Source organism: Triticum aestivum, chromosome 7A, assembly GCF_018294505.1.
Source record: "Triticum aestivum cultivar Chinese Spring chromosome 7A, IWGSC CS RefSeq v2.1, whole genome shotgun sequence".
Lineage (NCBI taxonomy): Eukaryota > Viridiplantae > Streptophyta > Magnoliopsida > Poales > Poaceae > Triticum > Triticum aestivum.
In genome coordinates, this window is record NC_057812.1 from 79,432,211 (window position 1) to 79,504,299 (window position 72,089).

Below are 72,089 nucleotides of genomic sequence, written 5' to 3' on the forward strand. Positions count from 1 at the left end.
GCAGATATTTGTGAAGACATTCAAGATCAGATACGCACTAAGGAGACGACAACCCTTAGCGGGATCCCAGCCGAGGAAGACCACAAGGCCCCCGGCAAGCGCCTTGCCGGGGATGACAGCAGGCGCCTCGGCAAGACCCTTGCCGGGGCCCCGGCAAGGCCCTTGCCAAGGACACCTGCAGGGCCACCATCAGGCCCACGCTGACTAAACCTCCACCACCACATGCATGCAGCTGCCGACCCAACCAGCTAGGTAGGCACCTGTGTGGCGGCATGCAGATCTTCGTGAAGACCCACCACTACGCCACCTCAGCTGCCTGCCTACCTACATGGCATCGCAGGCGTCGCTGGCCAGGGCGCGTGTTGACACAAGAAGGAGCGGCGACGGACGAGACATGTCTCTCCCCCGTCCCCGATAAAGCAAGGACACCTAGGCAAGACGCATTAAATGCGCCTTGTCATGTAATGCGAGGGATAACCTTGCATCACTGTACCCTTTCCACCTCCTGTGTGCCACTGTGGCAACCCCTTTTTCTATAAAAGGAGGCCCGAGGCGACCAGAGGAAGGATTCGGCTTTTTGGAGCTCCTCACGCCCCATAGCTAGCTCAAGAACACAGATATACAATCCACCAAATCAAGAGTAGGGTTTTACGCATCCTCGCGGCCCGAACCTGGATAAACGAACCATGTGCTATCTGTTTGATCCGCTCTTCTCATGACCCCGCGCCCCACTAACCACAGTAGGGATTCTTGTGATCCCATAGGTGTCGTTCCCACCGACATCTCTGGCGCGCCAGGTAGGGGTACCAGTTGTGAGAATCGGCTTTAGCTGTTAGTTGGGCGCTTCTTCATCATCATGGCGCCCAAGAAGAAGACGACGGTGGCGGTTGGCCAGTCGGAAGCCGGACAGCCCGTCCCGACGCGGGCGAGCAACGGACCGGTCGCAGAAAGGACCCGGGGCGCTGCTCGCGAACACCAACACCATCCCAGCAGCCGGAGTTTGGGAGGCGGCGATGTTTGTGCGCCTGGTAACGGGCCACACGTCGCCAAATCCAAAGGCGGAGCCAACCCCTTCGCGGGTGGAGCGAGGCCTTCGAAGGTCATCGCCGATCCGCCTGAAGGCGACACAAGGGCCTCCAAGACTCCCACGCCGGCGCCAACAGCGCGCTCCTCCCAGGCAGCGTGCGATGAACGGCGTAATCACGCCGAAGATCCCGGGCATCGCCACTGGAAGAGCCCCGAGCGCCACTCCCGTGACGTAGAAGACCTGCCCACTCGCCGAGGCGCTGGTGAAAATGGCATGCGACCGTGGGGTCGTGATAGAGCTCCTTCTGACATGGTCAGAAGTCGAAGCGCGTCGCGATCCGTGCAGGTTTCGCTGCCACTGACGCTAGCAGAGGCCCTGGCGCGCGCGCAGTTGCTCCTCGACTTTCCTCCCACTACGGGGAAACTCGACGAATGGAGAGCCACTATCCGAAGCCTTGGTGCGGTGGCTAACAAAGACGAACCAAGTCCGGTGGGGCCCCTGGGTTGACGCTCCGATGGAGTCCCGTGGACCAGTGGCGGAAAAGCTGGCGGCGCCGCGACCATGGTGCATTCACCTCTTCCCCATCCGGTACCGCGGACGCCGGCTCGTCGCGACGTCGCGGGCGACGACATCTCCATAGCATCGTCTGACCCGCGGACCCACTGTGACCAGCGCCAAGTTCTTCGGGAACGAGCCCATGAAGATGCTCGAACCACTATCGAGCGCCGGCGCAGAGCGCGCCACCAGTCAGACAGGCGAGCAGGGCCTGCTGTGAACCACCCGGCCCCGGAGAGCCCTGGAGGCCTACCTTACGAGGTAGGCTGTCCGGCTTTTACCCGTGAGCTGCGGTAGTTCCATTGGCCCACTCACCGCACCTTGAAACCTGACATTGGCGAAAAGTACAACGGCAAGACTCACCCGTCTGAGTTCCTCAGCATCTACACCATCGCGATGCAAGCCGCCGGAGCCCACGACGATAAGGTGCTTGCGAATTACTTTCCATTGGTTCTTAAACCCAACGCCATGTCGTGGTTGATGCACTTGCCGGTAGACTCTATTTCCTCCTGGTCGAATTTGTGCCATGAGTTTGTGGGTGCCTTTACTGGAGGTCACCAAGCCCATGGCCAAGCAAGCGACCTGCATGTCATTCCCCAGAAGGGAGGCGAGAGTCTGCGCAAGTATATACAGAGGTTCAGCCAGGTACAGTACAATATCCCTGAAGTTCACCCTACCGCCATCATCAGCGCGTTCCATCAGAACGTGCGTAACCGCAAGATGCGCGAAGAACTGGCAATGAACAAGGTGAAAGATGTGGCAGAACTCTATGTTCTTGCTGACAGATGTGCCCGAGCTGAAGAGGGAAGAAAGTACCCCGGCGAAGATGCCGGCGTGGAAACCAACCCCTCAGATGAGGATACTGCCGCCCCGGCGAAGAAAGGCCGGCGCCGCAATAGGAAGTGCAAAGGTAAAGCTGTGCTTACGGTCGAGGGATCGGACGACGCCGGCTCCGCCAAGAAAACCAAGGCAGATGACCCCGGCAAGGAAATTGCCGGAACAGGGTCCGAATTTAACAGGGGGAACCCCATTAACCGAATTTAACAGGGGGAACCCCATTAACCATTTTCAAAATCCTCAAAAACCTAGCAGAAAAAAAGTTACGGGGCTTTGAAGATCTAGGGAGGCAAAAAAATTCAAAAAAAACAAACTTACTAATGGCGCACCTACTCATGGTGCGCCATTACTATCTTCCCGCCTTCAAAATACAAAATAAGTCAAAAAAATAAAAAATAAAAAGGTTACTAATGGCGCACCTGCCCGTGGTGCGCCATTAGTATCTTCCCGCCTTCAAAATTCAAAATAAATCAAAAAAATAAAAAAAGTTAGTAATGGCGCACCTGCCCGCGGTGCGCCATTACTATGCCGTATATACGGCTGGGCGTTGATACGTCTCCAACGTATATATAATTTTTGATTGCTCCATGCTACTTTATCTACTGTTTTGGACTATATTGGGCTTTATTTTCCACTTTTATATTATTTTTGGGACTAACCTATTAACCGGAGGCCCAGCCCAGAATTGCTGTTTTTTGCCTATTTCAGTATTTCGAGGAAACAGAATATCAAACGGAGTCCAAACGGAATGAAACCTTCGGGAACGTGATCTTCTCACCGAACGTGATCCAGGAGACTTGGACCCTACTCCAAGAAGTTTCCGGGGAGGTCACGAGGGTGGAGGGCGCCCCCCCTGGGCGCGCCCCCTGCCTCGTGGGCCCCTCGGAGCTCCACCGACGTGCTTCTTCCGCCTATATATCTCCATATACCCTAAAAACATCAGAGAGCACAATAGATCAGGAGTTCCGCCGCCAGAAGCCTCCGTAGCCATCAAAAGTCAACCGGGACCCTGTTCCGGCACCCTGCCGGAGGGGGGAACCCTCACCGGTGGCCATCTTCATCATCCCGGCGCTCTCCATGACGAGGAAGGAGTAGTTCTCCCTCGGGGCTGAGGGTATGTACCAGTAGCTATGTGTTTGATCTCTCTCTCTCGTCTTCTTGAGATGATACGATCTTGATGTATCGCGAGCTTTGCTATTATAGTTGGATCTTATGTTTCTCCTCCCCCTCTTCTCTCTTGTAATGAATTGAGTTTTCCCGTTGAAGTAATCTTATCGGATTGAGTCTTTAAAGACTTGAGAACACTTGATGTATGTCTTGCCATGGATATATGTGGTGACAATGGGATACCACATGCCACTTGATGTATGTTTTGGTGACCAACTTGCGGGTTTCGTGACATTGGGAACCTATGCATAGGGGTTTTGGCACACGTTTTCGTCGTGATTCTCCGGTAGAACTTTGGGGCACTCTTTGAGGTCCTTTGTGTTGGATGAATAGATGAATCTGAGATTGTGTGACGCATACCGTATAATCATACCCACGGATACTTGAGGTGACATTGGAGTATCTAGGTGACATTAGGGTTTTGATTGATTTGTGTCTTAAGGTGTTATTCTAGTACGAACTCTAGGGCTGTTTGTGACACCTATAGGAATAGCCCAATGGATTGATTGGAAAGAATAACTTTGAGGTGGTTTCGTACCCTACCATAATCTCTTCGTTCGTTCTCCGCTATTAGTGACTTTCGAGTGTCTCTTTGTTGCATGCTGAGGGATAGTTATGTGATCCAATTATGTTAGTATTGTTGAGGGAACTTACACTAGCGAAAGTATGAACCCTGGGCCTTGTTTACCATCATTGCAATACCGTTTACGCTCACTTTTATCACTTGCTACCTTGCTGTTTTTATTATTTCAGATTACAAAAACTATTATCTACCATCCATATACCACTTGTATCACCATCTCTTCGCCGAACTAGTGCACCTATACAATTTACCATTGTATTGGGTGTGTTGGGGACACAAGAGACTCTTTGTTATTTGGTTGCAGGGTTGCTTGAGAGAGACCATCTTCATCCTACGCCTCCTACGGATTGATAAACCTTAGGTCATCCACTTGAGGGAAATTTGCTACTATCCTACAAACCTCTGCACTTGGAGGCCCAACAACGTCTACAAGAAGAAGGTTGTGTAGTAGACATCAAGCTCTTTTCTGGTGCCGTTGCCGGGGAGGCTAGGTAAGTGAAGGTATATCTTTAGATCTTGCAATCGAATCTTTTTGTTTCTTGTTTTAGCACTAGTCTAGTTTATAAAAGAAAACTACCAAAAAATGGAATTGAGTTTGTCTCATACGCTTCACCTTTTTAATATCTTTCATGAGTATGATGGAAAGGATAATTGTGCTCAAGTGCTAGAAGAAGAAATCTCTAAATTGTTTGGCACTAAATATGTGAATGATGAGCATGATTGCAATGTTGTTAGTATGAATTCCTTGAATAGCCATGATGCTAATGATATGCAAAGCCACAAGCTTGGGGAAGCTATGTTTGATGAAGATGATATTTTTTGTCCCCCAAGTTTTGATGAGCAAATTTATTATGATGAAATCATGCCTCCTATTTATGATAATTATATTGATGAAAGTGGAATTGGAGAGGTCATGACTTTATTTTGTGATGAATCCACTATTCTGGAAGAGGTTCCAATTGATTGTGAGAACAAAGTTGCTATCTATGATGATTATTGTGATGACTTGTATGCTATAAAGAATAATTATATCCATGAAACCTGTCGTCATGATTTTAGTTTTCAATTGAATTATGCCTCACATGATAATTATTTTGTTGAGTTTGCCCCCACAATTATTCATGAGAAGAATTTTGCTTATGTGGAGAGTAATAAAATTTCTATGCTTGTAGATCATGAAAAGAATGCTTTAGGTGCTGGTTATATTGTTGAATTCATTCATGATGCTACTGAAAATTATTATGAGGGAGGAATATATGCTTTTAGGAATTGCAATAATATCAAGTTTCCTCTCTATGTGCTTAAAATTTTGAAGCTATGCTTGTTTTACCTTCCTATGCAAGTTGATTCTTGTTCCCACAAGTTGTTTGCTCACAAAATCCCTATGCATAGGAAGTATGTTAGACTTAAATTTGCTAGTCATATTCTTCATGATGCTCTCTTTATGTTTCAATTATTATCTTTTATGTGAGCATCATTGAAATCATCATGCCTAGCTAGGGGCGTTAAACGATAGCGCTTGTTGGGAGGCAACCTAATTTTATTTTTGTTCCTTGCTTTTTATTCCGCTTTAGTAATAAATAATTCATCTAGCCTCTATTTAGATGTGGTTTTATGTGTTTAATTAGTGTTTGTGCCAAGTAGAACCTTTGGGAAGACTTGGGGAAAGTCTTGTTGACCATGCTGTCAAAAACAGAAACTTTAGCGCTCACGAGAATTGATGCCATTTTTATTTGGAGAGTGCTATTTAGTTAATTATTTTTTCAGATGATTAATAGATAAATTACTCAGGTCCAGCAATTTATTTTAGAATTTTTGGGGTTCCATAAGTATACGTTTGATCCAGATTACTACAGGCTGTTCTGTTTTTGACAGATTCTGTTTTTCGTGTGTTGTTTGCTTATTTTGATGAATCTATGGCTAGTAAAAGAGTTTATAAACCATAGAGAAGTTGGAATACAGTAGGTTTAACACTAATATAAATAAAGAATGAGTTCATTACAGTACCTTGAAGTAGTGTTTTGTTTTCTTTCGCTAACGGAGCTTACGAGTTTTCTGTTAAGTTTTGTGTTGTGAAGTTTTCAAGTTTTGGGTAAAGATTCGATGGACTATGGTACAAGGAGTGGTAAGAGCCTAAGCTTGGGGATGCCCAAGGCACCCCAAGGTAATATTAAAGGACAAACAAGAGCCTAAGCTTGGGGATTCCCCGGAAGGCATCCCCTCTCTCGTCCACTTCCATCGGTAATTTACTTGGAGCTATATTTTTATTCACCACATGATATGTGTTTTGCTTGGAGCGTCTTGTATTATTTGTGTCTTTGCTTGTTAGTCTAACACAATCATCCTTGCTGTACACACCTTTTGAGAGAGCCTTGTATAAATTGAAATTTTTTAGAATACTCTAGTTGCTTCACTTATATCTTTTGAGCTTGATAGTTTACTCTATGTGCTTCACTTATATCTTTTTGAGCGTGATAATTTTTGCTCTAGTGCTTCACTTAGACCTTTTAGAGCACGGTGGTGGTTTGTTTTAAATAAACTTGATCTCTCATGCTTCACTTAGATTATTTTGAGAGTCTTAAATAGCATGGTAATTTGCTTAATGTTAATATACTTGGTATTCAAGATATGTGAAACTTTCTTTTTAGTGGGTTGAATACTAAGATAAGTTTGATGCTTGATAATTGTTTTGAGATATGGAGGTGATGATATCATAGTCGTGCTAGTTTAGTAGTTGTGAATTTGAGAAATACTTGTGTTGAAGTTAGCAAGTCCCATAGCATGCACGTATGGTTAAAGTTGTGTAACAAATTTGAAGCATGAAGTGTACCTGGCTTGTGCATCCTTATGAGTGGCGGTCGGGGACGAGCGATGGTCTTTTCCTACCAATCTATCCCCTAGGAGCATGCGCGTAGTACTTGATTTTTGATGACTTCTAAATTTTTGCAATAAGTATATGAGTTCTTTTGACTAATGTTGAGTCCATGGATTATACGCACTTTTACCTTTCCGCCATTTGCTAGCCTCTTCGGTACCGTGCATTGCCCTTTCTCACATTGAGAGTTGGTGCAAACTTCACCGGTGCATCCACACCCCGTGATATGATACGCTCTTTCACACATAAACCTCCCTATATCTTCCTCAAAACAGCCACCATACCTACCTATCATGGCATTTCCATAGCCATTCCGAGATATATTGCCATGCAACTTCCATCATCATCATCATGACATGCTTTACTTTTGTCATATTGCCATTGCATGATCTTGTAGTTGACATCGTATTTGTGGCAAAGCCACCATGCATTATTTTTCATACATGTCACTCTTGATTCATTGCACCATCCCGGTACACCGCCGGAGGCATTCATATAGAGTCATATCTTGTTCTAGTATCGAGTTGTAATCATTATGTTGTAATCAATAGAAGTGTGATGATCATCATTATTAGAGCATTGCCCAATCAAAAAAAGAGAGAGAAAGGCCAAAAAGAAAAAAAGAAAGGCCCAAAAAAAGAGAGAAAATAAAAAGGGCAATGCTACTATCTCTTTTTCCGCACTTGTGCTTCAAAGTAGCACCTTGTTCTTCATGTAGTGAGTCTCATATATTGTGCTTAAAAGTAGCACGATGATTTCATATAGTGAGTCTCATAAGTTGTCTTGTTCATACTAGTGTGAATTTTTCATTATAGAACTTGGCTTGTATATTCCAACGATGGGCTTCCTCAAAATGCCCTAGGTCTTCATGAGCAAGCAAGTTAGATGCACACCCACTAGTTTTCTTTTGTTGAGCATTCTTAGCTCTAGTGCATCCGTTGCATGGCAATCCCTACTCCTTGCATTAACATCAATTGATGGGCATCTCCATAGCTCATTGATTAGCCTCGTTGATGTGAGACTTTCTTCTTTTTTGTCTTCTCCACACAATCCCCATCATCATATTCTATACCACCCATAGTGCTATGTCCATGGCTCGCGCTCATGTATTGCGTGAAGGTTGAAAAAGTTTGAGATTATTTGAGTATGAAACAATTGCTTGGCTTGTCATCGGGGGTATAGAAGTTGGGAACATCTTTGTGTGACGAAAATGAAGCATAGCCTAACTATATGATTTTGTAGGGATGAACTTCCTTTGGCCATGTTATTTTGAGATGACATAATTGTTTGATTAGTATGCTTGAAGTATTATCATTTTTATGTCAATATGAACTTTTGTCTTGAACCTTTCAGATCTGAATATTCATACCATGATTAAGAAGATTTACATTGAAATTATGCCAAAGTATCACTCCGCATCAAAAATTCTCTTTTTATCATTTACCTACTCGAGGACGAGCAGGAATTAAGCTTGGGGATGCTTGATACGTCTCCAACGTATCTATAATTTTTGATTGCTCCATGCTACTTTATCTACTGTTTTGGACTATATTGGGCTTTATTTTCCACTTTTATATTATTTTTGGGACTAACCTATTAACCGGAGGCCCAGCCCAGAATTGCTATTTTTTGCCTATTTCAGTATTTCGAGGAAACAGAATATCAAACGGAGTCCAAACGGAATGAAACCTTCGGGAACGTGATCTTCTCACCGAACGTGATCCAGGAGACTTGGACCCTACTCCAAGAAGTTTCCGGGGAGGTCACGAGGGTGGAGGGCGCCCCCTGGGCGCGCCCCCTGCCTCGTGGGCCCCTCGGAGCTCCACCGACGTGCTTCTTCCGCCTATATATCTCCATATACCCTAAAAACATCAGAGAGCACAATAGATCGGGAGTTCCGCCGCCAGAAGCCTCCGTAGCCACCAAAAATCAATTGGGGCCCTGTTCCGGCACCCTGCCGGAGGGGGGAACCCTCACCGGTGGTCATCTTCATCATCCCGGCACTCTCCATGATGAGGAGAGAGTAGTTCTCCCTCGGGGCTGAGGGTATGTACTAGTAGCTATGTGTTTGATCTCTCTCTCTCTCTCGTGTTCTTGAGATGATACGATCTTGATGTATCGCGAGCTTTGCTATTATAGTTGGATCTTATGTTTCTCCTCCCCCTCTTCTCTCTTGTAATGAATTGAGTTTTCCCCTTGAAGTAATCTTATCGGATTGAGTCTTTAAAGACTTGAGAACACTTGATGTATGTCTTGCCGTGGATATCTGTGGTGACAATGGGATACCACGTGCCACTTGATGTATGTTTTGGTGACCAACTTGCGGGTTTCGTGACATTGGGAACCTATGCATAGGGGTTGGCACACGTTTTTGTCATGATTCTCCGGTAGAACTTTGGGGCACTCTTTGAGGTCCTTTGTGTTGGATGAATAGATGAATCTGAGATTCTGTGACGCATATCATATAATCATACCCACGGATACTTGAGGTGACATTGGAGTATCTAGGTGACATTAGGGTTTTGATTGATTTGTGTCTTAAGGTGTTATTCTAGTACGAACTCTAGGGCTGTTTGTGACACCTATAGGAATAGCCCAACGGATTGATTGGAAAGAATAACTTTGAGGTGGTTTCGTACCCTACCATAATCTCTTCGTTCATTCTCCACTATTAGTGACTTTGGAGTGACTCTTTGTTGCATGTTGAGGGATAGTTATGTGATCCAATTATGTTAGTATTGTTGAGGGAACTTACACTAGAGAAAGTATGAACCCTAGGCCTTGTTTACCATCATTGCAATACCATTTACGCTCACTTTTATCGCTTGCTACCTTGCTGTTTTTATTATTTCAGATTACAAAAACTATTATCTACCATCCATATACCACTTGTATCACCATCTCTTCGCCGAACTAGTGCACCTATACAATTTACCATTGTATTGGGTGTGTTGGGGACACAAGAGACTCTTTGTTATTTGGTTGCAGGGTTGCTTGAGAGAGACCATCTTCATCCTACGCCTCCTACGGATTGATAAACCTTAGGTCATCCACTTGAGGGAAATTTGCTACTGTCCTACAAACCTCTGACTTGGAGGCCCAACAACGTCTACAAGAAGAAGGTTGTGTAGTAGACATCAGGCGTGGTCCTCTCCTCCTTACCTCTTCATTCTTCTCCTCCACTCCACCTCTCCTCCACTCCATCTCCTCCTCTCCTCCACTCCATCTTCCCTTCTCTCCTCCACCATACTACCCTCCTCCTCTCCGGCGACCTCCTCCTCCTCCTCTCCGGTGACCTCCTCCTCCTCTCCAGCGACCTCCTCCTCCCTCCTCTCCTCCCCTCCCCTCCCCTCACGGTTTCTCCTCCCTCCTCTCCAGTGAGCTCCTCCTCCATCCTCTCCGGTGAGCTCCTCCTCCATCCTCTCCGGTGAGCTCCTCCTCCCTCCTCTCCGGTGAGCTCCTCCTCCCTCCTCTCCTCCCATCCCCTCATGGTTTCTCCTTCCTCCTCTCCGATGCTCCGGTGAACTCCTCTCCGGTGACCTCCTCCTCCTCCTCTCCGGCGAACTCCTCCTCCTCCTCTCCGGCGATGTAGGCGAGCGCCTCTCCGGTGACCTCCTCCTCCTCCTCTCCGGCGAACTCCTCTCCGGCAAAAGAACACGACAAAAGAATGTACTAGATCCAAAAACAGGAACAAAATTTGAAATAATATCGTGCCAAAAAACGAGCAAAAAATGGGCAAAAAAATCATGATCCAGATCCAAATTCAAAATTCAAAAATAGCAATGGCGCACGGTGGGGGTTAGACGGTGCGCCACTACTATTTTCCCGCCTTCAAAATTCAAAAATACTAATGGCGCACCAGTGGCCTATACTAATGGCGCACCAGTGGCCTATACTAATGGCGCACCGTGGCCTATACTAATGGCGCACCAGTGATGCGCCATTAGTAAAAAATACTAGTGGCGTGATACTAATGGCGCACCAGTGATGCGCCATTAGTAGGCAAAACTGGTGCGCCATTAGTAGCCCTTTTCCTAGTAGTGGGGGCCGTGACAAAAAGCCAGAAGACGATGATCACGAAGAGGACGATGAGTCTGGTGACCAAGAATTTTAGAAAGCTACAGAGGCCATGTGCGTCGGTGGCGGTGCCTCGCTGCATACTCTCACCACCAGCTTAAACAGTGGGCGCTTTGAGATTACAGCGGCGGAACCGTCGTTTGATGCCCAAAGGCCGCTGAAGTGGTCCAGCACACCTATCATTTTTGACACTGAGGATCACCCTGATCGCACTACTGCAGTCGGGTGCTTGCCATTGTTGGTTTCACCAACAATACGCAACCTCAAGGTGACAAAGATGCTAGTCGATGGTGGGGCCGGTCTGAACTTAATCTCGCCTGCCGTGATCGAGAAATTGCAGATTCCTGATGAAGACCTTGAAGAGACGGGCACGTTTCAGGGGGTCAACCCGGGAAGAAGTCAACCAAAGGGAAAGGTCACGTTGCCCGTGACTTTTGGGAGTGATCTGAACTACAGGATAGAAAGGATTGTGTTTGACGTTGCCAAGATCCCCTTGCCTTACAACGGGATCCTTGGCCGCCCAGTGCTGGCCAAGTTCATGGCGGCATCACATTACGCCTACAACACCCTGAAGATGCCGGGGCCTGTGACGATCATCACCGCCCCATCAGACAAGAAGGATGCGCTAATTTGCGCTGAGCAACTCTACCAACAAGCAGTTGTAGTAGCCGCCACTGCTAAGGCGCTTGCTCCTACCGCTGGAGCCCCGGGAAGGCGAAAGAAGAAGACCGGTGAGACCTCAGGCACCCACTCCGGCAAGCGCACCTCTTCGGAGTGTAGCACTCCCGTCGAGGACGTGCCAGAGAGCTCCGCCGACAGAAACAAGAAGTTCAGGGCCACACCGCCGGGAACCAAGAAGGTTTCTGTCAAGGAGGACGGCACATGAGGAGCTTTTACCATAAGCTCCACCCTTGACGACAAATAGTAAGACGCGCTCATCACCTTCTTGCGGGTGAATGTCGATGTGTTTGCATGGCAAGCATCCGACATCCCCGGCGTTCCCAGGGAGGTGATTGAGCACCACCTTGCTGTCTGTCCTCATGCGCATCCCATCAAGCAGAAGGTCAGAAAGCAAGCTTTGGAACGACAAGAGTTCATCACAGAGGAGATCTGGAAACTGGAAGCAGCGGGTTTGGTAAGAGGAGTGCTTCATCCAACGTGGTTGGCCAATCCGGTGGTAGTGTGTAAGGCAAATGGGAAGTGGAGGCTGTGTATTGATTACACAAATATTAATAAGGCTTGTCCCAAAGACCCCTTCCCGTTGCCGCGCATCGACCAGATTGTTGACTCCACAGCTGGGTGTGATCTATTGTCATTCCTCGATGCCTACTCCGGCTACCACCAGATCTTCATGACAAGGGAAGATGAAGAGAAAACGGCATTCATCACCCCATGTGGTATGTATTGCTTTATACGGATGCCTTTCGGGTTGAAGAGTGCTGGTTCAACGTTTCCAAGGGCGGTCCAAATTGGTTTTGAACCCCAGCTCCATAGAAATATGGAAGCTTATATGGATGATATAGTGGTCAAAACCAAGAACAGGGCAACCCTCATATCAGATTTACAAGAAACATTTGCAAACCTACGCAAGATCAATCTCAAGCTGTACCCTGAGAAGTGCATCTTCGGTGTCCCGTCTGGCAAGCTTCTCGGGTTCTTTGTGTCACAGCGTGGGATAGAGGCCAATCCGGACAAGATCAAAGCTATAGAGCAGATTGAAGCGCCCAAGCGAGTCAAGGATGTGCGTCGGCTTGCTGGTTGCGTTGCCGCCATGAGCAGGTTCATTTCCAAGTCCACCGAGCGCACCCTTCCCTTTTTCAAAATTTTGAAAAAGGCGGGCCTGATGGAGTGGACGCCAGAAGCCGAAGCAGCATTGCAAGATTTGAAGAGGTACCTTTCCTCTGCGCCAATACTAGTTGCGCCTAGGCCACAGGAACCGTTGCTACTGTACCTGGCGGCAACGAACCAGGTGGTCAGCACCGCACTAGTGGCGCAGAGAGAAATTGATGATGAGGTAATAGCAGCGACGGAGCCCGATGCCACCGATGCCAAGACGACGCAGCCAATTGAAGTGCCGCCGAAGAAGAAAATGATGCAGAACCCGGTTTACTTTGTTAGTTCCCTCCTGCAGGGGGCTAGATCGAGGTACTCCGGTGTGCAGAAACTGCTCTTCGCCTTCTTATGGCCTCGAGGAAGCTGCGTCACTACTTCCAGGCGCACGAAATCACTGTCGTCACTCGCCTCCCTCTGCAACGGATATTGCACAATCCAGACGCAAGGGGAAGGATCGTAGAGTGGGCACTGGAACTGCCCAGCTTTAGCCTCAAGTTTGAGAGTACCTCGACGATTCAAAGCCGAGTCCTGGCGGAGTTTGTTGCAGAATGGACCGCTACGCCTGACGAAGAAACCCAAGAGACTGCTCTCCCTGGCAAGGAGGCAAGTTGCGACTGGATCATGTACTTTGATGGAGCTTTCTCCTTATAGGGCGCTGGGGCTGGCGTACTACTTGTCGCGCCCACCGGAGAGCACCTCAAGTACGTGATCCAGATGCACTTCCCCAGGGAGGTGTCAACAAACAATACGGCTGAGTACGAAGGGCTGCTTGCTGGTCTTAGGATCGCGGCGAACCTCGGAATCAAGAAACTCATCGTCAGAGGCGACTCGCAACTTGTCGTCAAGCAAGTCAACAAGGATTACCAGAGCCCGTTGATGAAGGCCTACGTCGATGAAGTGAGAAAGCTGGAAGAGCGTTTTGACGGTATACAGGCAGAATACGTTCCCCGAGCGGAGAATGATATCGCTGATTACCTGTCAAAACGCGCTGCCCTCAAGCTACCTGTGGAACCAGGTACCTTTGTGCTTCGGCTAACTCAGCCATCCGTTGATCCATCAACAGAGCAGAACAAGAGGAGAAAATCAGGGCCCGGCAAGTACTTTCCCGCCGAGCTCCCCGAAGCCGCCGGCAAGGATGTTGCCGGAGACACTGAGCCCGCCACGGGACGGCTAGCTCCGACAGAGCATCAAGCTCTTGCCATGGAGACAGCCGCTCCGATAGCGGAGGAAATGCCTTTAGTCCTCGCCGTCGAGCCCCAGGCTCCAGCGTGGGCACAGCATACCGTCCGATTCCTCCAAACAGGGGAACTTCCTGAGGAGCAGGAAGAAGCGGAAAAAGTAGCCCGTCGCTCTACTATGTACCAGTTCGTCGATGACGTCCTGTACAGAAAGAGGCCGAACGGCGTGAAATTGAAGTGTATCCCTCGAGAGGAAGGACTGGGGCTGTTGGCGGAGATACATGGAGGCATATGTGGATCCCACATCGGGTCAAGGGCCCTTGCCGGCAAAGCGTTTCGGCAAGGCTTCTTCTGGCCCACCGCCCTCCAGGATGCGACGACACTAGTCACCAGGTGTGAAGCGTGTCAGTTCCATTCAAAGAAGCTTCATCAGCCAGCTCAAGCCCTTCAAACCATTCCTCTCTCCTGGCCTTTCTCGGTCTGGGGGCTCGACATACTGGGCCCTTTCCCCCGCGCTGTCGGGGGCTTTGAGTACTTGTACGTTGCAATCGACAAGTTCACAAAGTGGCCAGAAGTGGAAGCAGTGAGGAAGGTCACAGCACAGTCAGCCGTCAAGTTCTTCAAAGGACTGGTGTGCCGTTTTGGTGTACCCAATAGGGTTATCACCGACAACGGCACGCAGTTCACAAGCCACACCTTCATGCAATATATTCAAGACCTCGGCAGCAAGGTCTGTTTCGCTTCCGTTGCTCACCCACGAAGCAATGGTCAAGCTGAGAGGGCAAATGCTGAAGTACTGCGAGGCCTGAGGACAAAGACCTTTGACAGACTGCACAAGAGTGGAAGGCGCTGGATTGATGAATTGCCGGCGGTTCTTTGGTCAATCAGAACGACACCAAATCGAGCCACCGGCCAGACACCCTTTGCCCTGGTATACGGGGCAGAAGCAGTTCTCCCCACGGAACTCATATACGGGTCACCTCGAGTACTCGCTTATGACGAGCTTGAGCAAGAGCAATTGCGGCAAGATGACGCAACGCTCCTTGAGGAAGATCGTCTTCGGGCGGCTGTGAGAGCAGCGCGCTACCAGCAAGCCTTGCGCCGCTACCATAGCCGCAAGGTTCATGCCCGAAGCTTTGAGGAAGGCGACCTTGTTCTTCGGCGCGTTCAATCGGCCAAGAATTCCAACAAGTTGACGCCAAAGTGGGAAGGCCCTTATCGGGTAATACGAGTCACCAGGCCCGGCGCAGTCCGCCTGGAGACCGAAGATGCCGTTCCGGTGAGTAACTCCTGGAACATTGAGCATCTTCGCAAGTTTTACCCGTGAGGCGCGGCTTGCCGGGCCCCCCGGCAAGCCACCTTTTGTACGAGCCTTGCCGATGACGCATGTAACCCTTTGTACAAAGCCAGGCGCAGACCCTGAGCATAAATAAATGAAGCGCTGGCGCCCTAAGTTATAGCATGCATGCTAGGTCGAGTCTCGTCCTTGGTTAGGGTTGATAGTGCTTAGCGGCGACTAACCCCTAGCTTAGAGGTCGAGTGTGCGTCTCTTTGTCTTTCTTTTGTCTTCTTTGGTTCACAGGACACACAGATATCCGTGCCGAACCACTTGGGGAGAAAAAAAAGAGGAACAGACCAGCATCTAGCCCCCGGCAAGCCAGTATTGCCGGGGGCTGCAAGAGCAAAGATTCACCCACGGCGAACCAGGGTTGCCGGGGACTGCAGCTTCAGATAAGTTCTTCATCCCTTATCATGCATTCCATTATGGACTGAGGTATGTGAAACCTCGTTTTCCCCTAAGCTACCGTGCTCCCATAACTCTAGGCCCTAGGGCTCGTTCCTGGGGCCAAGTTTGGTCGTAGTCGCGGCAGCGAAAGGATGAAACAAGGAGCCTGAACCCGCCTCATCCCTGCCTCCGCCAAAGGCGTGAGGAAGGTCGAGCGAAGTGGGGAGACGGCAAGGCCTGTTGCCGGGCAAGGAAATGTTTATCTTGAAGATATCAAGGATTTACTCCTTGTCGTGGGTTCCACCCGCAAACAAATGACCCGGCAAGCATCCCTTTTTCATTAAAAAACATTCCACTCAGGTACAGTCCATAGGGAATGAAAAACATGAATGATGGGATTACAAGTTTTAAATTCAACAAAGGCCCGAAGGCTTACAAACTAAAAAGAGATAAGGTGCCCGTAATCCCTTTCTTGTCCCTCTCCTCAGGAGGCAGGTCAAGGAGGCGAAAAGGACAAAAGGAGCGCCTAGGCGAGCTACGGGTGGCAGAAGACACCAAGAGAACATCTTGGTGGCCGTCCAAAGGCTGGATGGTGATGGCGGCGCCGGAAGCAGAGCTCGAAGACGAGGCGGCAGGACGTCAGCACGCGTCGAAGGCATCGGTGCCCGCGTACTCCGACTTGACGGCCTTGCCGCCCGCCCTCTTCCTCTTCCGCAGCCTCCCAACGCCAGCCGCCCAAGGAGACGACCCCGAGAAGTTCAGGGAGCCGGCGACACGGATGATGGGGTCGCCGGTGCCGCACGGAGCGGCACCCGACACCTAGTCGGACCCGTCATCCTGCCGCCTACTACCCTCGTCGTCGCTGCCGCTGTCCTCCTCGTCACTCCCGCCCGAGGAGGAGTCTTCACTATCAGAAGAGCTCTCCACGCAGCACCTTGCACGGGTCCCAAAGAGCCGAAGACCTTGACGGAGAGAAGGCCACCCTCCATCAGCTTAAAATGGAGAGTGAGCCCCTCCGTCAAGCGGTGGATATGAGCAAACGTCTTCCATCCCCGACGAAGATACATCACGTGAGGGGCGGGGAAGTCGACGCGGACCCGCGTGCCACTGATCCCGCAGCCCCTCATGTGCAGCCGCAACGACTCCGGCGGATCCAGCTCCATCTCCCGCGCAAATGGAGTCGGGAGACGAAGGCGACGGCGCGGCGGCCGGCGCAGCCTGACGAAGAACTCACAAGGGTCATCCCCAACATGGCCCTCCATTGAGGAGGAGCTGCTGGCGGAGGCGAGGCCGGCGCGCCGCCCAGTCCTCCCCTTCCCCGAGCGCCCCGAACTCGCCCACGGCCTCGCCGCCTCCCCCTTCCCCTCACGGCTGGCTCTGTCACTGCAGGCGCAGGAGAAGGAGGGACGCGTTGTCGAGCGGCGACCCTCGCCGCCACTGTTGAAGGACCGGGATTCCCTCTCTCCATGACGGATGGAAGGGAGGAGCAGAAGCTGAAGGAAGAAGAAGATGAAAGAATGCGGGACGCCATCCCCCCTCCCACTCTTTATAAAGGATCGGGGTTGGGGCTCGGCCGCCTCGCTCGGCCAATCAAGATACGGAAGGCGCAGGGAGCCAGGACCGACCCGCCGCCCCAACCAGAGACGGCCCAGTTTCCCGCCTCCACCGTTCACTACCCCAGGTGCATGGGAGACACGTGGCGGACGTGCAGAACCGAGGGGGCGGGTGAGAAGACCAATCCCCACCCCGTGATCGTGGGGAGTGGATGCCTTGAAGACCGCGCCTCAGCCCCATTCAGTAAATGGGCCGCGCCTCCACGCCTCCCTCCGTTTATGGGGAAGGCGCGAACCGCCCCTTTACTACGATGTGACGCATGCCTACGGGAACCAACCCCACGCATGCCGCCCACGTCACACACGCCTCCCCACGCCGTGCCATGCGCGGGAATCGTGGGAAGCGCGGCGCGCGAAGAATCTTACCGCGGTAAAAACCGCCCCGCCTGCCCGCGCACCGTTTTTGGGCCTAGCCCAACAATGCGTTGCGCTTATGTGTGGCCCAGGCCCGGGGCTCTTGTCGGTGTACAAAAAGAGGGGTACACTTTTTGTACCCCTATAACTGTGCACGGGCAGTCTGAGCCACGGGCACCAGCACACCAAGCAAGGCAAGGGAGGTGAGCCAGGGTAAGACCGAAGCTCAAGAGAACTAGAACGATGCCAATGCCAAGACCACGAAGAGCAAAGGGGACGAAGCGGACTCCCCCGGCAAGATCCTTGCCGGGAGACAGTTCTAGCAGCCCCGGCAAGACCCTTGCCGCGGCGACTCGTCCCGCGCCTACGGAGCAAATCACCCTTGAGTCCACTGCCCCCAAAGGGCAAGGATTCGGGAGACATCCCCGTGGCGGCATGCAGATCTTTGTGAAGACATTCAAGATCAGATACGCACTAAGGAGACGACAACCGTTGGCGGGATCCCGCCGAGGAAGACCACAAGGCCCCCGGCAAGCACCTTGCCAGGGATGATAGCACGCGCCTCGGCAAGACCCTTGCCGGGGCCCCGGCAAGGCCCTTGCCGAGGACACCCACAGGGCCGCCATCAGGCCCACGCCGACTAAACCTCCACCACCGCATGCATGCAGCTGCCGACCCAGCCAGCTGGGCAGGCACCTGCGTGGCGGCATGCAGATCTTCGTGAAGACCCACCACTGCGCCACCTCAGCTGCCTGCCTACCTACATGGCATCGCAGGCGTCGCTGGCCAGGGCGCGTGTCGACACAAGAAGGAGCGGCGACGGACGAGACAGGTCTCTCCCCCGTCCCCGATAAAGCAAGGACACCTAAGCAAGACGCATTAAATGCGCCTTGTCATGTAATGCGAGGGATAACCTCGCATCACTGTACCCTTTCCACCTCCTGTATGCCACTGTGGCAACCCCTTTCTCTATAAAATGAGGCCCGAGGCGACCAGAGGAAGGATTCGGCTTTTTGGAGCTCCTCACGCCCCATAGCTAGCTCAAGAACACAGATATACAATCCACCAAAGCAGGAGTAGGGTTTTACGCATCCTCGCGGCCCGAACCTGGATAAACGAACCGTGTGCTATCTGTTTGATCCGCTCCTCTCGCGACCCCGCGCCCCGCTAACCACAGTAGGTATTCTTGTGATCCCATAGGTGTCGTTCCCACCGACATCTTCTCTGTTGATAACTTTCAATCGGCTTTTGCTCTCAACGTTAGCAAAAATCATCAGAGTGGAATTCACGTGGGGATAACCATCATCATATTCTTCCTCATCCTCAGCCTTGTCTGCTTCCTTCTCCTTTTCCTTGGGATGTTTCTCTCGGAATTGCTGGATTAGGAGTCGACACTGCCGAGTGGTGTGCTCCGGATAAATGAAATTACCCACTTCATCTTTTTTGGTGTGGATGTGGCACGGCAGATCCAGCACGTCATTTCCATCTTGATCTTTTACTTTCTTGGGGTTCCATGGCCCTTTGGGCTTCCCCTTGAACTTTCCTTGAACCACAGCTAAGGCTTCACCAGGAGCAGCTGGCTCGGCCTTGCACTTCTGTTTCCGACCGGAGTTTCCTCCTCCGGCTGCATGGGCGACTGCTTTGTGCTTGCCACTCCGGAGTCGTTCTTCTTCTTCACCATTGGCATACTTGGTGGAAATCTTCATCATCCGAGTCAGAGTCATATTTCCTGTCTGACTGAATTTCAGATTCAACTCCCGATACCTGACACCTTCCTTAAAGGCACAAATTGCCTGATGATCAGACACATCCTACACCGTGTGGTGCAGGGTGATCCATCTCTGGATATAATCCCTCAAAGTTTCATTCGGTTTCTGAACACAACACTGTAATTCTGTCAAACCTGCTGGCCGTTTGCAAGTGCCCTCGAATGTTCTGACAAACACTCGGGCGAGATCTTCCCAAGTATAAATACTACTGGGTGCCAACTGATTCAACCATGCTCTAGCCGAGCCCTCCAACGTCAGAGGAAGGTGTTTCATGGCCACTTCATCATTGCTGCCACCAATCTGGACAGCCACTCGATAGTCTTCAAGCCAGGTGTCAGGCTTGGACTCACCAGTGAACTTACTGACTCCAGTCGCCAACCTAAAGTTGGGGGGAATCACTGCAGCCCTGATGGCTCTGCTAAAGCACTCTGGACCTGAGACATGCACCCTGCTGCTGGTTTGCGGATCCCTGTCATGGCCCTCTCGGTGAGCTCTGTTTCTGTCGACCAAGCCCTGAACGAGAACAGATCTCGCATCAAAGCCTAGCTCCCTGGGGTCGACTGGAATCCCTCGCCCAATGCTGTGAGGGCGCCTGTCTTCATGCTGCCGAGGCACGTACGACCCACTCCTTGGGGGAGGCGTGGGCACTCGACGACGATCATCGCAAACGACTCGGTGATCATACTGCTCACGGTTTCTGTACTGATCTCGTCGATCTCCACGTCCCTCACGCCTCGGGGGCGATCTTGGGCTGTGGGCCGACTGAACTGTGTCTGCAACCATGGATCTGCTATGGATCCTATTCCGCGACTGAGATACGGCTGTGCTCTGTTCTCCCGCCGCTCGAAGCAAAGCTCGGATCTGCACCAAACCTCGGCCAGCTTCTGACTGGGAAGGTTGGATGGACTCCGCTATCCGGGCAGCAGCTGCTAGATTCTGGATCGGGGTTCGGTATACCTGAGTCGGAGGTGAAAAAAGCTGGCGTCGACTGGATTCGGGAGCACGTTGCCGAGCGCGATCGTCGAGTGCGCGCTGGAGGTTCTCCAGTCGAGTGCGCTCAGCCAAGTTGGCCAAGCGCGCCTGCTCCAAGGCCTGGGCCTCAGGCGTTTCTCCAACTATAGGAGTATGCAGTGCATCCATGTTCCGGCGGCAAAGTTCCTCCCTCTACTGCGAAGAGAGGGGGTCGGGGTGGTACTCTTCATGAACGCGCGACGGATCGCCATCCCCATCACCTCCGTCTTCACGGGTGAAGCCAGGAGGACCGCGTGGTCCATTGACCATCAAAACTTCTGCCGCTGGGTCGCTACTGTCGCACTCGGATGAAGTCTCTACGGAGCCAGTCGACAGATCGAACAAGCCATAGAGAGTTTCGTCGGGCTCGATTGCCGCGACTTGAGGGGTGGCCGACTGGCGGGCCACTGCATGCCTCACCCACCGCTGAAGCCTCGACCAACCAGAACGTTTGCTCCAGCGGGCCACAGGGAGGGGGAAAGCTGCTGGAGCCGATTGATACTGGGTCGACGGCTGCCGCAGGAGGACGCCACGGACGCATGTGCGAAAGTGCGTTGCCCCGCGGACGGGGAGCGCGTCGACGTCGAGTGGAGCCTCCTGAAGCCAAGCGGAGTCGTCGGCGATAAACACGAGCGCGCTGAGATGGATCTCGCGGCCCTCAGCCAAACCTCCGCCTGAGACCATGATGAAGGGGATCGGAAAACTTGCAACTTCTCCACAAAATCACTAAGACACCGGCCCCATGGTGGGCGCCAACTGTCGTGGTTCTAAGCCTGACAGTAGAATAGGGGGGTAGGAATGTAGAGGCAAGATCCTAGCTATGGAGGAGTTGTACACGCGAGTTTTACGAGTTCAGGCCCTTCTCGGAGGAAGTAACAGCCCTACGTCTCGGAGCCCGGAGGCGGTCGACTGGATATATGCGTGTGAATTACAAAAGGTGCGAACCCTTGTCCCAGAGGAGGGGGGTGGCTTATATAGAGTGCGCCAGGACCCCAGCTCCCCTCCGTTACACAGGGTTCAATGTTCATAAAGGAGGAGCGTTACTGGTAACGTCCGAAGTAGAGTGCCATAAATGATTATTAAAGCTATGACTTAAATCCTGACCGTTGCGGAGTGAGTGGCTTCACATCTTCTAGTGGTCGAGTGGTTGTTCGCATGGTCGAGTGTCTTCAAAGCTGCCGAGTGAAACATAACTTCATGGTCGAATGGATGATGATCTCTCTTCAACTGCTTCTAGTTCTTTTAGAGATGTCCTTGGGGAGGGTATCTTGGACAGATCCATGATCCTACCCTAGGTACATAGCTTCGTCAGCGGCGGCGCCCTTAGCGTCGTGTCCTCCATGGAGGCGCCGTCTTGGGAGGCTTGGATGTTTGCGGGAGAGGTACTGTGGGTGGTGGGCTCTACATGGCAGTTCCTGCAGCGGCGACGGTGTGGAGGATCAGCAGGTGGAGCAACGTTGGATCTACCGCGTCGACGACGACGAGTATTGGCGGCATGGTGTAGCTGATTCTCGACGACGGATGTGTCTAGATGGACGTGTGCAGGAGGAGGAAGCTGTCTGACGTCATGGCGGCATTGATGACAGGCAGGCCTGGCAAGGTCGGTACATCATTTTTGCTCTGAGGATGGACCAAGGGATGATGGAGGTGACGGCCCTTGCAGCATGCGGTGCTCACTGAGAGTGTGACAGACTGGGGTGGGACCCAATCCAGGTAGTGGCTTGTATGGGACACCCGGCTTTAGATGTTAGGCTTTGGTGCGATGTCTGTTTGGTATTAAGCCCGAACATTCGGCACACCTTCATCAAGGGGATAGAAGTAGCAACAACGTTGTCAAGATGGTGCCTTCAGACTTATTGATGTATCACCTTGTATGGTCTTTGAGAATAATTAATAATATGGTTGCATGCATCGTCCACATACAGAAGCCGGGAGTACATCCTCCTTTTCTAAAAAAAACGAGCTGACGCCAATTTGAATACGGGGTGTTCTGCTTTGGTCGTGGAGCTAGGCCACACATGGGCATGGGCGCGTCGGACCTCGCCGTAGTGGCAGAGGCCGGTGGCGAGGCGGCGGGATCAGGGTTTGGCGACACGCCAGAGCTATGCGCGACCAATGTGCTGCTCCAAGGCACACCGAAAGGAAGAAGTGAGAAGAAGATGGAGAGGAACGTCCGTATGGGGTTACTCCATTTGAGGAGTTAAATCTGATGATTCATTTAGATCTGGCCACCGTTTAACTCCTCAAATTTTAAAATGTTAAAAAAGTTATTCAAAAAAAGTTAAAAAGAAGAAGAACAATTATTATTTTACACTTATTTTCATGTAAGATCTCACGAATATAACATTGCTGAGATTTAGCAATCCCGCTTCTCCAAAGAAGAAAGAACGAGTATGCCGCCCGCCTTAACAGAAGCCGTGAGTTTGTAACGGCCTGCACATGCCCACAGCACACACCTGGTCTTGGATGTGATCCTGCATGCGCACTCTGCGAGTCACCACCACAACATCGCCGGTGATGGCCTCTCTGCACGGAGCGCGCGCATGCGCAGGCTTAACAAGTCAAAACAAACCTCAGATCGATCATCACGGCGTCGATCAGCCACTGCCATTCTGGAGACCGCGATGCATTGCTCCGCCGTGCTCTTGTTCCTCCTCGTCCTCCCCCGACCCCGTCCAGCCGCGGCCGTCGGCGCCTCCGCCCCCGCCCCCGCCCCCGCCCCCGGCAGGAGCATGAGCATCACGCCGTCCCCCCTCCTGCCGTGCCTGGAGGAGGTGCTGCCGTGCACGGCGTACCTCAAGTCGGCGGGGCGCCCCGCGCCGACGTGCTGCACCGCCCTGAGCCGCGCTGCGGCCACCGAGATGCCGTGCATCTGCCAGCTGCTCGCCGACCCGGGGATGCTCGCCGACTTCAACGTCACCAGAGAGCAGGCGCTGGCGCTGCCCGCACGCTGCCGCCTCCCCGTCGGCTGCCGCGACAGCTCCGTCGGCACGCCCGACCCAGGTCAGTTCCCGCCGACGTGCGACGCGCGTCTCAGCCATAATTTGCAAGGAATCTGACGCGCCAAGAGTTTTGCTCTCAGTTGTGCAGGCGCCGCCGCCGCCGCCCGCCGTTCGGACGGCGCCGCGCAATACTCACGCCGGCGATCCGTCGGGCGGCGACCGGTGCTGGACAGGAAGCGCCTGGCGCGCGGTCTGGACGATGCTGTTTGGCGAATTGTTCTCGTTTGGTGTGTTGCTTTAGGCTTCTTGGACGACCGCGCGAAGCCGTTGGGACTGAGGAGCGTTCTGCTCGCTGCATTCAGCTCATGATCGTGTACACTTGCAGATAGTTTGTTTGGTCTTCACATTTTCAGGGTAGAGCCTCTAGGTCTTTCGTGCTAGGAAAATTCACTGATTGTTGCTTATTAGCTCATTTAAATGAGCAGTGCTACCAATAGTGGTTGGGGCGCGTCATTGCGTGTCGCATGAGATGAAGCTATGCGCTTATTTCACTGGGCATGTGCGCCGTCACGTGTATCTGAAGAAAAAAAGAAAAAAAAACTCACGTCCATATAAAAGAGCAAACCTTGCCTCACCTTCATCTAAGAAAATAAAGAAAAATCTGCCAAAAAAACCTCACCAGCATGTAAAAGCTTTTTTTTCACCTCATCCAACCATCATCACAGAAAAAAATTAAGAAAAATTTATTTTAAAAAATACCTTCATCTTCAAAAAGAAAAAGAAAAACTTCTCTCGTCTCATTCAACCGATGGACCCCACGTGGCATAGCCCCCACATATCACTCTTTCTTTCCCCCTTGAGGGCATCTCCAACACGCAACCCTAAAATGGAAACGGTATCCGTTCTCCAATAGTGATACGGGAGCCGACCATTCAACTGTGTATCTCAAACGTCTGCGTACATCTCAAACGGATTTGAACAAGTAGACAGATTTTCATGCAAACAGGATGGTTTTCATTTAATCCGGATCAAATTCATTACATTTTTATTTTACATATTTCAACTTAACAAAAGCAGGCGACACTTTTTTAACCTAGTCCAAATCTTTGTTGGGGCCTGTCATCCCCATGTACAACAAGCTCAACGGCCGTGAGCTCTAGGAAGTGAAGCTACGAGAGGGGAAGGGTAGTATGTAGGATACGACCACACATGGAAAGTGGCCACGCCTGTGTGCCGGCTCCTACTCTTCCTCGCCGGAGTTCGCCTTATGTATGTCCCCGGACGTGGACGGGCTGGCCAGGAGGGAATCGCGTGTGGGCGGCGCGGCTCATCTCCATGAACATGGCATCTGTCTTAGCCCGCAGGATGCGAAGTCGTCATCGCTCGCGACGGATGTCATAAGGATTGTGCATGAACCGGTACATCTGCTAGCCATCCAGGAAGCACCGATCCTCCACGCCCATGGCCATGACGGCATCGTGATACGTCATCAACGTATCTATATTTTTTGATTGTTCCATGCTATTACATTATCATTTTTGGATGTTTTATAATTATTTTATAACAACTTTATATTTTTTTTGAAACTAACCTATTGACATAGTGCCCAGTGTCAGTTGCTGTTTTTTGCTTGTTTTTTTTACTTCACGGAAAATCAATACCAAACGGGGTCCAAACGCAGCGAAACTTTTTGAAGAATTTTTCTAAATCAGAAAACACAAGATGGGCCGAAGAAGTGCCAGAGGGGTGCCCCGAGGGCGCCCAGGTGGGTTGTGCCCACCTCGGTGGCCTCCCGGACCGCCTCTTTGCTCTATAAATACCCCAATATTCCAGAAACTCTAGGGGAGTCGACGAAAATCAATTCCAACCGCCGCAAGTTTCAGAACCACCAGATCCAATCTAGACACCATCACGGAGGGGTTCATCATCCTCATTGGTGCATATCCGATGATGCGTGAGTAGTTCATTGTAGACCTACGGGTCCGTAGTTAGTAGCTAGATGGCTTCCTCTCTCTCTCTTTTGATTCTCTTTTTGCGGTTTAATATGAGAGATGGCTCACCATCCTCGTCGGGTGGTTACTTATAGTCTCATATTTCTTTTTCAAATCTTTGGTTTAGTTAGGCCAACTAGATCGATTCTTCCTGCCATGGGAAGACATGCTTTGTGATGGGTTCGATCTTACGGTGCTTGATCCCAGTGACAGAAGGGGAACCCACCAGTGGCGGAGCCACCTCCCGGCAACCCGAGGCAGCTGCCCGGGCTCAACCATGCACTCTTGTTTGAATAGGAGCAGTAAATGGAGGGCTAACCAGCATTTTGTAGGGGCAAAAATCTGGCAGGCAGGAACGCCGTGTACTTTGCCCCGACTCGCCGGCCGAGCTGGCTCCGCCACTGGAACCCACATGTATGTATCATTGCTATTAAGGATAACAAGATGGAGTCTATTTCTACATACATAGATCTTGTCTACATCATGCCATCGTTCTTATTGCATTACTCCGTTTCTCCATGAACTTAATACACTAGATGCATGCTGGATAGCGGTCGATGTGTGTGTAATAATAGTAGATGCTGACAGGAGTCGGCCTACTAATCTTGGACGTGATGCATATGTAATGATCATTGCCTGGATATCGTCATGATTATTTAAAGCTCTATCAATTGCCCAACAGTAATTTGTTTACCCGCCGTATGCTATTTTTCTCCAGAGAAGCCACTAGTGAAATCTACGGCCCTCGGGTCTCTTTTTTATTATATTTGCCTTCGCGATTTATTTTTATTTGCTTTTATTTTCAGATCTATCAATCCAAAAACACAAAATACCTTGCTGCAATATTATTTATTTTATCTCGCGTTTCCGCGAGATCTATTTATCCAATCTACTACAATTTTACCTATCTTTTTACCCGTGAGGGATTGACAACCCCTCTTTTATGTCGGGTTGCAAGTATTTGTTCTTTGTGTGCAGGAGCTGTTTACGTGGTGTTGCGTGGTTCTTCTACTAGTTCGATAACCTTAGTCTCATCACTGAAGGAAATACCTATCGTAGTTGTGCTGCATCATCCCTTCCTCTCTGGGGAAATACTGACGTAGTTCAAGCCGCATCACATCGTCACTCGCTCGTTCGCCGGCGATTTGTCCCTCGGTGAGCCAATGCTCGTCAATGAGCCCAAGGTTGTAGCTTTGGTCCTACCGCGCCTGCCGAAACGCCAACACCAGACCTGCTGACTGCTCGTCCGCCATGATGACATTGATATGCATACGCCTGCTCCATGGTGAAGCAGATAGGGATGGCCGCGCGCTGGCTCTTCGTCAAATGCCTCCTGTATCATTTGGTCGACGTCGCTGACCTCCGGCAAGTCAGCCTCTATCCTTGCACATGACGGGCCAGTCACACTCTGTCGCAAGGCCGACTAACTCCTGCCTCTTCTCCATCGAGAGACTCTCCCACATCGCTCTAGAGCTCGCGTTCATGGCGGAGGTGGTGGGGTACGGATCGTGTCGATTCTGGCCACGTATAAATAGCGGACGCTGGCAAGGCCAAATGGCGGGTTGTTTCGGTTTCTCGACCGCCAAAACTATTTAATGCCGGCTGACGGATGGACAGGCAGCCGGTTTGAATGTGGTAGAGACCGGCCCGTCCAGTCAAGTCTCTTCGACATTGAACTTGTGCGGAGGCCGGGACACGATGTGGGCAGCGCTCTCGACCCGAGTGACGCTTCAATACCGACTCCAATGCATGATTGCGTCCACTCTTCGCTTGCATGAATGTGATGTGGGGAGCGGGGGTTCTGTCACGTGGGATAGGGCGCCGGCACAACCGCACGAGAGATGTTTTTCGATGGACTAGGGTGTCGGACGTGTACATGGTGGCGATGCAGATGCCCGCAAAGCTTTTCTGATTTGCGTCTGGTTTGCGGGCGCGGACCGATGAGGCACATGGCAAAGTGTGACAATTCCGTCCAGATACATGCGGGCGTTTCAAGGGTTGAAGATGCCCCGGACAGCTCGGCTCGGATGTATGAAAGTGTTGGAGAATGTGCAGGATTCTCTACGATGGAGGGTCAACCCGGCCGCGCCGCGCCGCCCCATATATAAAGCTGCCGCACCCCAGGAACTCCGGTGAGGTGAGGCGTGTCGCCATCGGAAAAAGGTTGGGTTGGAGACCGTAGCACTATCGTATCAACTGCTCCACCCTCCGTTGCTCCGATAAAGATGACATATAAAATGAGAACCGAGCTGCTCCATTGCTCTTTCTCTTTGGCAGTACTAGAAAAGAAGGCCGATTTTGGACAGAAATACCCTTTAGGGCTCTAGCTTTTGTGATCCTTTTTTTAAGAAAACAAAAAATTGTACTTTTAACGTTTCAGCAAACATTAACATTTTTTGTACTTGTTCATTGTGGATCATGGCATTTTCGCATGAACGTTTGGAGGACTTCATTGTTCAGAACAAATGTTTTGGACTGACTTATTTAAAGTTGTTTTTCTTTTTCCTGAAAAAAGTTGTTTTTCTTTGGCAAGTTCAATAATTCTTTCGAACGCATTTTCGCGTCCCCACTTTCGCTGGGAACCCAACATGCATTCTCAATTTATTTCGGATGATCCCTCAAAAATAAAATTTCAGATGGGACTAGAATGTTGCATATGTGCACTAATCATATGGCGCAAACCTCCAAACCCCTATTTCATTTTCTTCATCGTGAGAGATTGGCGCATACCTTCTTCTTCCTCATCCTCCTCGCCATGTCATTCTTTCCCTCCTCCTCGATTTTTCGGTCTCACCAGCGTCAAGTCAAGGCATTGCCACATTGTCACTAGGTTGTCGTTGCCTCGTTAACGGTTTCGGTTAGCTCCCCTCCCTCTCCTCCTTCCTCGTTCTCCTTCCTTCACTCATGCTCTTCTCCACTAGTTCGCGGAAGCGTTAGCCACCAAGACTAGAGACTGAACGTTCGTATGATAAAATATTCCTCTAATCTCATCTTTAGGAGTTAATTTTCTCTCTATAGTTTTACATGGCCCGTGTACATTCTTCTTAAACTCGATCTTTTTCTAAATTTTAAAATCCTGTAAAACTTGTTCATGGCACATAGAAATAAGTGTATGCGTGTCTGTGCGTCTGTATTGTGTTAAAAAAAGGATAATATAATGCTGCATTTCATCTGAGTGCTGGTACTAATTAACAGCCAGCATCCCCCCTAAATATAGGAGATCATTTGCCTCCATTGGTGATTAACCTCTCGTAGCTCTGGCCACCTCCTCCGCTCGCTCCGTCCATCCGGCCCGCCGTTCGAGCCCTCCGTCGAGATGGCGGCATCCTACCGCCGCCGCCACACGCCACGGCGCTAGCCCTCCAGAAAGAGAGGCAGCAATGGCGGTCCCATCGTCGTCCTTGTTGTCGCTGCTGCTCCTCGCGCTCTTCCTGCATCATCATTGCTCCGCTGCCCAGGATCGCGGCAGCGCCGCCGTCGTCGTCAACATCTCCGCCGTGGAGGACGTCGTCCGCGACCGCGCGTTCGAGCTGCTCCACCGCACCGACAAGCTCGTGGGCGTGCCCCTCACGGCCTGCCCGTCGCCGTGCGGCCTCGTCGACGTCCAGGCCTCGGCGCTGCGCGTGCGGAGCAGCTCCCTCTGGGACGACGGCGTCAACGCCACCGACGCCGCCGCCGGCACCGCGGGGTTCACCGTGCCGCCCCGCGTCGTGCCGTCCCCGTTCGCCCGCCGCGTCGACGTCGTCTTTGAGCGGTTCCTCGGCAACTCCTCCTCCGGCGCGCTCTTCGCTGCGCCGCCCGGGTACGCGCTGGCCGCCCCCGTGGCCGCGCTGCTCGCGTACGACGTGTCGACCGGGAACAACGGCAGCAGGGCCGTCGGGCTCCGGGCGCTCGGCGCGCCCGTCCGCGTGGAGTTCGGGGACCTCGCGCATGCGGCGGCGAACGGGACGACGCCGTTCAACGCCACGGCGGCGAGGTGCGTGACCTTCGCGGTGGAGAGCGGGAAGGCCAAGGCCGTGGCCACGCACGCCATGGCGTCGGACACCGCGTGCACGGTGACCGGCACGGGCCACTACGGCGTGGCGGTGCGGCTGCAACCGCCACCGCCTTCGCCGCCGCCGCCGCCGCCGCAGCCGCCTGCGGCGGTGAGGGAGCGGTGGTGGGCGTGGATGGCGGTGGCCGGCGTCGGCGGGGTGGTGGTGGTGAGCTTCCTGGCGGCCACCGTGGTCGCGGCGGTGCGGTGGAGCAGGAGGCGCAGGAGGGAGGAGATGGACCTGCGGGCGCTCGCCGGGGAGGAGCTGGGGAGGATGGCGGTGCGGGGGAGCCGGATGCCGGCGGCGAAGATGGTGAGGACGCGGCCAGAGCTGGAGGACGGGAGCCCGCTGGCGTGGCGGCGCTAGCTCCTCCGCCGGTCGCACTGTCGCCGTCTGGTTTAACTAGGTGTAGTTTTTTTTCTCAGCATCAGATATTCAGACTTGTATTGTTGTTGTACATTATTACACACAGTACTTTGTAGTACTCTATATATGATATATTGTGTAAACTCGGATTAAAAATGTACATCGAAATAGGTCATCTTGGGAGCAACATCTCACTGCATGTTCTCTGAGGACTAGTAGCAGATTGCAATGGACTTTCTACTTCATTTCTACATATAATTTGCTCTTCTCAACTTCTGATGCTCCCTCCACTTCCAGTACAGAGCGAAACTCAAAATTGTGACCGAAATATAATGCCAATATGCACATTATTTGGTGTCACTAAATCTACATACAAATTATATACATCATCATTTCTTCTCCTAACAAGTTCGAGCAGGGTTACAGATTTGAAGTTCTTCCCAATTACTGTAGACTTGTATGCTTGATTGCTGGAACGAGGAACTATTCTGGGATTTGCTCTGTTCAGCTTCAGCGCTTGTGAAGAGCGGCAACGGTCAACAAATAATAAGCTAAACTGTAGTATATTACTCAAAATTTCAGGTAACAATACATAACTAAAAGAATCCAGGCAATTTCTGGAAGATGGCACTGCATCTTCTTCAGATTGCAAATAAATGAGCTCCTCTGGAGTATGACAAGAGATTTTTCTTTCTGATCCAAACATGCCCGTTCCCTGAAACTGGTTCTTGTACATCTCCAGAGAAACTGATTCTTGAACAGTAACGCACGTCATCAACGATCTCTCCTAACTGTTTCAGTTCGATGTGTACGACGAGTACTCGTTCACCAGTTTGCGGAAGAGAGATCCTTCAGTTTCCATGAGCTTTATAGGTTTGTCATACTCCACTACTCTCCCTGGAAGTGTTCATGTAGCTCATCAGTGTGGAATAAAAAACTCTATGATGCAGTCCTAATAAGTTGGCAGTAATAAGACAAACATACCGTCATTCATTGCAAGTACCACATCGCAGTCCATAACTGTTGGAATACGGTGGGGGACTGTAATAACGGTGCAATATTTGAACTCTGTCCGGATCGTTTTCTGAAGGACGGCGTCTGTTGCGTTGTCTATAGAGGCCATGGCTTCATCAAGAACTAAGATACGTCACCTTCTCAAAAGCGTCCGACCCAAGCAAAAGAGCTGCCTTTGGCCCATGCTCCAATTCGACCCGTTTTCAGCAACTGTATGGCAAGATCTTGATTAGTACCACTAACAGTTTGACAGATTTAGAGGCACATGCATTTTGAATTCTGAAAGGGCCAGAGCAGAACTGTATGTTTGCCCAATTCGCTAGGGGCCTAAAATAAATGCGAGACCAAATTTTATATATGTATAGATACAGTGAGGTCTCCTACCAAGTGAATCCAATCCCTGCTCCTTCTCCTGGACGGCATCAAGAAGTTGACATTTGTCAAGAACCTGCAACACAATAGCATATAACTAATTTAGTGATTCCTTTTAAGACGCATGTATGCCATAACAGAGAATGGCGACTTGTCATTACGACCCCATAAATCAGTTTATTAATCCTGATTAGATAAGGTGCTTATTTTTCTGAAATTGTAGATATATTACACGCCTTACCTCCCATATTTGTTGATCTGAGAACTTCCCAAGAGGATCCAGATTATATCTTACTGTACCCTGAAAAAGTGTTGGATCTTGGGGAATGATGCCCAAACACGAACGCAGGTCATGTAAGCCTATCGTAGTGATGTCCACAGTCAATACTTATTTTCCCTCCAGCAGGTTCAACAAGGCGGAACAATGCACCAATTAAAGTTGTCTTGCCACTTCCTGTTCGACCAACTATACCAATCTTGTCTCCACCTTCAAACTTGCAAGTGATACCATGTAGTACAAGGGGTGCGTCTTCCCTGTACCTAATCTGTCAAATGAAAATAAATCACATAAAATTGTTAGAATTTCTAAAGGGTTTCACCTGGTCAAGTGTACATGTACATGTTTAAATTTGATTACCTTCAAATCTCTAAGCTCCACACAGCCAACTTGGGGCCAATCTGGTGCCGGACGGTTTTCTTCAATAACTTCTGGTTCACTTTGTATGTCCATGTAGTGGTTCACCCTTTCCACAGATATTATTTGATTCGCAAGGCTGCATTGCCTTTGAATAGAGTTAACAAGAGTATTATTTAGGGAAAGACCATAAGAGAATGCCATTCCAACAAAACCTGCGCAAGTATGAACGGAAGTAATTAGTTTTCTGATGGGCAATGTTAATTTCTTCATAAACTGGATGATATTATATAACTGTATTTCCAATGAGTTTGGCACATAGACATTGGGCATATAAAGTGTTGCTAAAGGGAAAGTTGGATATATATACCACTAGGGTTTTGAGCCATTCATGGTTATCTAATAGGCTTTTTTATCACAAGCTTAACCTTCATAACTCAATACCAGGAACCTATCAAAAGAGAGGAAAACAAATTCTTCGCAGTGCATATAAAATTCATTGCACATCTGATGCATGCTTATAAAATTCAGTGCACATATTTGCAGTCATAGAGCTTGTAAGCAACCATGACTTTCTCAAAAATGTGAAACTTGTGATTGTAGTACTTCAGATAAGATACTTACCGGGGCTAAAAGTTCCTGGAAAAAGAAGAACCATGACAAAGGCAGAAAAAGAAAGAACCGCAGCACTCATTGTTTCCAGGCGCTGAATCAACCATTCAGTAGCTGCAGAATTATAAAAGTATGGACTAGCATTCTTGTCGACTAGCTCCAAATTTTGAGCAAAGAAACGATCTTGTTCCTCAAAGGCACGTATTGTTATAGCCCCTGAAATCGATTCAAAGTGATTTGCTAGGGCAGACATGGTAGTGCCATTAATCCGCATCAATTCCTTAGCTGAGGCTAAATAGTACCTCTAGAAGACCAAATATAACAGATCTCACTCAATCAGAATTGTGAGAAAACATCTGATAAATTAACCCCATGGGTGAAAATTCAGCAGAGTAGATCATTCGGGAAATGAAATAACAATAGAAAGGGAGTTTAGCCATGCAGAAATAAAGTTAGATCAATCACCTGCAACCGAATTGCCAAAACTATCATCGGCGACGATACAAACAGAACTTGCCATGTGACAACAGCCAACACTACCAGATTGCTATATGTAGTTAAGCTGGCACTAAAGGTAAACATGAAGGCAAATGGAACATCAAGATCAATGATACTCAAATCTGAAGAGACCTGCAGGGGATAATCCATCATTAGAAAATGAATGTGAAACAGAACTGTAATTACCATATCGGTCATTTGTTTCAGGCTTTTCTTACCCCGGCTAAGAATCCTGCCTATAGGAGTAGAATCAAAAAAGGACATAGGTGCATGGAACAATGAATTGAGCAACTGGGAAAACAAGGATCTTGAAGTCTGGACTCCGAGAACAACGAGGAACAAAGATCGTGATAGCACAAAGAAAATGGTGCAGACTCCGATAACAATGTACACAGAAATTAACTTCAGTGTACTAAACTAACACGGGCATTTTGGACATTAGCAGCCATACATGAATTCTGTGAAATTTGATCAGCTAAGAAAATTATGTGAGAAATAACAGAAAGAGAGGCATACAAGAAGCCTTTGTTCTGGCACAGGTAAAGCATATAAGGCTTAAGACCTGTATCCCCTGATTCTCTTTCCTCTCTTGATCGAGTGATCTACTGGTGATGGCTTCACAGCCTCCATATATCTGTTTCCATGAATATTATCAGTCGCTGTTCTTGGTATTTCCGTTACTCTTCGAGAGGCCATACTGTTAAGATTTGAATCACCAACGGTATCTTTATGCGCATTTACAAGGTCCTTAAATTGTTGACAGTCTGCCAATAGAATTTGATAAGGTGCAGATGAATAACCTCCCCATCTAACTGCCGAAATTTTTCACTAGTCAAATAAGGGGCAGAAAATCCACTTGGTGGGTTACCAAAGGAACAGTTTTATCTGATAAAATACCCTGTTTTAAATAAAACATTTTTCTTTAGTGATATTAAATATTTTTATGCAAAAAGTCGACCAAGAAGAATACCTTCTCCAAGCAATCGAACTCTTCCTTTCTTTCTATAGCCACTGTACTTTGGATTTCTTATTATCATAAGTAGTGTTCGAGATCACAAGGCATGACATAATGTTGTCATACAAAATAAGAGATTTATAAATCAGCTCATAATCAAATACTAATACAATCTGCATGTGCTGATACGATGCTTACATATTGAGGAGACTTGTTGCTGTATGGGCATCAACAGCACTGAAAGGCTCATCCCTAATAATACCATGCTTCAATAAGGAAGCAAGCAGTTCCATAGATTCAAATGAAATCCATTGAATAAAACTTGAAGATATAACACTCCACTAGCTATATTAACCACTAGTAGAAATTCTACTCCAGTGACAGAAATACCCAAAGGACCGGAAGAGGATAGGTGAGGAATTGCAGAACCACTACAGTCTAGTTAATATGAAGAACCACTGTTCACTTAACTACTGATTCCCACAAATGTGAATCAACTGATGATCCAAATGGAAATTTGAAAACGAAGTACTAAAACAGTTTAAGTCGGCAAGCATCATAATAATCACAAATTAGACAACAACATACACTAGTTTTTATTTTTCAGTTCTTGAAAAGCAAACACAATGGTCCACGCGCCAAGCAGCATCAGGGATCTCTGATACATTAAAGATTCATTAACATCGGAGTTGCTGTGCTGCAGTTCATTCAGAAGGAAACAACCACGTTTGACTCATGGGCTTGCCATCTGGTGCCTGAAAGTTGCACTCTGATAAATCTGCAGCAAATGGCGCAAATGTACCATCGCTCAAGTTGTACATGAACTTATCAAATAGGGGACCATTTTTAGCATGGCAGAGATAGCCATCGATGAAGTAGATAACATTGCCTTCCACCCTTTCATACTCTGACGCATGAAATGATTTGCTGCTGCACGGGCTGATGAAGATACAGTCGCCATCCAAGGTGTTGATCTCAGTGAATTGAAGAGGTTTAGTGCTTAAATCCACCATATATACTCCAACCTTGCAAATATCGTGCCAGCCTTCACCGCCACCTAAGTGTCTGGCGATAAACAACAGTTTTCCATGCCATTCTACCAAGTTCCACCTCTGTGTGTAGCTACCCTTGATCTCAGGCCTCTCGGCCACACAACGCTCGACACGAGAAGCCATCAGCCCAGAGTCGTCGTCATCTGTTATCTCGATGACAAAGAGATTTGTGGTGAGCTCGCTGAGCACGTAAATCTTGCCCTGGTAGAAGGTAATATCACTGAACTTGCTTATGCAGCCACCAAGGCACACGCACCACGACGTCATGCCAGGCCGCCAGAGAGCAAGCTTGGCTCCGTTCCGATGCACCGAGAAGGCAGCCACAATGCATTTGGACCCAGAATCAGGTGAGGAGGACAAGATTACCTTGCAGAACGACATCACGTACTGTGGGGCGTTGATGGTGCACTCAACCACACCAGAGCCACCGATGATGGGCAGGGATCTACTGTGGGCATCGACGAAATGAGAGGACGCGGAGGGAGGCGGGAGATGGAGCACGTCCCGGGAGAAAGGGTTCATCAAGAAGCACTGGGCATCGCCAAAGTAGCGACCTTGGTTCGGCCGCACGCCGGCGAGCCACCCCTCGAACGAGCCCACGCAACGGACATCGTCGGCCGCCACGTCCTCGGGCAGGGGGATGCGACGCGTCCCCGTCGTGACACCGTCGGGGGAGAAGCTGGAGAAGGAGAAGTCCGCGTGGACGAGCAGGGGGAGCGGCGGCGGCAGCGGGCGGCGGAGGCGCGCCGCCGCGCGCCAGGCGGCGCAGACGGAGCGCAGCCTGGCGCGGTCCTCAACGCAGGGGAGGCGGCCGGCCACGATCCCGAGGATGTCCGGCGGGACGTCCGCCCACGACCGCCGCTGCAGCTCGAGGCTTGCGACGACGAGCCTTGGCGTGTCAGGAGGCATTTCGTCGAGCACCTTGCCTGCACGGCCGCCAGCGACGACGGGAGTGTGTGGAAACAGGGAGGGAGGGCTCTGGCCTGAGACCCCTGTGAAGGAGGCTGTGGCCGTCGGAGGTCTCCTTGGGGAGGTCGGCGTGTCTTGCGGCATTGGAGTTTGTGTGACCCGAGCTCCTTCCATGGATTGATCAGAGGATACGGAAAGAGTTGGGAGGGGAGAGGTACGGGAGGAGGAAGGAGAAGGTACAGGGTGAGATGCAGAGAGTTGAGAGTGACACGCTTACAGGTGGGCCCTCAGTCTCAACCCAGCTTACGGAGCCATCTTGAATTTTTCATTGTTGTTGAGAGAGTGCCGCTCTTTATTGATCACAAAATACTACTCCCTCTGCCCCAAAATAAATGACTCAAGTTTATATACTAATCTAAGGTTACATTATAAAGAATAGAATCATCAGCAAGATAAACACAATTGTGCTATGTGCCACGACATTCGACAAACAACTAATAACATGACTAAAGGAACAAAACAAAAATTGCTCGCCAAAATCTTGATGTCGGTGACTGCCGTCCCAATGTACGAACGATCCATCGTCAAGAAAGAACTCTCTGGATGGTTTACTGAGCCGTCTAGATTGTGAATCACGCTGGTGCTTGCCAGCTTCGCTCGCCTGTCCACTGGCTGGATTCTTGGGGGCAGGCGACTTACAGTCCATCATCATTATTGATGATGGTGAGGGTGTGACATTCGCCCCTTGATGTCGTTAACAAGAGACGACGTGCCACGTAGTAGTCCTCCCACCTGGTTGCCTCGTCCGAAAGATACCCCATTTGATCAGCACTTAGGAGAATACGCTGACCCTACGTGGATAAGTCGGTGTTGCGGGATCATGTGGGTAGCTAAATAATCCAACGGAGGGTGATCTCCAACAGAAGAATTTGCTCCCCAACCACAAATTGTCATTCTGTGCACTTTCTATCAGCTTGAGCTTTTATTCAAGCTTGTACCTTGAAGGGTGTGCGCAGCAAGTCGATGTGGGGCTAGTAGTCAGCTAATGTTTTAGCTACTAAATACCCTTCATTGATAGTGATGTTTGGCATACCTCCAAAGGATGACTGCTTTCCATATAAAGGTTGGAATGGGGAACAAACCAAAGCATTATGTGGTGGCTGGTTTTATACAAAAACTCGACCATGGGTAATGTCGTGGTAAATTCCCGACAACACCAATCTGAGGATAGTGAACACGTAAGAGATCCGGATGGTGCACACGGGAACGATTTATGCAGGTCCATGCCCTTGGATCAAGGCAATACCCTACTTTATGCTTGTTTTTTGTTGGTCTGGCCTCGTATGAGAACTAGGTTTTTGTATTTACAAGGGGGTTGATATCGAGATTGTCTAGGGGCCGAAGCCTCAGATATCTTGCTAGAATAAGGTGCTTGGGGGCTTTGCATTGCGGACCTTGGCAGATTTGGGCGGTATCTTAGACTGTGTTGTCTCTGACTACATGCGTGTTGAATCACAACTTCCTTATGATGAGACAGATGTGTCCACATTTAGGGCTTCCATGATCATCACCATCATCAATAAAAAAGATAGTTCTTTCTAGCATGACAACATGACCCATGACAGCCCTTCGCAACCGTTGTCCATATCTTTTCGGTATTCCATCACGTAAGGACAAAACGGTTCGCAACTAAATACGCAGCTGGATTCACTTGGTGCGCACTTTAACAGTTCGATAGTGGGTAATTTGTCGCAGCTAAATAATCCGATAGAGGGAGATCTTTGAAGACCAGGGAGTAACCTACAGTAAATGGTTTCAATTGGAAAACATGAAAAATTTGGGTGCACATGTACAACAAACAGTAAATACAGGCGGTACGCCACTTCGCCAATGCGTTCCAGAATTGTGAAATGCTTGAAATATTTGTAAGATAGCTTGCAACATGGTCACTTGACCTTTAGAAGAATTTTCTCCCCAACAACAAACTATCATTTTGTGCACTTTCTATCAGCTTGAGCTTTCATCCGAGCTTGTACCTTGAAGAGTTGTGTGTTCAACAAGTCGATGTGGGGCTGGTAGTTCGCTGATCTTTCAAGTACTAAAGATCGTTCATCGACGGTGATGTTTGGCATACCTCCAAAGTTTGGCTCTCTTTTGTATAAAGCTCGGAATGGGGAACAACCCGAAGCATTATGTGGTGGCTGGTGTAAATTCCCAACAACACCTATCTGAGGATAGCGAACATGTAAGAGATCCAGATGGTGCACAGGAGAACAATTACGCAGGTCTAAGCCCTTGGATTGCTGGTCTGGATCCAGATGCTGTATTGCTGGTCTGGCCTCGTATGGGAACTAGGTTTTTGTGTTTACAAGGAGGTCGATAGCAAGATCATCTTGGGGCTGAAGCCTCAGATGTCTTGGTAGAATAAGGTTCTTGGGGGGTTTGCATTGCGGACCTTGGCAGATTTGGGCGGGATCTTAGACTGTGTTGGCTTTGGCTACATGCATGTTGGATCGCAACTTCCCTATGATGAGACAAATGTGTCCCTATTTAAGGCTTCCACAGTCATCTCCAACATCGATAAAAAAGATGCCTCTTTCTAGCATGACAACTTGACCCATGACAACCCTTCACAACTGTTGTCCACATCTTCTCAGAAGGACAAGACGGTTTGTAGTAAACTACAAAACTAGATTCGCTCGGTGCACACTTTAACAGGCCGAAACACATATGGTAGTTCATTGACTTGTTGGGGAACGTAGCAGAAATTCAAAATTTTCCTACGTGTCACCAAGATCTATCTTATGGAGAAACCAGAAACGAGGGGAAAGAGAGTGCATCTACATACCCTTGTAGATTGCTATGCGGAAGCATTCAAGAGAATGGGGTTGAAGGAGTCGTACTCGTCGTGATCCAAATCACCAGAGATCCTAGTGCCGAACGGACGGCACCTCCGCGTTCAACACACGTACAACCCGGTGACGTCTCCCATGCCTTGATCCAGCAAGGAGAGAGGGAGAGGTTGAAGAAGACTCCATCCAGCAGCAGCACAACGGCATGGTGGTGGTGGAGGAGCGTGGTACTCCAGCAGGGCTTCGCCAAGCACCGCAAGAGACGAGGAGGAGAGAGGTAGGGCTGCACCAGGGAGAGATCAAATCGCGTGTGTTGGGCAGCCCAAAACCCCACTATTTATAGGAGGAGGGAAGGAGGGTGCGCCCCCTCTAGGGTTCCCACCCCTAGGGGGGGCGGCAGCCCTAGATGGGAAAAAGGGGGACGGCCAAGAGGGGGAGAGGGGGGCGCCCCCTAGGGTGGGCCTTAGGCCCATCTGAGCCTAGGCTTTCCCCTTCTCCTCCAAGCTGTGCCTTTGGGCCTTGTGGGAGGCGCACCAGCCCACTCAGGGGCTGGTCCCTTACCACTCTTGGCCCATGCAAGCCTTCGGGGCTGGTGGCCCCACTTGGTGGACCTCCGGGACCCTCCCGGTGGTCCCGGTACGTTACCGATAAAACCCAAAACTTTTCCGGTGACCAAAACAGGACTTCCCATATATAAATCTTTACCTCCGGACCATTCCGGAACTCCTCGTGACGTCCGGGATCTCATCCGGGACTCCGAACAACATTCGGTAACCACATACAAACTCCCTTTATAACCCTAGCGTCATCGAACCTTAAGTGTGTAGACCCTACGGGTTCGGGAATCATGCAGACATGACCGAGACGTTCTCCGGTCAATAACCAACAGCGGGATCTGGATACCCATGTTGGTTCCCACATGTTCCACGATGATCTCATTGGATGAACCACGATGTCGAGGATTCGATCAATCCCGTATTCAATTCCCTTTGTCTAGCGGTATTGTACTTGCCCGAGATTCGATCGTCGGTATCCCGATACCTTGTTCAATATCATAAGCTTCCACTTCAATTGGTGTAGGTGCCACAGGAACAACTCTTTGTGCCCTGCTATACACTAGTTGAAGTGACGGTTCAATAACCTCATCAAGTCTCCACCATCCTCCCACTCAATTCTTACCAGAGAAACTTTTCCTCGAGAAAGGACCCGATTCTAGAAACAATCCCTTGTTGCTTTCGGATCTGAGACAGAAGGTATACCCAACTGTTTTGGGTGTCCTATGAAGATGCATTTATCCGCTTTGGGTTCGAGCTTATCAGCCTGAAGCTTTTTCACATAAGCGTCGCAGCCCCAAACTTTTAAGAAATGACAGCTTAGGTTTCTCTAAACCATAGTTCATACGGTGTCATCTCATCGGAATTACGTGGTGCCCTATTTAAAGTGAATGTGGTTTTCTCTAATGCCTAACCCATAAACTATCGTGGTAATTCGATAAGAGACATCATGGTATGCATCATATCCAATAGGGTGCAGTTATGATGTTCGGACACACCATCACACTATGGTGTTCCTGGCTGTATTGGTTGTGAAACAATTTCCACAATGTCTTAATTCTGTGCCAAACTCGTAATTCAGATATTCATCTCTACGATCATATCATAGACATTTTATCCTCTTGTCACGACGATGTTCAACTTCACTCTGAAATTACTTGAACCTTTCAATAATTCAGACTCATGATTTATCAAGTAAATATACTCAACATCTACTCAAATCATCTATGAAGTAAGAACATAACGATATCCACTACATGCCTCAGCACTTATTGGACTGCACACATCAAAATGTATTACTTCCAACAAGTTGCTTTCTAGTTCCATTTTACTAAAAATGAGGCTTTCAGTCATCTTGCCCATGTGGTATGATTTGCATGTCTCAAGTGATTCAAAATCAAGTGAGTCCAAACGGTCCATTTGCATGGAGTTTCTTCATGCATATACACCAATAGACATGGTTCGCATGTCTCAAACTTTTCAAAACGAGTGAGCCCAAAGATCCATCAACATGGAGCTTCTTCATGCGTTTTATACCGATATGACTTATGTGGCAGTGCCACAAGTAGGTGGTACTATCATTACTATCTTATATCTTTTTGCATGAACATGTGTATCACTACGATCGAGATTCAATAAACCATTCATTTTAGGTGCAAGGCCATTGAAGGTATTATTCAAATAAACAGAGTAACCATTATTCTCCTTAAATGAATAACCATATTGCGATAGACATAATCCAATCATGTCTATGCTCAACGCAAACACCAATATTGATGGTAGAGGGAGCGTACGATATTTGATCAACCTTGGAAATACTTCCAACACATATCGTCATCTCACCTTTTAGCTAGTCTCCGTTTATTCTATAGCTTTTATTTCGAGTTACTAACACTTAGTAACCGAACCGGTATCTAATACCCTGGTGCCACTAGGAGTACTAGTAAAGTACATGTTAACACAATGTATATCCAATATACTTCTACCGACCTTGCCAGCCTTCTCATTACCAAGTATCTAGGGCAATTCTGCTCTAGTGGTTGTTCCCCTTATTACAGAAGCACTTAGTCTCGGATTTGGGTTCAACTTTGGGTTTCTTCACTAGAGCAGCAGCTGAATTGCCGTTTCATGAAGTATCCCTTCTTGCCCTTGCCCTTCTTGAAACTAGTGGTTTCACCAACCATCAACAATTGATGCTCCTTGTTGATTTCTACTTTTGTGGTGTCAAACATCGCGAATATCTCAAGGATCATCATATATGTCCCCGATATATTATAGTTCATCACGAAGCTCTAGCAGCTTGGTGGTAATGAGTTCGGAGAAACATCACTATCTCATCTGGAAGATCAACTCCCACTCGATTCAAATGATTGTTGTACTCAGACAATCTGAGTACAAGCTCAACAATTGAGCTTTTCTCCCTTACTTTGCAGGCTAAGAAAATCGTCGGAGGTCTTATACCTCTTCACGTGGGCACGAGCCTGAAATCCCAATTTCAGCCCTCGAAACATCTCATATGTTTCACGACGTTTCAAAACGTCTTCGTTGCCTCAACTCTAAACCGTTTAACTGAACTATCACGTAGTTATCAAAATGTGTATGTCAGATGTTCGCAACATCCACAGACAACGTTCGAGGTTCAGCACACTGAGCGGTGCATTAAGGACATAAGCCTTCTATGAAGCAATGAGGACAATCCTCAGTTTACGGACCTAGTCCGCATAATTGCTACTATCAACTTTCAACTAAATTTTCTCTAGGAACATAACTAAACAGTAGAACTGAAGCGCGAGCTACGACATAATTTGCGAAGACCTTTTGACTATGTTCAGGATAATTAAGTTCATCTTATGAACTCCCACTCAGATAGACATCCCTCTAGTCATCTAAGTGATTACATGATCTGAGTCAACTAGGCCGTGTCCGATCATCACGTGAGACGGACTAGTCAACATCGGTGAACATCTTCATGTTGATCGTATCTACCATACGACTCATGCTCGACCTTTCGGTCTCTTGTGTTCCGAGGCCATGTCTGTACATGCTAGGCTCGTCAAGTTAACCTAAGTGTTTCGCATGTGTTCCGAGGCCATATCTGTACATGCCAGGCTCGTCAACACCCGTTGTATTCGAATGTAAGAATCTATCACACCCGATCATCACGTGGTGCTTCGAAACGACGAACTTTCGCAACGGTACACAGTTAGGGGGAACACTTTCTTGAAATTTTAATGAGGGATCATGTTATTTACTACCGTCGTTCTAAGCAAATAAGATGTATAAACATGATAAACATCACATGCAATCAAATAGTGACATGATATGGCCATCATCACTTTGCTCCTTTTGATCTCCATCTTCGGGGATCCATGATCATCATCGTCACCGGCATGACACCATGATCTCCATCATCATGATCTCCATCATCGTGTCTTCATGAAGTTGTCTCGCCAACTATTACTTCTACTACTACAGCTAACGGTTAGAAATAAAGTAAAGTAATTACATGACGTTTATGTTGACACGCAGGTCATAAATAAATTAAGACAACTCCTATGGCTCCTGCCGGTTGTCATACTCATCGACATGCAAGTCGTGATTCCTATTACAAGAACATGATCAATCTCATACATCACATATCATTCATCACATTCTTCTTGGCCATATCACATCACATAGCATACCCTGCAAAAACAAGTTAGACGTCCTCTAATTGTTGTTTGCATGTTTTACGTGGCTGCTATGGGTTTCTAGCAAGAACGTTTCTTACCTACGCAAAAACCACAATGTGATATGCCAATTGCTATTTACCCTTCATAAGGACCCTTTTCACCGAATCCGATCCGACTAAAGTGGGAGAGATAGACACCCGCTAGCCACCTTATGCAACTAGTGCATGTCAGTCGATGGAACCAGTCTCACGTAAGAGTACGTGTAAGGTCGGTCCGGGCCGCTTAATCCCACAATGCCGCCGAATCAAGATTGGACTAGTAACGGTAAGCATATTGAACAAAATCTATGCCCACAACTACTTTGTGTTCTACTCGTGCATAGAATCTACGCAATAGACCTAGCTCATGATGCCACTGTTGGGGAACGTAGCAGAAATTCAAAATTTTCCTACGTGTCACCAAGATCTATCTTATGGAGAAACCAGCAACGAGGGGAAAGAGAGTGCATCTACATACCCTTGTAGATCGCTATGCGGAAGCGTTCAACAGAATGGGGTTGAAGGAGTCGTACTCGTCGTGATCCAAATCACTGGAGATCCTAGTGCCGAACGGACGACACCTCCGCGTTCAACACACGTACAGCCCGGTGACGTCTCCCATGCCTTGATCCAGCAAGGAGAGAGGGAGAGGTTGAAGAAGACTCCATCCAGCAGCAGCACAATGGCGTGGTGGTGGTGGAGGAGCGTGGTACTCCAGCAGGGCTTCGCCAAGCACCACAAGAGACGAGGAGGAGAGAGGTAGGGCTGCACCAGGGAGAGATCAAATCGCGTGTGTTGGGCAGCCCAAAACCCCACTATTTATAGGAGGAGGGGAGGAGGGTGCGCCCCCTCTAGGGTTCCCACCCCTAGGGGGGCGGCAGCCCTAGATGGGAAAAAGGGGGGGCGGCCAAGAGGGGGAGAGGGGGGCGCCCCCTAGGGTGGGCCTTAGGCCCATCTGAGCCTAGGGTTTCCCCTTCTCCTCCAAGCTGCGCCTTTGGGCCTTGTGGGAGGCGCACCAGCCCACTCAGGGGCTGGTCCCTTACCACTCTTGGCCCATGCAAGCCTCTGGGGCTGGTGGCCCCACTTGGTGGACCCCCGGGACCCTCCCGGTGGTCCCGGTACGTTATCGATAAAACCCGAAACTTTTCCGGTGACCAAAACAGGACTTCCCATATATAAATCTTTACCTCCGGACCATTCCGGAACTCCTCGTGACGTCCGGGATCTCATCCAGGACTCCGAACAACATTCGGTAACCACATACAAACTTCCTTTATAATCCTAGCATCATCGAACCTTAAGTGTGTAGACCCTACGGGTTCGGGAATCATGCAGACATGACCGAGACGTTCTCCGGTCAATAACCAACAACGGGATCTGGATACCCATGTTGGTTCCCACATGTTCCACGATGATCTCATCGGATGAACCACGATGTCGAGGATTCGATCAATCCCGTATTGAATTCCCTTTGTCTAGCGGTATTGTACTTGCCCGAGATTCGATCGTCGGTATCCCGATACCTTGTTCAATCTCGTTACCGGCAAGTCTCTTTACTCGTTCCGTAACACATCATCCCGTGATCAACTCCTTGATCACATTGTGCACATTATGATGATGTCCTACCGAGTGGGCCCAGAGATACCTCTCCGTCACACGGAGTGACAAATCCCAGTCTCGATTCGTGCCAACCCAACAGACACTTTCGGAGATACCTGTAGTGTACCTTTATAGCCACCCAGTTACGTTGTGATGTATGGCACACCCAAAGTATTCCTACAGTATTCGGGAGTTGTACAATCTCATGGTCTAAGGAAATGATACTTGACATTAGAAAAGCTTTAGCATACGAACTACACGATCTTTGTGCTAGGCTTAGGATTGGGTCTTGTCCATCACATGATTCTCCTAATGATGTGATCCCGTTATCAACGACATCCAATGTCCATGGTTAGGAAACCGTAACCATCTATTGATCAACGAGCTAGTCAACTAGAGGCTTACTAGGGACATGGTGTTGTCTATGTATCCACACATGTATCTGAGTTTCCTATCAATACAATTCTAGCATGGATAATAAACGATTATCATGAACAAGGAAATATAATAATAATCAATTTATTATTGCCTATAGGGCATATTTCCAACACGACTGTCATCCATCATCAATTCGGTGGCGCTAGACCCCCAAAATTCCAAACTCGATCACCTGGCTCTGGAACAAGAGTGGAGAGTTCTTCCAGGGTTGGTCCTGAGATTTTGGGGGCCGTGGAGAAACTAGAACCCGAGCCCTTGTAATATAAATATCAAAATAATGATCAATGCATTTCTAATGAGCCAAATCCTGATAAGGACCCAAATCTCTATGCTATATGTGTTAGTCACTGGATCAATTGCTAGCACACACAATATATGATGAAATACCAAAAAATCATATGTCATGAGTCTTATAACGCTGATCCATGTTGGGGAACGTAGTAATTTCAAAAAATTTCCTACGCACACGCAAGATAATGGTGATGCATAGCAACAAGAGGGGAGAGTATCGTCCATGTACCCTTGTGGACTATTAAGCGGAAGCGTTATAACAACACGATTGATGTAGTCGTACATCTTCACAATCGACCGATCCTCGGCGCTGAACGTACGACACCTCCGCGTTCAGCACACGCTCAGCTTGGTGACATCCCGCGAACTCACGATCCGGTAGAACTCGGGGAAGAGTTTCGTCAGCATGACGGCATGGTGACAATGTTGATGAAGCTACCGACGCAGGGCTTCACCTAAGCACCGCTATGATATAACCGAGGTGTATTATGGTGGAGGGGGGCACCGCACACGGCTAAGAGAGGAGGAGGCGGCCAAGGAGGAGGCGCACCCAAGGGGGGCAATCCTACTCCAAGTAGGATTTCCTAGTCCTAGTAGGAGAGGGGAAGGAAGGGGAGGAGAAGAAGAAGGAAAGGGGGGGGGGCTGGCCCCTAGTCCAATTCGGTTTGGGCTAGGGGGCCGCGCGCCCCTAGCTGGCCGCCTCTCCTCTTCCTCCACTTGGGCCCATAAGGCCCAATAACCCCCTGGGAGGTTCCAGTAACCTCCCGGTTCTCCGGTATTTATCCGATAACCCCTGGAACTCTTCCGGTGTCCGAATATAACCTTCCAATATATCGATCTTTACGTCTCGACCATTTCGAGACTCCTCGTCATGTCCGTGATCATATCCAGGACTTCGAACTACCTTCGGTACATCAAAACACAAAAACTCATAATACCGATCGTCACAGAACTTTAAGCGTGCAGACTCTACGGGTTCGAGAACTATGTAGACATGACCGAGACACGTCTCCAGTCAATAACCTATAGCGGAACCTGGATGCTCAGATTGGTTCCTACATATTCTACGAAGATCTTTATTGGTCAAACCGCATAACAACATATGTTGTTCCCTTTGTCATCGGTATGTTACTTGCCCGAGATTCGATAGTCGGTATCTCAATACCTAGTTCAATCTCGTTACTAGCAAGTCTCTTTACTCATTTCGCGATGCAACATCCCGCAACTAACTCATTAGTCACATTGCTTGCAAGGCTTATAGTGATGTGTATTACCGAGAGGGCCCAGAGATACCTCTCCGATAATCGGAGTGACAAATCCTATTCTTGATCTATGCCAACTCCACGAACACCCTCGAAGACACCTATAGAGCACCTTTATAATCACCCAGTTACGTTGCGACGTTTGGTAGCACACAAAGTGTTCCTCCGCTATTCGGGAGTTGCATAATCTCATAGTCATAGGAACATGTATAAGTCATGAAGAAAGCAATAGCGGTAAACTTAAACGATCAAGTGCTAAGCTAACGAAATGGGTCAAGTCAATCACATCATTCTCCTAATGATGTGATCCCGTTGATCAAATAACAACTCATGTCTATGGCTAGGAAACTTAACCATCTTTGATCAATGAGCTAGTCAAGTAGAGGCATACTAGTGACACTATGTTTGTCTATGTATTCACACATGTATTATGTTTCCGGTTAATACAATTCTAGCATGAATAATAAACATTTATCATGAAATAAGGAAATAAATAATAACTTTATTATTGCCTCTAGGGCATATTTCTTTTAGTCTCCCACTTGCACTAGAGTCAATAATCTAGATTACACAGTAATGATTCTAACACCCATGGAGTCTTGGTGCTGATCATGTTTTGCTCGTGGAAGAGGCTTAGCCAGCGGGTCTGCAACATTCAGATCCGTATGTATCTTGCATATCTCTATGTCTCCCACCTAGACTTGATCCCGGATGGAATTGAAGCATCTCTTGATGTGCTTGGTTCTCTTGTGAAATCTGGATTCCTTTGCCAAGGCAATTGCACCAGTATTGTCACAAAAGATTTTCATTGGACCCGATGCACTAGGTATGACACCTAGATCGGATATGAACTCCTTCATCCAGACTCCTTCATTTGCTGCTTCCAAAGAAGCTATGTACTTTGCTTCACACGTAGATCCCGCCACGATGCTTTGTTTAGAACTGCCCCAACTGATAGCTCCACCATTCAATATAAACACGTATCCGGTTAGAATCGTCCGAATCAGTGTCAAAGCTTGCATCGACATAACCATTTACGACGAGCTCTTTGTCACCTCCATAAACGAGAAACATATCCTTAGTCCTTTTCAGGTATTTCAGGATGTTCTTGACCGCTGTCCAGTGATCCACTCCTGGATTACTTTGGTACCTCCCTGCTAAACTAATAGAAAGGCACACATTAGGTCTCGTACATAGCATTGCATACATGATAGAGCCTATGGCTGAAGCATAGGGAACACCTTTCATTTTCTCTCTATCTTCTGCAGTGGTCGGGCATTGAGTCTTACTCAACTTCACACCTTGTAACACAAGCAAGAACCCTTTCTTAGCTTGATCCATTTTGAACTTCTTCAAAACTTTATCAAGGTATGTGCTTTGTGAAAGTCCAATTAAGCGTCTTGATCTATCTCTATAAATCTTGATGCCCAATATATAAGCAGCTTCACCAAGGTATTTCATTGAAAAACTCTTATTCAAGTATCCTTTTATGCTATCCAGAAATTCTATATCATTTCCAATCAACAATATGTCATCCACATATAATATTAGAAATGCTACAGAGCTCCCACTCATTTTCTTGTAAATACAGGCTTCTCCAAAAGTCTGTATAAAATCATATGCTTTGATCACACTATCAAAACGTTTATTCCAACTCCGAGAGGCTTGCACCAGTCCATAAATGGATCGTTGGAGCTTGCACACTTTGTTAGTACCATTTGGATCGATAAAACCTTCAGGTTGCATCATATACAACTGTTCTTCAAGAAAACCATTCAGGAATACAGTCTTTACATCCATTTGCCAAATTTCATAATCATAAAATGCGGCAATTGCTAACATGATTCGGACGGACTTAAGCATCACTACGGGTGAGAAGGTCTCATCGTAGGCAACTGATACGTCTCCAACGTATCAATAATTCTTGATTGCTCCATGCTATATTATCTACTATTTTGGACATTATTGGGCTTTATTATACACTTTTATATTATTTTTGGGACTAAGCTATTAACTGGAGGCTCAGCCCAGAATTGCTGTTTTTTTTGCCTATTTTAGGGTTTCGAAGAAAAGGAATATCAAACGGAGTCCAAACGGAATGAAACCTTCGGGAACGTGATTTTTGGAACGAACAAGATCCAGGAGACTTGGACCCTATGTCAAGCAACCGACTGTTGGGTTTCGTAGTAATTTCAAAAAATTTCCTACGCACACGCAAGATCATGGTCATGCATAGCAACGAGAGGGGAGAGTGCTATCTACGTACCCACGCAGACCGACTGCGGAAGCGTTGACACAACGTAGAGGAAGTAGTCATACGTCTTCGCGATCCAACCGATCAAGCACCGAAACTACGGCACCTCCGAGTTCGAGCACACGTTCAGCTCGATGACGATCCCCGGACTCCGATCCAGCAAAGTGTCGGGGAAGAGTTCCGTCAGCACGACGGCGTGGTGACGATCTTGATGCACTACAGCAGCAGGGCTTTGCCTAAGCACCGCTACAATATTATCGAGGACTATGGTGGAAGGGGGCACTGCACACGGCTAAGAATATGATCACGTGGATCAACTTGTGTCTCTAGGGGTGCTCCCTGCCTCTGTATATAAAGGCTCAAAAGGGGGGGGGCGGCCGGCCAAGAGGAGGCGCGCCAGGAGGAGTCCTACTCCCTACGGGAGTAGGACTCCCCCCCTTTCCTAGTTGGAATAGGATTCGCGGAGGGGGGAAGAGGAGAGAGAGGAGGAAGGGGGGCCGGCCCCCTCTCCTTGTCCTATTCAGACCAAGGGGGGGAGGGGCGCGTGGCCCATCTCTCGCCACCTCTCCTCTCTTCCACTAAGCCCACTAAGGCCCATATACCTCCCGGGGGTTCCGGTAACCTCCTGGTAATCCGGTAAAATCCTGATTTCACCCGGAACACTTCCAATATCCAAATATAGGCTTCCAATATATCAATCTTTATGTGTCGACCGTTTCGAGACTCCTCGTCATGTCCGTGATCACATCCGGGACTCCGAACAACCTTCGGTACATCAAAATGCATAAACTCATAATATAACTGTCATCGTAACCTTAAGCGTGCGGACCCTACGGGTTCGAGAACAATGTAGACATGACCGAGACACGTCTCCGGTCAATAACCAATAGCGGGACCTGGATGCCCATATTGGCTCCTACATATTCTACGAAGATCTTTATCGGTCAGACCGCATAACAACATACGTTGTTCCCTTTGTCATCGGTATGTTACTTGCCCGAGATTCGATCGTCGGTATCCAATACCTAGTTCAATCTCGTTACCGGCAAGTCTCTTTACTCGTTCTGTAATACATCATCTCGCAACTAACTCATTAGTTGCAATGCTTGCAAGGCTTATGTGATGTGCATTACCGAGAGGGCCCAGAGATACCTCTCCGACAATCGGAGTGACAAAACCTAATCTCGAAATACGCCAACCCAACATGTACCTTTGGAGACACCTGTAGTACTCCTTTATAATCACCCAGTTACGTTGTGACGTTTGGTAGTACCCAAAGTGTTCCTCCGGTAAACGGGAGTTGCATAATCTCATAGTTATAGGAACATGTATAAGTCATGAAGAAAGCAATAGCAACATACTAAACGATCGGGTGCTAAGCTAATGGAATGGGTCATGTCAATCAGATCATTCTCTTAATGATGTGATCCCGTTAATCAAATAACAACTCATTGTTCATGGTTAGGAAACATAACCATCTTTGATTAACGAGCTAGTCAAGTAGAGGCATACTAGTGACACTTTGTTTGTCTATGTATTCACACATGTATTATGTTTCCGGTTAATACAATTCTAGCATGAATAATAAACATTTATCATGATTATAAGGAAATAAATAATAACTTTATTATTGCCTCTAGGGCATATTTCCTTCAGTCTCCCACTTGCACTAGAGTCAATAATCTAGATTACACCGTAATGATTCTAACACCCATGGAGCCTTGGTGCTGATCATGTTTTGCTCGTGGAAGAGGCTTAGTCAACGGGTCTGCAACATTCAGATCCGTATGTATCTTGCAAATCTCTATGTCTCCCACCTGGACTAGATCCCGGATGGAATTGAAGCGTCTCTTGATGTGCTTGGTTCTCTTGTGAAATCTGGATTCCTTTGCCAAGGCAATTGCACCAGTATTGTCACAAAAGATTTTCATTGGACCCGATGCACTAGGTATGACACCTAGATCGGATATGAACTCCTTCATCCAGACTCCTTCGTTCGCTGCTTCCGAAGCAGCTATGTACTCCGCTTCACATGTAGATCCCGCTACGACGCTTTGTTTAGAACTGCACCAACTGACAGCTCCACCGTTTAATGTAAACACGTATCCGGTTTGCGATTTAGAATCGTCCGGATCAGTGTCAAAGCTTGCATCAACGTAACCTTTTACGATGAGCTCTTTGTCACCTCCATATACGAGAAACATATCCTTAGTCCTTTTCAGGTATTTCAGGATGTTCTTGACCGCTGTCCAGTGATCCACTCCTGGATTACTTTGGTACCTCCCTGCTAGACTTATAGCAAGGCACACATCGGGTCTGGTACACAGCATTGCATACATGATAGATCCTATGGCTGATGCATAGGGAACATCTTTCATATTCTCTCTATCTTCTGCAGTGGTCGGGCATTGAGTCTTACTCAATTTCACACCTTGTAACACAGGCAAGAATCCTTTCTTTGCTTGATCCATTTTGAACTTCTTCAAAATTTTGTCAAGGTATGTTGTTTGTGAAAGTCCAATTAAGCGTTTTGATCTATCTCTATAGATCTTTATGCCTAATATGTAAGCAGCTTCACCGAGGTCTTTCATTGAAAAACTCTTATTCAAGTATCCCTTTATGCTATCCAGAAATTCTATATCATTTCCAATTAGTAATATGTCATCCACATATAATATTAGAAATGCTACAGAGCTCCCACTCACTTTCTTGTAAATACAGGCTTCTCCGAAAGTCTGTATAAAACCAAATGCTTTGATCACACTATCAAAGCGTTTATTCCAACTCCGAGAGGCTTGCACCAGTCCATAAATGGATCGCTGGAGCTTGCACACTTTGTTAGCTCCTTTTGGATCGACAAAACCTTCTGGTTGCATCATATACAACTCTTCTTCCAGAAATCCATTCAGGAATGCAGTTTTGACATCCATTTGCCAAATTTCATAATCATAAAATGCGGCAATTGCTAACATGATTCGGACGGACTTAAGCATCGCTACGGGTGAGAAGGTCTCATCGTAGTCAATCCCTTGAACTTGCCGAAAACCTTTCGCGACAAGTCGAGCTTTGTAGACAGTAACATTACCATCAGCGTCAGTCTTCTTCTTAAAGATCCATTTATTCTCAATTGCTTGCCGATCATCGGGCAAGTCAACCAAAGTCCATACTTTGTTCTCATACATGGATCCCATCTCAGATTTCATGGCTTCAAGCCACTTTGCGGAATCTGGGCTCACCATCGCTTCTTCATAGTTCGTAGGTTCATCATGATCTAGTAGCATGATTTCCAGAACAGGATTACCGTACCACTCTGGCGCGGATCTTACTCTGGTTGATCTACGAGGTTCAGTAGTATCTTGATCTGAAGTTTCATGACTATCATCATTAGCTTCCTCACTTATTGGTGTAGGTGTCGCAGAAACAGTTTTCTGTGATGTACTACTTTCCAATAAAGGAGCAGGTACAGTTACCTCGTCAAGTTCTACTTTCCTCCCACTCACTTCTTTCGAGAGAAACTCCTTCTCTAGAAAGGATCCATTCTTAGCAACGAATGTCTTGCCTTCGGATCTGTGATAGAAGGTGTACCCAACAGTCTCCTTTGGGTATCCTATGAAGACACATTTCTCCGATTTGGGTTCGAGCTTATCAGGTTGAAGCTTTTTCACATAAGCATCGCAGCCCCAAACTTTAAGAAACGACAACTTTGGTTTCTTGCCAAACCACAGTTCATAAGGCGTCGTCTCAACGGATTTTGATGGTGCCCTATTTAACGTGAATGCGGCCGTCTCTAGAGCGTATCCCCAAAACGATAGCGGTAAATCAGTAAGAGACATCATAGATCGCACCATATCTAGTAAAGTACGATTACGACGTTCGGACACACCATTACGCTGTGGTGTTCCGGGTGGCGTGAGTTGCGAAACTATTCCACAATTTTTCAAATGTACACCAAACTCGTAACTCAAATATTCTCCTCCACGATCAGATCGTAGAAACTTTATTTTCTTGTTACGATGATTTTCAACTTCACTCTGAAATTCTTTGAACTTTTCAAATGTTTCAGACTTATGTTTCATTAAGTAGATATACCCATATCTGCTTAAGTCATCTGTGAAGGTGAGAAAATAACGATATCCGCCACGAGCCTCAATATTCATCGGACCACATACATCTGTATGTATGATTTCCAACAAATCTGTTGCTCTCTCCATAGTACCGGAGAACGGTGTTTTAGTCATCTTGCCCATGAGGCACGGTTCGCAAGTACCAAGTGATTCATAATCAAGTGGTTCCAAAAGTCCATCAGTATGGAGTTTCTTCATGCGCTTTACACCGATATGACCTAAACGACAGTGCCACAAATAAGTTGCACTTTCATTATCAACTCTGCATCTTTTGGCTTCAACATTATGAATATGTGTATCACTACTATCGAGATTCATCAAAAATAGACCACTCTTCAAAGGTGCATGACCATAAAAGATATTACTCATATAAATAGAACAACCATTATTCTCTGATTTAAATGAATAACCGTCTCGCATCAAACAAGATCCAGATATAATGTTCATGCTCAACGCTGGCACCAAATAACAATTATTTAGGTCTAATATTAATCCCGAAGGTAGATGTAGAGGTAGCGTGCCGACCGCGATCACATCGACTTTGGAACCGTTTCCCACGCGCATCGTCACCTCGTCCTTTGCCAGTGCCCGCTTATTCCGTAGTCCCTGTTTCGAGTTGCAAATATTAGCAACAGAACCAGTATCAAATACCCAGGTGCTACTGCGAGCTCTAGTAAGGTACACATCAATAACATGTATATCACATATACCTTTGTTCACCTTGCCATCCTTCTTATCCGCCAAATACTTGGGGCAGTTCCGCTTCCAGTGACCAGTCTGCTTGCAGTAGAAGCACTCAGTTTCAGGCTTAGGTCCAGACTTGGGTTTCTTCTCCTGAGCAGCAACTTGTTTGCTGTTCTTCTTGAAGTTCCCCTTCTTCTTCCCTTTGCCCTTTTTCTTGAAACTAGTGGTCTTGTTGACCATCAACACTTGATGCTCCTTCTTGATTTCTACCTCCGCAGCTTTCAGCATTGCGAAGAGCTCGGGAATAGTCTTGTTCATCCCTTGCATATTATAGTTCATCACGAAGCTCTTGTAGCTTGGTGGCAGTGATTGGAGAATTCTGTCAATGACGCAATCATCTGGAAGATTAACTCCCAATTGAATCAAGTGATTATTATACCCAGACATTTTGAGTATATGCTCACTGACAGAACTGTTCTCCTCCATCTTGCAGCTATAGAACTTATTGGAGACTTCATATCTCTCAATCCGGGCATTTGCTTGAAATATTAACTTCAACTCCTGAAACATCTCATATGCTCCATGACGTTCAAAACGTCGTTGAAGTCCCGATTCTAAGCCGTAAAGCATGGCACACTGAACTATCGAGTAGTCATCAGCTTTGCTCTGCCAGACGTTCATAACATCTGGTGTTGCTCCAGCAGCAGGCCTGGCACCCAGCGGTGCTTCCAGGACGTAATTCTTCTGTGCAGCAATGAGGATAATCCTCAAGTTACGGACCCAGTCCGTGTAATTGCTACCATCATCTTTCAACTTTGCTTTCTCAAGGAACGCATTAAAATTCAACGGAACAACAGCACGAGCCATCTATCTACAATCAACATAAACAAGCAAGATACTATCAGGGACTAAGTTCATGATAAATTTAAGTTCAATTAATCATATTACTTAAGAACTCCCACTTAGATAGACATCCCTCTAATCTTCTAAGTGATCACGTGATCCAAATCAACTAAACCATAACCGATCATCACGTGAGATGGAGTAGTTTTCAATGGTGAACATCGTTATGTTGATCATATCTACTATATGATTCACGCTCGACCTTTCGGTCTCCGTGTTCCGAGGCCATATCTGCATATGCTAGGCTCGTCAAGTTTAACCTGAGTATTCTGCGTGTGCAAAAACTGGCTTGCACCCGTTGTAGATGGACGTAGAGCTTATCACACCCGATCATCACGTGGTGTCTGGGCACGACGAACTTTGGCAACGGTGCATACTCAGGGAGAACACTTCTTGATAATTTAGTGAGAGATCATCTTATAATGCTACCGTCAATCAAAGCAAGATAAGATGCATAAAAGATAAACATCACATGCAATCAATATAAGTGATATGATATGGCCATCATCATCTTGTGCTTGTGATCTCCATCTTCGAAGCACCGTCGTGATCACCATCGTCACCGGCGCGACACCTTGATCTCCATCGTAGCATCGTTGTCGTCTCGCCAATCTTATGCTTCCACGACTATCACTACCGCTTAGTAATAAAGTAAAGCATTACATCGCGATTGCATTGCATACAATAAAACGACAACCATAAGGCTCCTGCCAGTTGCCGATAACTCGGTTACAAAACATGATCATCTCATACAATAAAATTCAGCATCATGTCTTGACCATATCACATCACAACATGCCCTGCAAAAACAAGTTAGACGTCCTCTACTTTGTTGTTGCAAGTTTTACGTGGCTGCTACGGGCTTAAGCAAGAACCAATCTCACCTACGCATCAAAACCACAACGATAGTTTGTCAAATAGACTCCGTTTTAACCTTCGCAAGGACCGGGCGTAGCCACACTTGGTTCAACTAAAGTTGGAGAGACAGTCGCCCGCAAGCCACCTATGTGCAAAGCACGTCGGGGGAACCGGTCTCGCGTAAGCGTACGCGTAATGTCGGTCCGGGCCGCTTCGTCCAACAATACCGCCGAACCAAAGTATGACATGCTGGTAAGCAGTATGACTTATATCGCCCACAACTCACTTGTGTTCTACTCATGCATATAACATCAACATATAAAACCTAGGCTCGAATGCCACTGTTGGGAACGTAGTAATTTCAAAAAAATTCCTACGCACACGCAAGATCATGGTGATGGCATAGCAACGAGAGGGGAGAGTATGATCTACGTACCCTTGTAGATCGACAACGGAAGCGTTAAACTGGTTGATGTAGTCGTACGTCTTCACGGCCCGACCGATCAAGCACCAAAACTACGGCACCTCCGAGTTCTAGCACACGTTCAGCTCGATGACGATCCCCGGACTCTGATCCAGCAAAGTGTCGGGGAAGAGTTCCGTCAGCACGACGGCGTGGTGACGATCTTGATGTACTACCGTCGCAGGGCTTCGCCTAAGCACCGCTACAATATTATCGAGGACTATGGTGGAAGGGGGCACCGCACATGGCTAAGAATATGATCATGTGGATCAACTTGTGTCTCTAGGGGTGCTCCCTACCTCTGTATATAAAGGCTCAAAAGGGGGGGGCGGCCGGCCAAGAGGAGGCGCGCCAGGAGGAGTCCTACTCCCTCCGGGAGTAGGACTCCCCCCTTTCCTAGTTGGAATAGGATTCGCGGAGGGGGGAAAGAGGAGAGAGAGGAGGAAGGGGGTCCGGCCCCCTCTCCTTGTCCTATTCGGACCAAGGGGGGAGGGGCGCACGGCCCATCTCTGGCCACCTCTCCTCTCTTCCACTAAGGCCCACTAAGGCCCATATACCTCCCGAGGGGTTCCGGTAACCTCCCGGTAATCCGGTAAAATCCCGATTTCACCTGGAACACTTCCGATATCCAAATATAGGCTTCCAATATATCAATCTTTATGTCTCGACCATTTCGAGACTCCTCGTCATGTCCGTGATCACATCCGGGACTCCGAACAAACTTCGGTACATCAAAATGCATAAACTCATAATATAACTGTCATCGTAACCTTAAGCGTGCGGACCCTACGGGTTCGAGAACAATGTAGACATGACCGAGACACGTCTCCGGTCAATAACCAATAGCGGGACCTGGATGCCCATATTGGCTCCTACATATTCTACGAAGATCTTTATCGGTCAGACCGCATAACAACATACGTTGTTCCCTTTGTCATCGGTATGTTACTTGCCCGAGATTCGATCGTCGGTATCCAATACCTAGTTCAATCTCGTTACCGGCAAGTCTCTTTACTCGTTCTGTAATACATCATCTCGCAACTAACTCATTAGTTGCAATGCTTGCAAGGCTTATGTGATGTGCATTACCGAGAGGGCCCAGAGATACCTCTCCGACAATCGGAGTGACAAAACCTAATCTCGAAATACGCCAACCCAACATGTACCTTTGGAGACACCTGTAGTACTCCTTTATAATCACCCAGTTACGTTGTGACGTTTGGTAGTACCCAAAGTGTTCCTCCGGTAAACGGGAGTTGCATAATCTCATAGTTATAGGAACATGTATAAGTCATGAAGAAAGCAATAGCAACATACTAAACGATCGGGTGCTAAGCTAATGGAATGGGTCATGTCAATCAGATCATTCTCTTAATGATGTGATCCCGTTAATCAAATAACAACTCATTGTTCATGGTTAGGAAACATAACCATCTTTGATTAACGAGCTAGTCAAGTAGAGGCATACTAGTGACACTTTGTTTGTCTATGTATTCACACATGTATTATGTTTCCGGTTAATACAATTCTAGCATGAATAATAAACATTTATCATGATTATAAGGAAATAAATAATAACTTTATTATTGCCTCTAGGGCATATTTCCTTCACCGACAGGGAGGCCACGAGGTAGGGGGCACGCCTAAACCCCTAGGCGCGCCCTCCACCCTCGTGGCCCCCCTGTTGCCTCCACCGAAACGTACTTCCTTCCTCCTATAATTCCTACGTACCCCCAAACGATCAGATATGGAGCCAAAACCCTAATTCCACCGTCGTAACTTTTTGTATCCACGAGATCCCATCTTGGGGCCTGTTCCGGAGCTCCGCTGGAGGGGGCATCGATCACGGAGGGCTTCTACATCAACACCATAGCCCTTCCGATGAAGTGTGAGTAGTTTACTTCAGACCTTCGGGTTCATAGTTATTAGCTAGATGGCTTCTTCTCTCTTTTTGGATCTCAATACAAAGTTCTCCCCCTCTCTTGGGGAGATCTATTCGATGTAATCTTCTTTTGCGGTGTGTTTGTTGAGACCGATGAATTGTGGGTTTATGATCAAGTTTATCTATGAACAATATTTGAATCTTCTCTGAATTCTTTTATGTATGATTGATTATCTTTGCAAGTCTCTTCGAATTATTAGTTTGGTTTGGCCTACTAGATTGATCTTTCTTGCAATGGGAGAAGTGCTTAGCTTTGGGTTCAATCTTGCCGTGTCCTTTCCCAGTGACAGTAGGGGCAGCAAGGCACATATTGTACTGTTGCCATTGAGGATAACAAGATGGGGTTTTTATCATATTGCATGAGTTTATCCCTCTACATCATGTCATCTTGCTTAAGGCGTTACTCTGTTCTTATGAACTTAATACTCTAGATGCATGCTGGATAGCGGTCGATGTGCGGAGTAATAGCTAGTAGTAGATGCAGGCAGGAGTCGGTCTACTTGTCTCGGACGTGATGCCTATATACATGATCATACCTAGATATTCTCATAACTATGCTCAATTCTGTCAATTGCTCAACAGTAATTTGTTCACCCACCGTAAAATACTTATGCTCTTGAGAGAAGCCACTAGTGAAACCTATGGCCCCCGGGTCTACCTACATCATATTAATCTTCCAACACTGAGTTATTTTCATTGCCTTTTATTTTACTTTGCATCTTTATCATAAAAATACCAAAAATATTATCTTATCATATCTATCAGATCTCACTCTCGTAAGTGACCGTGTAGGGATTGACAACCCCTTATCGCGTTGGTTGCGAGGATTTATTTGTTTTGTGCAGGTGCGAGGGACTAGCGCGTAGCCTCCTACTGGATTGATACCTTGGTTCTCAGAAACTGAGAGAAATACTTACGCTAGAGAAATACTTACGCTACTTTGCTACATCACCCTTTCCTATTCTAGGGAAAACCAACACAGTGCACAAGAGGTAGCAAGAAGGATTTCTGGCGCCGTTGCCGGGGAGGTCTACGCAAAAGTCAAACATACCAAGTACCCATCACAAACACGCATTACAGTATTTGCCATTTGCCTCTCATTTTCCTCTCCCCCACTTCACCCTTGCCATTTTATTCGCCCTCTCTATCCTCTCTCTCTTTTCCGTTCGCCTCTTTTCTGTTTGCTTGTCATTATGGCTAGTCCCTTATCTTCTCCGTTGTCTCCCGAGAATGAAGTTCTAAATTTTAAGCAAAGGGAGGGAGAAAATCTAAAAGACGCTTGGTATAGAATTTGCAATGCTCAAAAGATCTACAAGGAAGCAATCTACTTCCGTTCTTCTTCGCAATTTTTATGTAGGCGCTACTCCTTGGTACAAATATATCCTTGATACCATTACCGGAGGGAACTTCTTGGGTAGCCATACTTTTGATTCTTATAATGCTATGATATATTTGTTTGGCTCACCACCTCTTTTGGTTAATGGAACTACGTTAACCTTGGAGCATGTAATGCAAAGACTTGAAATTATTGAGAATAAGGTTGCTACTGTAGAGTTAATTGAAAATTTGGATAAAAATCTCCACAACCAAATCACTCAATATGGATCTAAAGTAGGAGTCACCTTGAAAAATATTAAAGAAAAGGAACCTATAGTTAATGAGAAAATAAATCAGGATTCCACTAGAATCGATAAACTTGAAGGTATTATTACCAACTTGGGAACCGCTTTTTCTTCCGTAATGAATACTCCAAGTCCTCCTGAGGGAGTCCTGGATTAGGGGGTATCCGGACAGCCGGACTATATACTTTGGCCGGACTGTTGGACTATGAAGATACAAGATTGAAGACTTCGTCTCGTGTCCGGATGGGACTCTACTTGGCGTGGAAGGCAAGCTAGGCAATACGGATATGTATATCTCCTCCTTTGTAACCGACCTTGTGTAACCCTAGCCCCCTCTGATGTCTATATAAACCGGAGGGTTTTAGTCCGTAGGACAACATACAATCATACCATAGGCTAGCTTCTAGGGTTTAGCCTCTCGATCTCGTGGTAGATCAACTCTTGTAATACCCATATCATCAAGAATAATCAAGCAGGACGTAGGGTTTTACCTCCATCAAGAGGGCCCGAACCTGGGTAAAACATCGTGTCCCCTGCCTCCTGTTACCATCCGCCTTAGACGCACAGTTCGGGACCCCCTACCCGAGATCCGCCGGTTTTGACACCGACATTGGTGCTTTCATTGAGAGTTCCTCTGTGCCGTCGCCAGAAGGAAGGATGTCTCGTCTCGTCTTTAAAGACGGTACTACTGTTGGGGGAGCTTTGGCTGTCGGCCAAACTCTCCGGCTAGGCGGTTTCATCATGACCGCCTGTTCGGCCGCCGCGCCGACGATGACTTCTCGGGTCATCGAAAACAGCCTCCACGTCAAATCGGCACTCGCCGAACAGATGGATCCAATGGAGCTCGCCTCCTTAAACGAGCTCTTGGATCGCATCGCCGCCTTGGGAGTCGCTACGGACTATGATCGGATTGGGCTTAAACCCGATCAAAGGGAGATTAACTCTCCACCGGTCACCCATCATATTGCAGTGGTGGAGGAACAATGCGGCGACCTTTCCTCTATCTTGAGGACCAACTATGTCCGGATTCCCGAGCTCTCCGAGCCGGACGCCCGTTCGCGGGAGGACAACATCCAATCCCTGAACTTAGAGTCAGGCAGCGGGCCAGGATTATCGGGTAACACCCCGGAACCGGAACTTCCAAAATTGGAAACTCCTCGGCCCCTGGATCCCAGATCAGGTAAGGGTTCGGATTCAATTCCACCCACCCACCCAAACATAAGCGATCTTTCCCACATCAGGCAAGAGCCCCAGGAAACAGTACATCACTATTGGGCCAGATTCCTCCTTGCGATGAACAAGGTTAAGGACTGTCGCGAGGAAGACGCAATCCTATTTTTCTGCAATAATTGCACGGACAAGGGAATCCTTAACGCCATAAATCGCCGTGAGATAACACGCTTCGCTGACTTGGCGTCCATAGTACGAAAGTACTGTGCGATGGAAAGTGCCTGGAAAACCGAAACAAACTTTTGGGATAATCCGGCCCTGAATACAAACCTAGTCCGAAATAAAAGGGTGCATTATCACAATACACCCGGGTCAACTACCAAAAAGCAAAAACCCTCTACAGGGCATGGAACCGTACTGGAGGGATGGCTCAACGGACCCTGCAAAATTCATAGTACAGCGGATACAATACCAACGCACAGCCTTAGAGCATGTTGGATACTCCGGCAGGTGGCCAAAAGTGGTGAGGATCTTCTTATCCCAAATACCACAGAGCACCATCCCGTGGATAACAATACGGTGTTAACAGTCTTTGAGACCTTCGCGTCAAATAATAGGCGCAAGCGAACACTCCGCAGCATGGCCGAAATCTGCCACGTAGCAGCAATAAATCCATGGAGTGACACGGCTATTACCTTCAATGCCAGTGACGAACCTAAATTCCGAACAGCCCGAGCACCAGCCGCACTGGTCCTCAGTCCAATCGTGGACGGCTTTCGACTCACCAAAGTACTCATGGACGGCGGCAGCGGATTAAACCTCATCTATGAGGAAACTCTTCAAAAGATGGAAATAGACTGGAACCGCATTGAGCAAAGTAGCACAACCTTTAGAGGAATCATCCCCAGTCGGGAAGCACGCTGTGCTGGGAAAATCACACTAGATGTGGTATTCGGCACGCCGGATAATTACAGGTCCGAAGAAATTACATTCCAAGTGGCCCCGTTCAGCAGTGGTTATCACGCTCTTTTAGGACGGGAGGCGTTCACAATCTTCCAAGCCGTACCCCATTACGGGTACATGAAGCTCAAAATGCCCGGGCCCAACGGAATCATCACTCTCGCCAGTGATCCGGACATAGCACTCCGCGCCGAAAACAAAACAGCCGCACTGGCCCTCGAGGCATTATCCGAAGCCCTCTCGGCCGAGGAATTAACCACGCTACGCTCCACAGTGGACAGGGACGACGTGATACTCGACAAGAGATCCAAGTCCACCTCTTTTAAACCAGCGGATGAAATAGTCAAATTCCAAGTCCACCCAACGGACCCTACAAAAACAGCCTCCATCGGGGCACAGTTAAACCCCGCTGTGGACGCCGCACTACGAGAGTTCCTGCGCGAGAACTGGGACATATTCGCCTGGCATCCCTCAGACATGCCAGGAATCCCACGCAGGCTGGCCGAGCATAGCCTCAATATCCTAAAGGGATTCAAGCCGGTCAAGCAAGCTCTTCGGCGTTTCTCCGAACCTAAGAGACAGGCCATGGGAGAGGAACTAGCCAAGTTATTGGAGGCCGGATTCATCAGAGAAATAAAACACCCGGACTGGCTAGCAAACCTGGTGATGGTACCAAAGAAGGACAAATCCTGGCGCCTTTGTGTCGATTTCAAAGACCTCAATAAAGCTTGCCCAAAGGATCCCTTCCCCCTCCCACGCATCGATCAAATCATTGATGCTACCGCAGGACACGAGTCATTGTGTTTCCTCGACGCATACTCCGGTTACCACCAAATCAAGATGGCGGAGTCCGACCAAGCCGCAACGGCATTCATCACACCATACGATCCCTTCTGTTTTAACACAATGCCTTTTGGGCTCAAAAACGCAGGCGCAACATATCAGCGCATGATTCAGACATGTCTGGAGAAACAAATCGGCAAAACAGTAGAGGCATACGTAGACGATGTGGTCGTCAAAACCAAACACGTCGACTCTTTGATAGACGACTTGAGGCTCACATTCGACAACCTCCGAACATACGACATCAAGCTCAATCCAGAAAAATGCGTTTTCGGCGTACCAGCCGGAAAGCTCCTGGGTTTTGTTGTCTCCAGTAGAGGTATTGAAGCTAATCCGGCCAAAATCCGAGCTTTGTCATAGTTGGCTACCCCAATAGACCTCAAACAAATCCAGAAGTTAACTGGATGCTTGGCGGCTCTAAGCCGCTTTATCTCCCGCTTAGGAGAAAAGGCTTTACCCCTTTATCGCCTCCTTCGGCGCACCGAACACTTCGAGTGGACGGACGCGGCCACAGCCGGATTGGAAGAAATAAAGGCCATCTTGGCAACCAACCCAATCCTGGCCGCGCCAAACATCGGTGAACCAATGTTGTTGTACATTGCGACAACTCATCAAGTTGTAAGCGCGGTGCTCGTTGTCGAACGGGAAGCGGACGGACATAAATTCCCTCTTCAAAAGCCGGTATAGTATCCACTATCCTCACTCCATGCAAATCACGATACCCGCACTACCAAAAGATAGCATATGCAGTATTCATGGCATCGCGGAAGCTGCGACATTACTTTCAAGAGTGTTCGATTACAGTAGCCTCGGAAGTGCCACTTAATGATATTATAAACAACCGCGACGCTACGGGCCAGATTGCCAAATGGGCCATTGAGCTCCTCCCGTTCGACATAACATACAAACCTCGACGAGCCATTAAGTCGCAAGTATTGGCCGACTTCGTCACCGGATGGACGGAGGCCGTACTCCCTAAAGAGCACGGCGCATACTCCAATTGGATCATGCACTTCGACGGTTCTAAAATGCTGGCCGGTCTAGGGGCTGGCGTCGTCCTGACGTTCCCAACCGGAGATACCGTTCAGTATTACAAATATTGTATACAGACTCCAACAATGCAGCCGAATATGAAGCTCTATTGCATGGTCTTCGGATGGCAGTCTCCATGGGCATTCAACGCCTGGAGGTGCGTGGGGATTCAAACCTCGCAATATCCCAAATAAATGGAGACTTTGACGCCAAGGATCCGAAAATGGCGGCCTATCGAAACGCCGTCCTAAAAATGTCAGCTCGGTTCGAGGGGCTCGAATTTCACCATGTGGCTCGGGAAAACAATCAGGCGGCGGATATCCTCGCCCGCATCAGCGCAAAACGTGATGCGCCCCCAACATATTTTTGGAAAGGCTGTTCAAGCCATCCGTAGTATGGGAAGGGGACACCGATAACAATAGTCCGGACCCGGCCAAAATACCCGATACTGAACTCTCTGACACAATCGGAGGCTCTGCCACCGAAATAACACCTTCAGCCCACGAAATAATGGCCATTATTGCCCCGTGGACAGAACCATTCCTGGCCTACCTAACTAGACAGGAACTTCCGGAGGACCAAAATGAGGCACGCTGCATAGTGCGGCGATCCAAGGCCTACAGGGTCCACGAGGGAGAATTATACAAAAAAGCACTATCGGAGTCCTTCAAAGGTGCATCTCCGAAGAGGAAGGGCGGAATCTTTTTTCAGAAATTCACGCCGGACTCGGCGGTCATCACGCCGCAGCCCGGGCTCTTGTAAGCAAGGCCTTCCGTACAGGATTCTATTGGCCAACGGCCCGGGCAGATGCACAGGACTTGGTCCAACGCTGCGCCGGTTGCCAGCTCTTTGCAAATCAAAGCCACATGCCACCCACCGCCCTCCAAACAATCCCCATTACATGGCCCTTTGCGGTCTGGGGGCTTGACATGGTTGGACCCCTTAAAGGGGGAACCCACAAGAAAAAATACTTATTGGTCATGGTGGATAAATTCACCAAATGGATAGAGGCCAAACCTGTTAAAACAGCCGAATCCGGACCGGTGATAGACTTCATATCCGGGGTTGTACACCGTTATGGCGTCCCCCACAGCATCATCACTGATAATGGCACGAACTTCACGGCCGACGAGGTAAAACTCTGGTGCAGCAAAATGGGCATCAAGCTCGATTATGCTTCAGTCTATCACCCACAAACCAACGGTCAAGTCGAGCGAGCAAACGGTCTTATAATGAGCGGCATTAAACCCAGATTAGTGCGCTCCTTAACGGAGTCTAACACGCACTGGGTAGAGGAGCTCGACTCCGTACTCTGGGGGCTGCGGACCACGCCGAATCGTAGTACCGGATATACACCCTTCTTTATGGTGTACGGCGCAGAGGCAGTCTTGCCCTGTGACATAATTCATGACTCACCTCGAGTGCGCATGTACGAAGAAAGAGAAGCCGAGCTCGATCGGCAGGACAGTTTGGACACCCTGGAGGAGGAGCGCGACGTAGCCAAAGCCCGTTCCGCATTTTATCAGCAACAGGCTCGCAGATACCAAAGCAGAGAAGTACGGGCCAAAACTTATAACGTTGGCGAACTAGTTCTACGCCTGCCGGATAAGAAAAAGAACAAGCTCGAGCCCAAATGGGAAGGTCCCTTCATTATTGACCAAGTTCTGACCGGTGGAGCGTACCGACTGCGGGATGCATCGACTAGTCGACTCGAGCCGAACCCATGGAACGCGGCCAGGCTCCGAAGATTCTACGCCTAGCACCGGACTCTATGTTAGTCCCCTCCCTTTGTCCATTTTCTGCATATACATTATCTGTCTTGTTTCTCTTTCTTTCTTTCTTTTATTATTTCTCTAGGCCTTCAAGGGTCACCTTGTGCCTCGCTTGCACATTACAGATGCGCTAGCCGCACTCTTCATACCTGGGGGCTTCTTTCACAGAAGCTTAAATTATTTATCTGGGCCTCATGCCCCACACATGTGTTATACTTCCGCATGTACCTTTTTTCACCATTATATGCATCGATATGACTTAAGTTTTGGCCAAGCTGGGTTGCCTGGCTCTTGTATTTATGCCCTACGTTCCCGTTAATTCGGCTAGGGCATAAGGGGAGCACCTCTGCGATTGTTACTGCCGGGTCAGCCGGATGTGTACCTCAGACTGGGTGAAGCCGAAAGCTAGCGTTCTTAAGGGAATATTCGGTCGGTGAACAAAAGATGATTTTTATTTATTGTCCATATCTGCCCCCAGATGTTTTTCCTGCGTTTCCTATCGCAGTCCGGACATGCACTTTAGGGCATGCTTACCCAGGGAAAGGAACCCTTAACGGAACTATTCTCCCTGGAAGATGTTTCTTACTACCCATGTAATATAACATAACTAGTTGGGCACTTGTCTGATAAAGCACTAATGACCCCTACGCCTGGTCTCCACGCATACCCCGGTTCTTATATAACTGAGCGGGTATTCGGATACACTCCGGACTATTGGGCCCGGAGGTTGAAGCGAAAAGGTCCGCAACGACAAATGATCTACAATCCGGCTAGAAGGCATTATACATGTCACTTTAATTACATAGTCATGCAGACTGACTAAATTCCTCTTCTATACCATCCAACAGGCGGTCTAGCTTACAATCCTGTTGAGAATACTTTGCGGCTAATTCTACTTGCCCATAAACTAAGCTAACGGGGATCTCTTTTCCGTCGGGCCCCACAGGTCCGACCTCGGCCATGTGATTTGGGTCTGCCTTGGTATACCGCGTCTTCAATATGGCCCAGGCTTCTCTGGCACCTTATCGGCAGGCTGATATCTTCCATAATCGGAAGCGCCGCCATGCTCCCTTGAGCTTCTCCGCAAGCTCGGCAATGCCCTCTGGCAGGGAGACGGACGGCCACAAGGCCTGGGCAACACCCTGCATCACCTGCCGAACTTGTTCGTGCAGATGTGACAGCTCGGACAGAAGATCACCCGTAGACCCGGGCATTTCCTCCGCGGGACGACCTGTCAGCATACCTACAGACATAACACTGTTAGTCGACATCTTCGCCGAACTGCTTTAAAAGGATTCGTTCAAGCACTTACTGAAAATGCCGCGCCGAAGCCTCTTATTCTCCTTCTCGGAGTCTGCAAGCTGGCCCCGAACGTCTTTTAGTTCCATGCTCAGCTTAATATTGGCATCTTGGAGATTGTTTTTCTCCCGCGTAACCTCAGTCAGCACGCGTTTGCCAGCCTCTAGCTGTCGCATAACATGCTGGTCCTCCGGATTCTCTCCGGATTCATCTGCAACATCTGTTGTTAGATCTGCAGCCATGCCGCATGTTATATGGTAACCATCATTCTTTAAAGTAAATGTTACCAGCAGGTGCCTTTTTCGGTTCCTGCAATGCGGCCATAGCAGCCCGCAGTTGGGTCTTACATTCCTCCAGCTCCTGTGGCAGCCTAGTATTCTTCTCTGTAAGAACCTGCACAATAAAGATGATCCTTAAATCAGTTCTGCTAACTGTTTCAAGTCTCATGGGCTACTGATACATATAAATCGTCAGATTTACTCACCTGTACATCCTTTACATACTGATTCGTGGCTCTGGCTAGACCATCTTGAGTAGCACGGAGGTACGCCTCTCCAGAATTGAAGGCGTCAAACGCCTCTGGTGAGAAACAAGCGTCACGGAGTACGGCCCGACGGCGCCTATGATTCATGGCGCCTTCCACTTCTGAGTTTGTAGCGGATAATCTATCCACATCATCTGTAGGGGGATTATCCGGCGCCTGCCCCATATCGGCTTCTGCCTCCATGTCCGGTCCTGGCGTCCGACTGGTGGAAGCGTGATTGGCAACATCGCCGGACATATTTCGGCGAGCGTTTTTTCTGTTAAAGAAACACAGGCGTCATTACATTTCGAGAAAGACGACAACCACGGAGCGGGGTTTTTCTTATACCTTTGCGCCGGCGTCTCCGTCCTGACCGCCTTCCTTTTTGGCCTACCCGGCCTCGGTGCCTCTTGTTGGCGAGTTGCTACGGGTTCGGCAGGGCGTCCCGAATGCCTTCCCTGTAAAAGATGCCATGTGTATATGGTGGGTGAAGTGCCTAAAAGGGGATCCTAGTTTTGGAGTTCGGATTTTTGGTTTTTCTTACTTACGATGCAGGGAGCAGTCCGGGATAGTCGGCCGTAATGGCCACCATGGCATCGTCGCAGCTTAACTGATAGAACTGCCGGTCTATCAGCTCCACGGATATAACCGAATCTTCTTCGAGTCCGGAGTCGAGGGCCCGGTCAGGGTCCTCTGGTTGTGGAGAAGGGCTGCTGACCTCCTTTATGGCTTTTCGCAGTTCCTGCTGCAAAGTGGCAAGGTGAATACTTACGACAAAGAATGCGGGAAAAATGGGAGTAGGGAGATATAACTTACCCAGCTTGGAGGATTGTACATGGAGAACCCATCCCGTGGCTTGATGCGGGTGAACTCCTCTTCCTCACCCTTGAACAATTCGGACAGAATTTTCGCTAAAGCGGCGGCATTGTCCGGACCCTTACGCCCGCAGCGGGTGGCGTCATCTGCCCCGTTATAACACCACAACGGGTGCCCACGATATTGAAGTGGCTGCACTCCCCGCATTATGCAAATCGACATAACTTCGATTGTTGTCAATCCTAATTGAGCCAGAGCTTTGATTCGGTTCATCAGATAGAGGACTTCTCTGTTGTCTTCCACCTGGGGGCTCCATGGGCGCCAACTTCGGCGTTTCTTCAGAGGGGCATTGTTGAACTCAGGAAGACCCCGCCGAACAGGGTCCAGAAGGGGAACGTCCTCCATATAAAACCATTCTGAAGGCCAGTCTTCGGGCGACTTCTTCGGAGTACCGAACAAGTATCCGGTATCGGCGGTGCGCCATATTTTGGCTCCGCCCACTTGATAAAGTGACCCCCTCTGTGTGTGAGGGACGAGGCAAAACAGCCTTTTCCACAGCTCGAAGTGAGCCTCGCAGCCCAGGAACAACTCGCAGAGAGCCACATAGCCGGCGATATGTAGGATGGAGGCGGGGGTAAAATTGTGTAATTGGAGGCCGTAGAACTCCAGGAGCCTGCGGAGGAACGGATGAATTGGAAATCCGAGTCCCCTTAATAGATAGGGAACAAGGCAGACCCGTTCCCCCATAGAGGGGCAGGGAAAGCTCTCCGCTTGCTCCCCGCCATTATAGGTGGCGAGCCCGGCTCGAACGGGCACCATGTACGCCGGAGGGAGAAATCCCTTAGTCTGCAGTTCGACTAAATGACTGTGCGGGACTGAACACCTCTCCCAATCACCGGGCTTAGGGCTTCCGGGGCGGGAGGAGGAGTTGCGGAGGTCGGCCATGCTGGAATGGATCTGTCCGAAACGCGCTCTGTCGGACTCTCGCTGGGGGAGGATGGTATGGATTGGATCTAAGGATCCCCATCCCTTTAATAGACAATTTATTTATCTAGCTAGGGGGGCAATGTAAAAACGCCCTGGCGCCTCGTATTCATTCGACGCGTGGGAGAAAGCCCTTATTGGGCACAGAAGCCAAGAGGTCCAAACATTTATGGGACCGGACACTGCTTTACAGACATTCGAAAGATGGAGAAGAACCCGCCTTGCAATGCCGAGGACAATACTACGCGCCGGACTCATCGTCATTGAAGCCTGGTTCGAGGGCTACTGAGGGAGTCCTGGATTAGGGGGTATCCGGACAGCCGGACTATATACTTTGGCCGGACTGTTGGACTATGAAGGTACAAGATTGAAGACTTCGTCTCGTGTCCGGATGGGACTCTACTTGGCGTGGAAGGCAAGCTAGGCAATACGGATATGTATATCTCCTCCTTTGTAACCGACCTTGTGTAACCCTAGCCCCATCCGGTGTCTATATAAACCGGAGGGTTTTAGTCCGTAGGACAACATACAATCATACCATAGGCTAGCTTCTAGGGTTTAGTCTCTCCGATCTCGTGGTAGATCAACTCTTGTAATACTCATATCATCAAGAATAAATCAAGCATGACGTAGGGTTTTACCTCCATCAAGAGGGCCCGAACCTGGGTAAAACATCATGTTCCCTGCCTCCTGTTACCATCCGCCTTAGACGCACAGTTCGGGACCCCCCACCCGAGATCCGCCGGTTTTGACACCGACACCTCCCACTAAAATTGCCAAGCTTATGTATGTTCCTAAAAATAAGGGTGAATCTTCTAGTAAGGAAACTGCGGATCTCAAATCTATAAGTATTCATCCCAATCATTTTGCTATCATTAAGGAACCATTTGTTACAAATGAATTTTTCAATCTTGTGCCTAAAAGTTTGATAATTAATAAAAAGAAAGAAATTCCTAAGGATGGTAGATGCCTCATTGAAGAATTTCCTACCAAAGATGGCAATACCTAGATCTACTAGTAGAACGCCCATGCGTTGCTACGGGCTATAATGCATATAATGAATCAACTAAATAATTAGGATCGTCTTCAAGGTCAAATCTCATTTCTCCCTCATACATTCGAACAAGTTCGAACATTAAATGACGCCTAGCGGGCTCCACAAAATGGAACTATATGGACAGTCCGGGCTCCTAGAAAGCCGGCCTATATTTGGGAGAGAAATGTGGTTGTTCGAACTATCCGTCATGTTATCTCCAACACGGTTTCGTAAAAAAACCTTCCAACGACGCACCCTTCTCTCTTCCTGTTGGACCCTCCATTTCCCGCTAGGTTTCCCACCATAGCTAGACACTTCTCGCTGGAGTCCACTTCTTAAAAATTGGATGACGCCGACCTCACATTTGCCATGGCGCCCCCTCTCCTTCCCACCATACTTTCTGACGGATCGCTAAAGAGGAATCCCCCGCCAACTACCCCGCTCTCCGCCCTGATCCCCTCCCCCGTATTCATTTCGATCCGTTGCAGCCATCAAGGGCGACGAGGTGTGCACCGTGACGCTCCCGAGCCAAGAAGGCATATCCGACGTCTCATGAGCCATTGTCACATTGTGACATACAGTTTAATGTCGAGCATTACCAGGAAACAAAAATATCATATCCAGTGTTGGGCATGCGACTGATACACCACCATGCTCGTTGTTAACTCTTGACACAATCAACCAACGCATTTACCCTTGTATCCTAATCAAAAAATTATACGACTTTATGTAAAAAATATGAACTGCTCACTCATGCAATTTACCTCACGTGCGTTCGCTCATATGGTCAGAAATGACATATAGCATCACCAACTGGGTCTTTAATGTATTGGTAATAAATGAAAATAATAGCTAAGGTACTGATGATATAGCATTTTTAACCGACTCAGCACGATCCAAGGTCCACAAAAAATTTAGTGCGGAAAATCACAAATAGAGAAAAGACCAGATTATACATATACATCTTTTTCACGGAGAGTGTGCTAATCATATATTAGTACACGGTAGCCCACCATCTATCGGCCACAATGATTGACTACTCTCTACTAACCCACCTACCCTTGAGTAGCCCGGCTTGCTGCCATGTCCTCCCTTCGATCACAATTTTCTTGATGATCGTAAGCACACAAAGTGTTGCTCCGCCAAAGACAATAGCATTGCGGTGTTTACAAAGTTCCCAAGTGATGAGCGAGAGAATGGTCCTCGTTTCATTTCGCAAAAAAGAAAATAATGGCCCTCGTTTCGTTTCCCAAGTTATTGTCAACAGTGGGAGCTTGGTCCGGATTCCCAATAGCCGACCACACCATATGCGACACCGATCGATGATCGTGTGGAGGTGCATTCGATGTGAAGATGGTTAATGGTCTCGTCGGTTTCATAGAAGGGGCATGTGTCGTGGTGGGCAAGCCTCTCTTAGTGAGTCGAACGAACGTCCAACAACGGTTTCACATGGCTAACCAAGTAAAGAACCGACATTGAAGGGCGGCCTTCGAGTTCCATGTGACGTCCGCGTACGGTACCACATCGCTTCCTCCGAATTTTGAGGCATATGCAGGGCGAACGGAGAACATGCCACTACTCTTCCACGCCCATCTTATGGGGGCCTCTGCTCCTCCCATGAGCTGAACATCAGCAATCCGTGGCCATAGCATCCAAAACTGTTGCAGGCATGGCAAATCAATGACTGGTCCCAAGTCCAGCGCCCAAGTATTGCCTTGCAAGGTCTCCTTAACAATCCTGGTGGCTCGAATGCGTGGGCGGCCGCGATCGTAGACAAGTATACTTCTGAATCATAAAGGTGTCTGGCAATTTTAGTAATCAAGAGATTTACTGCTTCTCGAGTAAAAAATGTACATTTTCTTTCTTATGATATGCAAGTTAAAGTGTTTGGGCGAATACCGAGCTAAATATGCACAAAAAATATGGACCACCATCAAGGAATATTTTATGTGGGCGATGAGCTTGCTAGGACCTGCATAAAAAATATGGCTTTGACCAGCATAATCATTGGTCATCCCCCAGCCTACTTTGAGCTTGCTCAAACCTGCATGGCCGTTTGATTAAAAAAGACTATTTGTTTACTAACCCCTATGTGAACTCTAGATATAAACAAAC

General features: G+C 48.3%; 3 protein-coding genes across 3 annotated transcripts; 2 read left to right on the forward strand and 1 right to left on the reverse strand.

Moving 5' to 3' along the window:
- Positions 1-23,087: 23,087 nt before the first annotated feature.
- LOC123155041 (non-specific lipid transfer protein GPI-anchored 7-like) lies at positions 23,088-24,098 on the forward strand. The gene is made up of 2 exons (XM_044573611.1): positions 23,088-23,608; positions 23,688-24,098. Exons 1-2 carry the CDS (start codon positions 23,149-23,151, stop codon positions 23,846-23,848), a joined length of 621 nt encoding a protein of 206 aa, XP_044429546.1. The 5' UTR covers positions 23,088-23,148; the 3' UTR covers positions 23,849-24,098.
- A 4,671-nt stretch (positions 24,099-28,769) lies between these two features.
- Positions 28,770-30,063, forward strand: LOC123152570 (uncharacterized). Its single transcript, XM_044572088.1, has one exon. It carries the CDS (start codon positions 28,919-28,921, stop codon positions 29,936-29,938), a length of 1,020 nt encoding a protein of 339 aa, XP_044428023.1. The 5' UTR covers positions 28,770-28,918; the 3' UTR covers positions 29,939-30,063.
- A 107-nt stretch (positions 30,064-30,170) lies between these two features.
- Positions 30,171-36,262, reverse strand: LOC123152569 (uncharacterized). The gene is made up of 6 exons (XM_044572087.1): positions 32,583-36,262; positions 31,962-32,173; positions 31,566-31,869; positions 31,337-31,400; positions 30,923-31,162; positions 30,171-30,835 (listed from the first exon to the last, which is right to left on the reverse strand). Exon 1 carries the CDS (start codon positions 36,156-36,158, stop codon positions 34,728-34,730), a length of 1,431 nt encoding a protein of 476 aa, XP_044428022.1. The 5' UTR covers positions 36,159-36,262; the 3' UTR covers positions 30,171-30,835; positions 30,923-31,162; positions 31,337-31,400; positions 31,566-31,869; positions 31,962-32,173; positions 32,583-34,727.
- Between the last annotated feature and the right edge of the window lie 35,827 nt (positions 36,263-72,089).

What these genes read in the sequence shown, in the direction of transcription:
- LOC123155041 (XM_044573611.1), top strand. Translation starts at nt 23,149, where the DNA reads ATGCGCAGGCTTAACAAGTCAAAACAAACCTCAGATCGATCATCACGG. An exon ending in CGTCGGCACGCCCGACCCAG is followed by an intron (nt 23,609 to 23,687) that starts GTCAGTTCCCGC and finishes TTTTGCTCTCAG; the next exon opens with TTGTGCAGGCGCCGCCGCCG.
- LOC123152570 (XM_044572088.1), top strand. Translation starts at nt 28,919, where the DNA reads ATGGCGGTCCCATCGTCGTCCTTGTTGTCGCTGCTGCTCCTCGCGCTC.
- LOC123152569 (XM_044572087.1), bottom strand. Translation starts at nt 36,158, where the DNA reads ATGGAAGGAGCTCGGGTCACACAAACTCCAATGCCGCAAGACACGCCG.